General features: G+C 52.1%; 1 protein-coding gene across 2 annotated transcripts; it reads left to right on the forward strand.

The window, feature by feature from the left end:
• The first annotated feature begins 4,353 nt into the window (after window positions 1-4,353).
• NDRG1 (N-myc downstream regulated 1) lies at window positions 4,354-58,062 on the forward strand. 2 transcript variants are annotated; one of them, XM_047724436.1, is made up of 16 exons: window positions 4,354-4,573; window positions 16,417-16,493; window positions 19,057-19,092; window positions 29,879-29,984; window positions 31,979-32,099; window positions 35,873-35,935; window positions 36,664-36,724; window positions 37,748-37,834; window positions 40,252-40,308; window positions 42,957-43,060; window positions 44,459-44,515; window positions 45,316-45,367; window positions 46,456-46,503; window positions 48,767-48,802; window positions 52,791-52,842; window positions 56,158-58,062. In XM_047724436.1, exons 2-16 carry the CDS (start codon window positions 16,431-16,433, stop codon window positions 56,367-56,369), a joined length of 1,155 nt encoding a protein of 384 aa, XP_047580392.1. In that variant the 5' UTR covers window positions 4,354-4,573; window positions 16,417-16,430; the 3' UTR covers window positions 56,370-58,062. The 2 variants fall into 2 exon arrangements, with proteins under 2 accessions (XP_047580392.1, XP_047580391.1); XM_047724435.1 differs by having other exon boundaries at window positions 4,355-4,573; window positions 16,413-16,493.
• Window positions 58,063-65,997: the final 7,935 nt, after the last annotated feature.

The raw sequence follows: 65,997 nt of genomic DNA on the forward strand, positions 1-65,997 counted from the left end.
GGGAGTGACTAATCCTGGTGGTTTCCCCCAGTGAATGAAATCCCCACAGGGAGAGGAGGCGCAGGGGGCTTTCTGGAAGGAGAAACAGTGTGGGCAAAGGTTCAGAGGTGAGGATGTGAGGGGAGACACTGGGTAGGTCTTTCTGCAAATACTCTACAGATATTTGTAAAACACATAGTAGTCTAGTACTAGGGTGAATCCCGTCCCCAGGAAAATCATTTCCACTGGGAACCTCCGATTGAGACCTTATTCGGCAATGAGGTCTTTGCAGATGTAATTAGTTAGGGTTAGATGAGGTCTTGGTGGATCAGGGTTCAATCACACTGGTGCCCTCATTAGAAGAGAAGAGCCAGAGATGGAAACATCCAAGGAGAAGCCCGTGTCATGACAGAGGCAGGGATCAGAGGGATGCGTCCACAAACCAAGAAACATCAAGGACTGCCAGCACACCTCAGAGGCTGGGAATGCGGGGTACAAGGAAGGATTCTTCCCTAGAGCCTTCTGGGGGAGCAAGGCACTGAAACTGACCTTCTATGGGGCTAAAGTTGTACATCTCTTTGTCTATTCAAAGTAAAGGATCATTATGAGCTCTGAGCATAGGCTAATATCCAGCCTCCAGTGGAATTGTTCCTTTGCACCTTTTCCCATTGCTTGCAGCTGGATTTTATAGGGTAGGCTTGCTCTCAGAGCACTGGGAGAATTTACACAGGTCCGTGCATGGAGGTCCTCCCACGTGGACTCCCAAAGCAAGGCGAAAGCTCCCTTTCCCTCCCAACAAAGTCCAAGCAAGTCTGCACAAGGTAGGGAGAACTGGGAGAGAAGCACTTGGATCTGCTCACTAATCCAATGCTTACTGGATTTGGGTATGAACTGGACCATGCGAGATGCCAGGGAAGACGGGCTGTGATGACGAATGCGATAATGATGATGATGGCTGCTAATGTTTTATCAAGAACAAGAGTTCCTTATGTGCCACACGTTGTTCTAGGCACTTTACACGTGTTAGCTTGTATATTTCTCATAGTGACCCTGGGAGAGTTAACGCTATTACTATGTGTTTTTTGTTTCTGTTTGTTTGTTTGTTTTTGTTTTTTTTTTTGTTTGGTTTTTAAAGATTGATTTATTTGAGAGAGAGAATGAGAGAGAGAGAGCATGAGAAGGGGGAGGCTTAGAGGGAGAAGCAGATTCCCCGCTGAGCAGGGAGCCCTATGTGGGACTCCATCCTGGGACTCCAGGATCATGACCTGAGCCGAAGGCAGTTGCTTAACCAAACTGAGCCACCCAGGCACCCTTGTTTTTGTTTTTGATGATGAGGCTGAGACAGGAAATCCAAGCACTTGCCCTTGGGTGCAGAGCAAGTGAGATAGGGAGGGTCAGGAAGGCAATTGTTCTTCCTAACAAGGTTGGCAGAATGATTTGTCCAGGAACTTGATAAATTAAATACTTAAAAGTGAAAGGAAGGGGGCATAGAGCGTGGAGAGATGTGTAGAGACACCTAGTTAGCATAGTTTGATGGAGGAAAGGGGGGGAGAGGAATAGGGCTACCATCACCAGAGGGCATCTGGGATCATAGGATGGGTCATGAATTGCAGTGAATGTGTATTTATTGTTTAGAATGATCCAGAAAGGAGGTAGATGTCGATTCCAGAGGATGGCAGAGGGGGGCCTAGGATTGGAGCTGGGAGATGCTGGCTTTTCAGGGACATAGTCTCATCTCAACTGGAAGAAAATTTGGGACCGTAGCCTCGGGCTCCTGAGTTGTGGTGGGAAGGCCTAGTGGCCTCTCTCACCCATTTGCTCCAGGTGCATGTGGGGGGGACAGATGTGCAGAGAGATGGGATAACTGCTCCAGCTACCACCAGCTCCTCAGTGTTGGAATCAGGAGAAGAACTCCTGCTTTCTCTTGGGTCTGTCTCAACCTTGAGTACCCATGCATTCCAAGCCAGAAGGTTGGGACTGGATGAATCCTATGGTCTTTTTAGTCAAGATAGTCTATAATCAAATCTAAGGTATTGCTAGATAGAAACTTCCAGAGGCCATGAGTCCAGAAACTCCAATCTCATCCCGTGATGGATTTGCAGAGCACACTCATTTACTAAGCAAATCTAATTCTATTGCTGACCAGAGAGAAAAAGAAATAATTTCAACAGCTCAATTCAGTTGCACCCACATTTGGCTCTAGGCGCATTTGCTGCCTCAGCAGGTCTGGGCTGGGGGATGCGGAGGTGTTGTGGGCGGCTCTCAGCTCCCAGGGTCGCTCCGGAGGACGGGCATCTTTTACAGGTATGTGCATCCGGAGTTGTGCCAAAGTCAGTCTTTCCTCGATAGTGGCCACCTTGGGTACAAGAACGTGGTTTCATCCGGGGCTCAGTGGAAGAAACAACACAGTGCAGCGGGAGGAGAAATTGGCTGTTCTGGACCTGCGACAGAGGGGATGTGGGATCTAGTGGCACTTTCCCCAGAACATCTCCAAGTGGATTTGGACCCTGTACCCATCTCATCTCAACCTGGTTTTAGAACACTGCTGCTCTCTGAAATTCTACTCCTCTGTGGTTACAATTCTTTTTTTTTCTCCTCTCTATGCCTTGGGCACCTTGCCTCCCCTTGCTGGAATGTTTTCTGCTCACTGTCTTCTGGAAAGTTGGGGCTCCTATAGAGCGACTTTGAGGCCTCTGGCTGCAGGTCTGGGCTGCTCTGTGTGCTCTGCCCCAAAGACTTCCTCAAAGGAGGATCCTGAAATGGCCTCTCTTGGCAAAATGCCCATCTTTGGCCCACATACTAGCGTTTCAATTTGTTGTTGAAGGAGGAGGCAGCTTCCTCTGTAGTTTTGAACTTGACTCTGTGTCTTTGGCAGGTAATAAACCAGAGGTGCTCAAAAACAGAGGAGGTAAGGGAAAATGGATTTACGTGAGGGGGTAAATGACTGCCAGATTTGGGAGGGTCTTCAGATCGTATGCTGGCTCTGGAGGACGTGAACTTTCTGTTCATGACCGTGTCCTTAGTGTCTAGGATGGTTCCTGGACACCGTAGGCGCTTAATCCAGGTATGGAATGAATGAGTTCAGTGTAGCCTTCTTGTTGTGTGGATGGGAAAACAGAGACTCAGTCTTCTACTCTGTGCTCCTGAGGGGAAGGACTTTGCCTCTTCAGTCCTTATCCCAGTGGCTGACCACAGACCCGGGCTCATTGCAGAGGATCAATAAATATTTGTGGAATGACAGGAAAGGTAAATGTCAGGGCCTATGGAGGTAAATGGGCTGCACAGAGAGTCAGGTCCCTTGCCTTGAGCAAAGCATGGGCTGCTGGAGGGAACAGGTTTGTCACTAGCCAGAAGAGGGAGAGTGGGGGAAGGGCCCTTGAGCCTGCCAGTACAAGGCCTGCAGGGGCCTGAGGGACAGTGACAAGGTCTTCCTCAAGTGCAGTGGTTCTCAAACTGGCTGCACATTTGAGCCACGTAGAGAGCTTTTAAAACACCCCAATTCCTCCTCTGCAATCCCTGAGGTTCTGATACCATTGGCCTAGGGTCTATCCTAGGACCCCTGGTAGGTACCCTTTTAAAAAAAAATTCCTCTGGTAATTCTAATACGCAGTGTGGGTTGAGAACACGAGGTAATCTTTAAACAAAACGAGGCCGCAGAGAAGGGCAGCTAACAGGCAAAGGGTGCTCTGGACAAGGTCTGGGAAGCAGAAGACTCAGCTGGTGAGGATCCTCCCAGCCAGGACTCCTGGGGGAGGGCTGAAGGCCAAGGGAGGGAAAGGACTAGCTTGGGTGGGTTTAGAGCTGGGGAGGGGAGGAGCGAGCGGATGGGGTGAACAAAATGAAGGAGATTCAGTGCAAGCGAGGATTTCAGCGGAGAGATGATGCAACAAGACCGGGGCATGGAGTGAGAGTTGCTGGGAGCTGCTCGCTGGAATGTCAAGGACTTATCCCGGGAAGGCAGTTAAATTGGGTTGGGGAGCTAAGATCTTGGGACTTGGAGGAAGTAGGGAGTCGCCCACTAGGGATGTCAGGGTGTGGCGCGATGGGACTCAAGAAACTCTGAGACCGAGATGGGGCCCTTGGGTCACACAGAGACACACAGCACATGCTCACGCGCGAGCACACGGACTCATCCCCAGGGCACACGCCCCACTGCACACGCGGAGGCCTTGGCCTTCCGGGGGAGGAAGGCGACCGCGCAGCCGAACCGCAGCCAGAGCTCGGAAGCCCCTCCCCGCCGCGCCCCTACAAAGGCTTGCGCAACAGGCGGCGGCTCCGGCGGGCGCCGGTCGCGCTCTGCCTCGGTCCGGCCGGTCCCCGCGAGCTGGCGGGAGCGGGAAGAGCGCCGGGGAGGAGGGAGTGGCAAGGGGTGTGTCCCCGCGGTGTGCGGGTTCCGGAAGGCCGGGGCGGGGCGAGCGCGGGGCGGGGCCGCGGCGCCTATAAAGTCGCCCGCCGCCCAGGCAAAAACAAACCCCGTCGGGCTCCCAGCTTGGAGCAAGAGCGCACGCCCGTCCTCGCAGTTCTGCTCCGCGCTCGCTGGCCGCCGCGCCTCCAGCCCCCGCTCCGGCTCCTTTTGCCTTTCTCTCTATCTTAGGTAAGCCCGACACCCTCCTCGTGCCGGGCAGGGAGGGATCGATGCCCCGTGCCTGCAGCTGCGGCTTCTGGACCGCCCTTTGTGGCCCCCAGAGCTGCAAGTGCGTGGCGACCCTGCGGCGAGGGCGCGCGGAGGGGCTTTGGGGCGGGGCCGCCGCTGGAATGGGGGGTGGGTTTCGATGAGCGAAGAGGAAGAAAAAAAAAAAAAAAACAGGTCCCCGTTCACCTTCCCCCAGCTGGGAAAGTGGGATCTTGGGTTCCGGGGAGGGGTGGAGAGCCGGGCCTGGGCACACCTTCGTCGCGCTTCTCAGCGCCACCCGGAGTCACAGCTGGCGCCGCAGGCCTGAGAGCGCACTGGAAGTGGGAGCCGGAGGAGGGCCTGGGAGAGTGCGTGTGTGCGCGCGCGCGCGTGTTGGGGTCGGGTGTATTCCCGGAGTGGGGTGTCTGGGGAAGGAGGGTTTGAGCGCGCGTGTGTAGAAAGGAGGTGAGTATGGGAGAGCGGCGAGCTGAGGCTGGAGAAAGGGGCGTGGGTGTGTCCGGTTTCCCGACTGAGCTCTGAACCGATGTGCATCTGAGGGGCGGGGGCCGATTCAGCCTCGAAGCCAGGGTGGGGTGTGTGCGTGCGTGTGTGCTGGCGGGGGGGGGGGGGTTGGGAGGGAGGGTCTGAGTGTGTCACAGTGCGTGCCAGACGCGCCGGAGCGAATGTCAGCCAGTACCGCTGGGCAGGGTGCGTCCCCGGAGGTGGCCCGGGGTTGGCGCTGTGGCGGCACCGAAGAGGTCGCCTGGTCCAGAGGGGTCGTGTGGGCAAGGGACGGCCCAGCGCTGGCCAAGGCTGCGAGTGGCGTCATTTTCGCCTCCGCCCACCTCCCTGGCCCGGTCCCCCTGCCTTCGGGGACCGCCTCTCCTGCCCTCCTGAGGGAAGAACAGCTGGAATTACTCTGATGTTCCTGGGAGATCCGCGGCCTCTGATTCAGCCTGGGGCGGGGAGCGCAGGGCGTGTGGAGAGTGGTGGGCTGGGGGGAAAGGCGCTGTCACCACCTCTGTCACTTTAGTGGCTGAAGCTGGGATTTAGTGAGTCTTTCCCTTCACCGTCCCCCGACATCCCCCTCCCCTCCCCCCAGCCACTCTGTCGCCTGTGCTGTCAGAAGTCCCCTGTGGGTCTGGGGCAGCACCCATATGTGGCTGGAAAGGGGAGGTGCCTGGCAGCCAGTGGGGGAGGGAAATCTGGTTGGGGAAGGTTCAGGCTCAGATCTTCACGTGTTCCAAGCCCTTCAGTTCTTGTTTCTTTTAAGTTACTGGGAAAAGGTTGAAGATTCAAAGAGTTCAGCCCTTGGCCGCTCGGGAGAGCATTATTCTCTATGTGATGTCCATCGGCCATGCTTAATGTTCTCAGCCACCTCAGATGAGCCAAACATCGAAATACAAACTGCTCTTGCTATGAAAATGCAGTTCGAAGACAAGCCCACCAGCCCCTCCTCCTGTACCGAAAATGCTGGGTTTTTACTGACTTTCACAGATACGAATTGAAATAAGCAAAGTAGAGAGAGTGCAAGTTCCAGTCCCTGCCTTCAGGGGGCTCGCCCTTTCAGGGGGAGAAATGCAGGCAAAGAGGGTAAGTGCTGGTGTGGCCCGAGTGGGGGTCCAAGGTATGGGGAGGTAGAAGTGATCAGGAAGTGATGGGGAACTGTCAGAGGGACAGTGCCCTGGTGTAAGCAGTGAAATCTGGGGTGTCCCCTGACCTGTGACCTCTTCATTTTGTGGGGCCTCATCCTCCACAAGAGCGTGAGTTGGAAGGCTTCCCTAGCCCTGCCCCATAACCTGGTACCTGGCCCAGGAGTTCAGATACATGCTTTGAATGAATTGAATGGCTCCTTCCCTCTGCCCCATTCCCCTGTAATCTCTTGGGTAGAGTCCCAAGCAGGCAGTTGACTTTGGGGTGGTGGTGTTTGACTTGGCTTACCAGGAAGACCTTCCAGCACCTGTTGGGATCTTCCCTCTCCAGAGCAAGGGTCTTCCGGAGCAAGAAGCAAATCCAAGACTTCCAACAGTTGGTCTGATAATTTGGGATGGAATCAGGAACTCAAAACATGTTCCTGATCCTGCGTCTTCCCATTTTACAGAGGGAAACTGCGGCCCAGAGACAGGGTATGACTTGCCAAGGCTGAGCCAGAGCTGGAACTTGGCCCTCCAGACCGCTCTGGTTGCTATTGAAGGTGGTGAAAAGGGTTCTTGGTCTTGATCGTTGCCCCTCTCATAGCTGACATTGGGTCTTCATTGCATTTCTTGGTGAGGAAACTTTCCAGGTGGAATGTGGTGATTATTTGCTTATTTAGTGTCAATCACATGTTCTTGAGAACTTAGCAGAATCAGTCCAGTGAGCAGGAGGAGCTGTAGCCCTGCTGAGGGATGGTTGACTGGATTCTGGCTGCCCCCTCCAGGTTGGACTTAGATCTGAACAGAGCTGGGGGCTCCCTCCACCAGGCTCACAGAAAGCTCCTGGTCTGAGCTTGCCTTGGCATGGATGGGGAAGAAGGGTTGTGTTGTGTGTTTTTGGTGGCCCAAAGCTGCCGTTCTTCCTCGGGACCCAGCTCAAGAGAATCCCATCCAAGGCGTGACTCAAAGTCCCTGTGCCTCAGAAAGGAAGCCAGGATGATGAGTCAGCATCTAAGACTCTGGCTGGGAGAGGGCAGGGAGGGGCAGGACAGTCTTCCTAGTCAGCTGCTGCATCCCTCCTTCCCCTGTCATCCTGGCCAGAGAGCTGCCTGATCTGTATTGGCTCCATTGAGTAGATGGGAAAAATGAGGCTGAGAGAGTTTGAGAGGTTGGCCCGTGGCCACGTGGCTAAAGGTAGGAGAGCCAGGCTTTGAACCCAGAGAGGCAGACACCCAAGCCTTTGTTCCTTTTCATGACAGCATGTTGGGATGACTGGAAAAAACTGGAATGAAAGAAAAGTCCAGAGATGTGATGAGGAGTGCTGTGCCTCGGTTTCCTCTCCAGTAAAATGCGAATAACAGACACTGTCTCATGGGGACATATAAATGTTAATGAATTAATCCGTCGGAAGAGCGGAGAACAGTGCCTGGCACGTGGGAACACCATGTAGGTGTTTGCTGTCAATGATTCCCACAGATCACATTTCTCGAGGCATTTCCTTGGCTATCAGTTTCAGAGACTTTTGTGCTAAGCTTGCCCATGTGGTGAAAATGCCTGCAGGGTCTGAACTCATGTTTTGCTTCTTGAAGTTCTTCCAAAAGAACTAAGCTGATGCAGACAGCATAAGAATGTAATGCGAATATTGTCTGAAATGCAGATTTCCAGGCCCAGTAAGTCTGGGAGGCGCCGGGAATCGGCACCATTTCGAAGCCGCCTGGGCTGGATTAGGGGTGGGGTGTCCTGAAGGCTGGCGGAGTTGAGGCCATCTGCTACAGAATGACTGGGGAGAGGGAAAGGAAAGGAGAGGCCAGAGCAGCGCATACTTCTGTGCCTCCACACCCTGGTGCTCCGTAAACCCCTCTTACCTGGCCAAGGAGCCTTGTGGTTTCAGCTCATCACCTCATTCAGCTGAGATAGGTAACATTCTTCCATTTCTCAGGTCAGCAAACTGAGGCATGGGCAGATGACTTGCTTGTCTATATTCAAGTGAGTGGGGTCCTGTTCTAGGCGGACCACCCTGGACCTTCCCCTCCAGTGTCAAGGTCCTCCAGACCCTTCTGGACCTGTCTTTGAAGCATGAACTTGGTTTCCTGGATTCATTTCATGGTGCCCATTTCATGTGTGGTGGTTCCTGCCTGCCTGATTCCAGGCCTTGCCTTTCTACTTTTCTTTCTCCTCCCATTTGGAGACAAGAGACGGATGGAAGGTAGTGTGTGCTGCAGAGGTGGAGGTGAGTTTTCTGATGCCCTCTTGGCCTCCTGCCATGCCAGCCCAGGCTTGCTGGAGGTGGGTGTTCTAAGAGATGGGGTGTGCTCCCCTTGGGGAAGGTCTGTGCAAGCTCTGTGTCTGGGCTTTTCCAGTCCAGCTGAGGTGGTGGGAGATGAGGCTCGTTAGCGTCTGCGGGCCTTGAATGGCCTGTTCAGGAGTTCCATCTTTTACTTTATACTTTTTTTCTTGTAAATCTGTAGAAACCTCAATACATGTGTGAATCTTATACCCATGTGCAGCCTTCCTTGAAGGGGTAGATGGGGACCAGAGCTCTAGGCTGTTCCCATCTCAATCCCAGCTCCACTCTCTTTGAGAAGATTCTCTACAGCTCTTTGGGCACTGCCCAAAAGTCCACAGTTCCCCAGCTGGGAACCCTGGCCTCCTCCCCTCTGTCCTTTCCAAGCATTGAACTGGCCACCTTTCTCCAGGAAGCTCTCCCTGGCTTTCCCTTCCAGGCTGGCATGGTGGGTGTGTGTGCCCTCCTTGGATTATTCTGGACTGAGTCTCTGTTTACCCTGTTCCTGTAGACCCTGAGGGCCTGGCACTTAGTAGGCACTCAGTTAGTGTTGGTCCGAAGAAACCCTCTGTTTATGAAGCAAATAACTTGGGCCATCCTATGTAGGAAAGATCGGAAGACCATCCAGAGTGTGGAAACAGCGAGACCATTTTGAGCAAGGATCCTGTCAATGTGGCAACCATCCCATCTCTGGGACAAAGGGTTTTGTAGGAGGAATCTGTTTCCGTGTCCTGTGCCAACACTGGCTCTGTTTGTGGGCTTTTGATAGCTCACAGACCGGCTAGGGTAGCTCATGCTTGTCCCGCAGATTCGCAGACGAATCCTTGAATCCCACCAGTGTCCTCCTTCAGACTTCCCATTATTCTGCTTGTCCTCTCGGATGGTCTTCTCTCTGCCAAACAATGGATTGGGCTGCCGAGACTCCACTGAGAAGCTTCAGGAAGATCCCCGGATCATGTTACAGAGAGGAGGTGGATGGTGATGGATTGCCAACCCTTCCCTCTTCCTGCTCTGTGTCCCAGACCCCCTGGCTAGTTCTGTGCTCTGGTTGAACACAGGCCGTCCCATTTTAGCTCTGGCCCTATAAGCTGGAGTTAGCCTTCTTCTGGAAGATTCCTTTTTCTTTCTTTTGGCATCAAGCAGTTCCTTGAATGCCGCTGAGCAGGCCCCATGCAAAGCGGGAAGGGGACCCCCCAGGAATTTCTGGTCTGATGTCCCCTCTGCATGGCATTTGTACCAATTTATTGACTTTGAGAACCCTGTTCTCGACTTCCGTTCCCCTAAACTGGGGGACTTTCTTGAAAGTTCAGTTCTTCTAGTTTCTTCCATATTGTTTACTAGCTCAATTGCATAAGAAAAACATGGCCATTTAAGACCACCAACTTCTTCACTCTCCCCAGAGCCTTGAGTTTCCAAAGATCTAGAGAGAACCGTGAACTGCCTTACAGCTTGACATCACAGTCTCCTTGGCCAAAAAAGAAAACACAGCGTGTATCTACAGTAAGACAGGGGTAGCCAAGGCATACCTATGGCTGCTTTCCTTGAGATTCATACGGACGTGGGGTTGTTCTGGAACCTTCGGGGATTGCAGTATCTGGGGAAGTTGCTATGTCAAACAGCAACAGCACACATTGATTTCCACCCCACCCCCTGCTACCCCCTTTTCAATTCCGTTCCATAAAGAGCCCAGTGTGCTGGAAAGAACACCACTTTCATGTGGCTTTGAAACCGGGCGTGTTGTGGAGGGGACAAAATCTGGGCCAGTTGCTGACGATCACAATCGATGCAAGCTTGTCAGCAAAGCCTCCTGGCCTGCCTTTCCCTCTGCTCTGCTGGAGGTGACCAGGAGGATGCCGTCTGTCCGCCCCCGCTCTCCATGCCTGCACCCACGTTGAAGGAGTGGGTCTTGGCCTTTCAGAAGTCGCCTCGGGTTACCCATCTGGAAGCTGGGCTGATGATCCCCACCTTCTGCTGGGGACCTCCACGGGGCACAAATAGAACAAGGCGATGAACACTTTTTCCAAGTGTCAAAACTGCTGAAGGCATCTTGCCGGCGCCTGGGTGGCTCCGTTAAGTGTCTGACTCTTGACCTCGGCTCAGTCTTGATCTCATGGTGGTGAGGTCGAGGCCCACATTGAGTGCCATGTTCGGCATGGAGCCTACTCCAAAAAGAAAAAAAAAAAAAGGTGGAGAGGAGCTAAAAACAAAGCCTTTCTGGGCATTATGAGGGAGAATAGGAAAGTCTAGGATGGGGACTCTGTCCAGAGCCTGAGCCTATGCTGTTTGTCATGGCGTGTCCGTGGCCACTTGGGCCGGGCTGGGTGGATCCGGGCAGGACCCTTGTTGTCTTTGGGTAAAGCACGTTCTCATCTCAGCAGCCCTCATCCCCACATTTCTCATGGACCGTGTGATGTCCCTAGGGCACACACAGCCTGTTTCGCAGGTGGGGAAGCTGAGGCCCCCAGAGAGGGTCTGAATGACTTGGTCAAGGTCACATGGCAGCAGAGGGGCAGGCTTTCCGTGCCCTGCTGACTCCTTGGCCAGGGCTGCTGCTGCTGCATCAAGGCTTTTGAGAGTCACAGGCTCTGAATGTCCCTTCCCGGTCCCCGTGACTGGTTAACCATTTTCTGGGCCTCACATGACCCAGCATACCTCAGTCTCTTGCCCTCCCAGATCCCCAGGGTCATGGTCTTCCCTTCTCTGGGCAAATGCCAGTCTTGGCTTCCCTTGGAACCTAGGAGGTCCAGCTAATTGCTAACTGTCTCCTGAGTCTGCTGAACCAGAAAGGTGCTCGCCCAGCTGCCCTTGGACCCTCGTTACTCATTCATGGACATTGCTAATGGAAGGAAGACCCCCGTGGTGGTGCTCTGGGTCTGATCGCGGGAAACCCACATGGTTCTTGCTGAACTTCCGTGAGCTCCCCCCCCCCTTGCTGGGTTGATTCGGGGACTCATAGCGTATAAAACCAAGGGTATGTCCTCACAGATGTCCCTGGATCTCTGGGGCTACCAGGAAGGGGGAATGCACTGATTAGTCAAGCAGCCACCCCCTTATCCATGGTTTCGGCTCCCCGCGGTCAACCAAGGTCAGAAGCAAATGACCCTCCCTCTGACGTGTCCTCAGAAGGTTGACAGTAGCCTACCACCATGACACACGCTTGCATCGTTCCCCTCACTCCATCTGGTCCTGTGGGCACGTCGCCTCACAACCTTCCAGGAGGGATGAGCTCAGCACAGTAAGATCCTTCGAGAGACAGGGAGCCGGCAGTCACATAGCTTTTGTTACAGTATATTGTTAGAATCACTGTATTTTATTAGGAGGTATTGTTGTTCATACTGTGCCTTTGACACGGGTGTGTGTATACAGGAGAATGGTGTGTATAGTGTTCAGTGCGTCCCCTGGGGGTCTTGGGATGTATCCCCAGTGGCTAAGGCAGGGAGACTATCCTGTGTGCCAGATTGTGTTCTAGTCTGTAAAACATGCTGCTGTTTGCTGGGAGCAGGAGTTGTACCCATTTCACAGATGGGCAAACTAAGGCCATGAGGCTGGAGAACTTGGTAGGGATTACAGAGCTCATAAATGATGATGCTCAGGCTGACCCTCTAGTCTTCTTCCAGCTCCTGGTGACCGTCCCCTTGACCCCTTGTCCACCATGGGTTTCCCCTGAATTCCTTCTGGGGAGAGCATTTGGGAGAGGAGGACGTGGTGCTGTGAACTGGTCTGGCAGCTGGTGTGCTGCCCCAGAGCTGGTTTTTGGCCCTGATTTGGGGTCTTGGCCAGAGACCTGTCCTGATCTGATTCCGTGTCTGTGCTTCTTGGGGACACAGTGGGCAGACACTGCCCACCCATCGTCATGCTGGGTGGGGCCAGAGGGCTGGAGGTCGGACACCTGGGCTCCCACCTAGTGCCCTATATGTCCTTGCCCTGTCACCCTCTTCTTGAAAAGATCACCTTGGCCCTTTGGGACCTGATGTTCTGTGTTGGGACTTTCCAGGAGGTGGCAGAGGGGCAGGGACCGGCGTGCAGTACTGAGCCGTAAGCTTGGGGATAGAACCTGCTGAGCCAGGCGGGGCCTCGGATGGTCTGAGAGGAGTGACCCCCTGAGTATGGGCCCCACAAACCGAGTGGCGCCTGGCGGGGGTGGGGGCACCAGGCAGAGCACCCCAAGCCAGGTGACCCCACAGGCGTCCCTCCCTCCTGGTGAAGGAAATCAGAGTCGCCTACAAAGTGGCGTGAGCTACTGGACCTGCTTCCTTGAACGGGCCATAGGGTCTCGCTGCTGTGGGTTTGAAACCCGTAGAAAAAGTGTTTTAAGGGAAAGTGTGGTGAAGAAGTAACTGCGTGGCAGAGGCCTCTGCATCCCGGCCAGTCCATCTGCACCGGCCCTGTGCTGGTCCAGGCTGGTCCAGGCTGGTCCCTCCACCCCCGGGGCTGCAGGCGAAGTGATGGTGGTGGTGGCGGTGGTGGGGGGATGTGTGGGACTCTGTGAGTCTGGGAGAGTGTGGCCTTGGGGGGAGATGGGCAGCCATGACGGAGTCGGGGGGTGAGCCGGACTGCGAGCTCGGTGGGGCAGGGCTGGCTGTGCTCATGACATTGCCCCTGACCCATCACACAGTAAGGCCTTGTCAGCAAAACTTACGGGAACTGTCACACTTCGCTTGGTACTGGGCACAGGAGAAGCGAGTACAGAAAACAATTTCTGAACGAATCAGTGTTTCAAAGCCCACTCTCCTGGGACTCAGAGGGTGTTTGAGGGTGGGTGCGGAGGCATGGGGCAGTAGGGGCCCATTGTGGGAGGTGGGGTGGAGGGGGAGATTGGGGGGGCTGCCAGGGGGCGTTGGGTCCTTTCCTCAGTCAGTGTCACCCAATGCACGCCAGCTTTTTTTTTTTTTTTTTTGTCTTTTTGTAAATCTGTTTTTCTCTCTTGAGCTTCCTTATAAGATTTCTTTAGGCAAACAGGTTCTAAAATAAAGGTTTTCAAGGTATTCTGATTCAGGCTAAGGAAAACGGGGTGAGGGCTGGCCTTGGGCTGGCCCAAGTCATCAGAATTGGGTTGGAAGCAGTCACCTGTCTTCCTCCCGCTGGCAGACTGACCACCTGCGGTCAGGGGCAGTGGGGGGGGGGTGCCCCAGGGGCAGAGAGCACCTCAGCAGCCCGGGTTTGGGCAGCCGTGGTTGGTGCAGGGCAATGACCCACACGGAGGTCCTGGCGCAGCCCTGCCGGGAAGCTCGTGTTCATAAGTACAGGCGGCCGTGGACCCGAGGCACCCCCACCTTCCCCGGGGACACGTAGTACGGAAGCTTCCTCTGCTTTATCCTAATCTCCCCACAGACCTCAGAGTCCCCAGGGTGCTATGGATGTTTTCTCCGTCTAGACCTGTGTGTCTCAGCCTGGGTGCTGTTAACAGCAGAGGCCGGACAGTCATACTGCGGGGGCCATCCTGTGCAATATGGGGGTGCTGAGCAGCGTGTCTGACCCCCACCCACGAGATACCAGCAGCGTATCCCGGCCGTGACCGTCAAAAACATCTCCAGACATTGCTAATGTCCTCTGGGGGAACCGAATCACTTGTTTGTCTGGAGAATCACTTAGGGGAGCTCTCGGGGGTGTCACTGGAGCCTCTCCGGGGCCCCCAGGGGCTCCAGAGAATCAGTGATTCTTGAGTATTTGATCTTCAAGACAGACTGGCCAGTTCTTGGACCTGCTGCCTGGCGTGGGCTGGGAAGCTGAGTTGTGGGAAGGAAAAGAGAGAGTGGTGTAAGGAGGCTTCCCCGGGAGCACATTTAGGAACCCGGGAAGGCTGGGATGAAGCTCTTTCCTATTCTAAAGGAGAATGAGGGAGCCGGTCCAGTGGAGGCTGAGGTTCTGATGAGATCCCAGCATCAGAAAGCCACAAACCACGCTGGGCTGAACACTTTTGAGTCCCGGTGCATGGGGACTGTTTCAAGTCCTTTCGCTCCTGTGGTGTAGTGATGATTTAAGACTGAATTTAAACACAGACATGGCTGTTAAACTGCATCAGATCTGCTCATGTATTCAACAAGCGAGTTGTGGTCCGACTTTGGGGACAAGGTAGGTAGCTCCCAGTCCTAGGGAGCTCGCAGGTGGGGCTGCCCCACGTGTAGGAGCCTGTGGAATGGGAAGCCCTTACTCTGTGTGAAGGGTGGCAATTGCCAGAACCCTGGGCTTCTGGAAGGCTCCTTAGGCTGTGTAGGCGAAGGTGTCCCATGGGCCAGGGTCTCGGGACCACGAACACGCTGAGTTAGCAAGGCCGACAGACCTCTCCCTTTCATGCCTCCTGCCTCCGAACTGGCAGCTACCCAGGAATGCTCACAAACATAAAACCGACTTTGTTTTCAGAATGTTCTCGAGCATAGACTCCAAAGGCTGCATAAAGGCATTCTTGTGGGGCTGGTTATCTGCTGGGGAAAATCGTGCTGGGGCCCCAGACCAGAGCATCCCGGGGGATCTGCCCACAGAATGCCATGTGTTGGCACAGGGGGTGGGTGCAGGGTGACCTCTGAGAGGTGCTTCACGACAAGGATTCTCACGGGTTCTCAGAGTGGGTCTTCAGAGGAGCCCTCGTTATAATAGCTTTCGCTCTCTCGGCCCGCTTGTGTCTCTGGAGGGCTGGGCAATGCGTCACTGCCCAGAGCTTGCTCCAGGGACAACTGATGCGTCCAGAACTCTCCTGCTGAGCTCTGTAGGGGTCCCTTCCTGATCCTTCCTGATCCTGTGCCTCCCCGTGTTAGAGCCGAGCAGGGCCTTCTCTGGCCCACTCTGCTCCCTCAGCCCAGCTCCCATCCTGCTTCCCGATCACTGCTGTCACCCTCCATCCCCCTCACTGCTGCCCCCACCCCTGCTCCCCATCCTTGATCTCACCCTCCCCGTTCCCTGCCCCCTCACCCCACACCTGCTCTCCCACTCCTGCCCCCATCCTGCTTCCCAACCCCACTCTGACCTTCCATCGCCTCACCCTCTGCCTCTCCCACCTTACTCTCCCACACCCTCTTTCCTACTCCCTGCTGCCTTGAAAGCCTTTTCTCCTTCAAAATCCCTCTGAATGTCGAATCCTGTAGACCCGTGGAGATGGAGGTGTTCCTGGCCTGGCCCCGTCCTCACCAGCACGTAGCAGAGAGCCCTGCACGCCGGCAGGCATGGAGGTGTCCGGGCGGGCCCAGCCCACTATTAGGACTAGTTGGAGAATGAAAGAGGATGAAGCTCGTGCCCAGCCTTCATAGGGGGAACCTCCCCTGACTCTCCATCCCCTTTTGGTTGTCAGCCTGGGGCTGCCTGACTTCAGGATCAGTGATGTGGGTCCCCCCCAAATGCAGCAAGATATAGTCCGATTTTTGCTTTTGTTGCCCTTGCCTGAGGAGACACCCCAAAATAGTGCTTAGACCAGCATCTGAGAGCTCACTGCCTACACTTTCAGTAGCAACATAGGTCCTGTAGTCAACACCGTTGTCATCACTTTGAGACCTGCCATGGTGATCATTTCGTAATGGATAAAAATACCGGTCACCCTCCTGAAACAAATGTCTCCAGAAACGAATGTCATACCGCGTGCCAGCTATAATTTAATGAAAAGAACGCCAGGAGAAATGCTCTGGGTGAGGCAGTTGGGCCTGGGGGCTCTGTGCAAGGACCCGGCTTGGAGTGTCAGTCCATCCCGTTCACTAGAAAGGTGGTTGTGTCCTCGAGCCTTGGTTTCCCTGCCTGCCTCGGATGCAGGAGTGGTGGCACGGGGCGGGGGGTGGGGTTTGCTTGTGACTGTGATGTGCTGGGTGGGTGGTGCGAGCCACTGGGCAGAGGGGGCTTCATTCTGTGGCCTCTGATTTGCTTCCTTTGGGCAACGTCTGTGAGCAGGAAGGGCTGACCCATGGCCTTCGTTTCTTTGCAGGCAGGTGACAGCAGGGACATGTCTCGGGAGCTGCAGGACGTGGACCTCGCTGAGGTGAAGCCTTTGGTGGAGAAAGGGGAGGTGAGTGGAGACAATCCTGGCTACATCCGCTCCCATGCACACTCGTACGTGGACATTGGTGGGCATACAGTATAGACACGTGTGTTTGCCCACATGTGTATGCACTAGCATCTGTTCCCTTCTTCCTAGTATCCAAGACTGCAGAAAGACAAGAGATACCTTGATGTTTCACATCAAGGAGGCCTCCCTGTTGGAAACAGAAGCTCATGTCCTCCAGCTTGGGCTGTCACGGTCCATCCTGGGCCGGAAAAGCTTTTCCATTTGCACAGTCGACGCTGTGTTCTAATTTACATTCGCCTCCCTGTTCCTACCAAGCTCTGTAACTGCCTGTGATGATACATCTTTTTAAGGATATAAGGCTCAGTCTCAAAAGTGAAGTTATGCTAAGGCCAAGTAAAGGCTTTCAAAAATAATAATTAACACGCACCAGACATGTCTTGCATGCCAGTTCCTGGGCTGTATTTCATGGTTATCTTGGGCTGACCGACAGGATAGACTATGATTAGTTGATGCTAGGTTCTGTGATCCTTCCCATCTTACAGAAGGGAAAGGGGAGTCTCGGAAAATTCATTTGTCCTCCGTCACATAGTTACAGAGCGTGGGGCCTGGAGCCAAACCCAGGCCAATTGCTTTGGGTGAATGGCCTGTCCCTTTGGTATTTTCGTGACTTTGCATGTGGCTGCTGTGTCTTAGGTCCATTATTTCGTAGATTTTTTTGTAACGAATGTGTGAGGCCATCGCCTCTCTCCCCATTTTGCAGAGACAGACACTGGTCTGTATTGGGAAGGGAATCACCCAAGATCATCCAGAAGGAAGAGGAGAAGCCAGACCCAGGGAAAGCTGCAGACTCCTTGTTACCATTCTGCCCCAGGGGTCTGCAGATATTTTCTGTAAAGAGCCAAACAGCAAATACCTCAGGCTTTGCACACCGTTCAGTCTTTCATAACAGCTGAGCTCTACCGTTGCAGCATGAAATGAAAGCGGCCACAGACAGTATGTGAGCAAATGGACTTGTGTTCCAGTAAAACTTTATTTACAAAAATAGAGGACGACTGTCATTCGCTGATCCCTGCCGTTCCCTGCACATGCTCTAAATCCATTTCCTCTTCATCTGGGGTCTGTGACAGAGGCTTTAAAAGCAGGCAGATCAACCAACCAACCCTTGGTCATACAGAGACATAGCAACATGTTCTCATTTTTCCCTTTTAAAAAGCCATATGAAATAGTAGAGCACACCTTGCTTTACTCACGTAATGAACTCTCTTGGAGACCTTTCCAGAGAGGGTCCACAGGACACTTTTTCCTTCCAGTTTCCCAGCGTCCCCCAGAGTTGGTTGGACCAATGCCTTGTCTGTGGATATGTGGGTCTTCCCAACCTTTTGCCGTTCCCAGCAACGCTGCGGGGTACTTGCATCATTTGGACCTTGGACCTGCGTCATTCGTATACGTGCAGGTGCAACGCGAGGATAAATTCTCAGGGGTGGCATCTCTGGGTCCAAGGCTAACTGCATTTGTACACCCGGTCTTTATACTTTCCAGGCAGCCTACTGGTATCTTGGGAAAATTTTATTTTCGAAACCAACATCTAGGAGGTTATCACTTGCAGGTGGCATGTCTATCTCAAAGTGAATATTTGCCTTTTCTTCTGAGGTTTTGATGGAAGGAAACCTTCTATTTCCTTTGACTGACTCAGCAGAGTGTTTTTAATGAGACTTGCTTGGGGAAGCTCTTTCTGATACCTTTTCTCAATCTGGATGGCCATGGAACTCTCGATGATGCTTCGGGGAGTTGTACAGAATGGCTTTTCCAGCCTCCTCCCACCGACCTGCACATTCACAGAGTGGGCGTTGGCCACATCTGCTTCTACCTTAACCCCGCCCAGGGTGCAGTGAAGCCATTTTAATCTCCAGCAGCCGGGCACCTGTTACAATCGGGTCTTCCAGCTCTGGCTCTCCCAAGGGGTTTCCCTCTTTTCCTTCCCCTCATTTGCATTTTGCTCTTCTGAGCTGTCTTCCTCCCTGGTGTTTGGCGATAGGGTCTGGAAGGGGCTTCGTTTTCAGAGGGTTTTGGACTCCCATCTCTAGGCCAGAAAGAAAACATGCCAGCAACATCTCCTGGGAAAGTTGCAGTCCCTTCTCAGAGCCACGTTCTCCCTGCTGCCCAGGGGACTGGGACCCCCGATGATGGGGGTAACCATGGAAGATACTGAAGAACAGTGACATGGTCAGGTTTGAGTTTAAAAGTGTAACACTTGGGTAGAGGCAGGAAAATTACTTAATAGCCTGTTACATTCCTATATCTCTCAAGCTTGTGGCCAGCTTAGACCTTCAGATCTTTTTTGATCAAGTGTGTTGTCAAAAAGGATCTGGCTAATGTGTCTACTTTTTTGCTGGACTGCTCTTCTTTGAGATGGAAAGTCTCTCTTTGTAAGAAATTCGAGAGGTCCCACGGAGGAGGGACGGTCAGCATAGACTCAGGGCTTGGAGAGACCCGGGTATTCCAACATTATTTTTTTTCCCCAGGAAACTGACAGAACTGACTCATCTCATCTTTCTCTCCACAGACCATCACTGGCCTCCTGCAAGAGTTTGATGTTCAGGCAAGTGAGAGGGTGTGGCCGCCCTTCCCCCTCCCCTGTTCTGTTTTCTCTCTTTCCTCCTTCTTTCTGTTGGTTGAAGATCCGTTGTTCAGACACTAGGGGCAAGGGGAGGGAAGGAAGTTGTGTCACCGGGTTCTCCACACTCAGCTCCTTCTCCCCGGAAAGAAATTGGTTTGATCTCTGGCCGGGGAAGCAAGGAAGGGGATGTTGGGCTGTGGGGCATATGCGGGAGGGACATGGGGGAGAAGGTGGGTGGGCTTGGGACCCGGTGATGGGAGGAAGCTGAGCAAGGCTTGATGTTCTTGGCTCTGCTTGGGAAAGTGAGCCCTTCTCTGTGGTCTCCTGGCTCCATCCCTGCTCAGGGTAGGCGTGGGCGAGGGGGGTGTGTCTGGAGCTTTTTCCAAGAACAAGTTTTCAGGAGAGCAGGCTGGCTGGTCTTGGCAGAGGGAAGGGTCAGAACCTCAGGAACTGGAAGCCCTGGACTCAGTATCTCAAAGCTGGCATGGGCCTCACGCGGGGGCGGGGGGGATCCCTGATGGGAGGTGTCCTGGGCAGTGCTGGGTCAGTAGCACACCCTGTCTACTAACTCTTCTGTGAGTCGTCCTTGTGTCGTGCCCCCCCTCCCCATCCCTGTGGTGAAATACACATGGAATTTACTCCCCTAACCATTTTTAAGTGTAAGCTCCAGGGGCACTAACTACATTTCTGGTGTTGTGCAACCATCACAGCTGTCCAGCTCCAGAACTCTTCATCTTGCAAAACTGAAACTCTAACCCCAGTAGGCACAGATTCCCCACTGTCTCTTCCCCGCAGCCCCTGGTCACCGCCGTTCTGCTTCTGTCTCTGCATCTGGCTACTCTGTGTGGTTCATGTAAGGGGTATCCTGCTGCATTTTGTTGTCTTGTTACTAGCTTATTCTGCTTCATGCCATGTCCTCGGGGTTTGTCTGTGCTGTGGCAGGTGTCCGGATTCCCTTCTCTTCTGAGGCTGAATACTATACCGTTGTAGGTGTTATGGACCACATTTTGTTCATTCGTTCATCGGTCAGGGGCGACTTGGGATGCTTACATTTTGGCGATTGTGTGGGATGCTGTTGGGAGCATGGGCGTGCAAATGTCTGTTCGGGAGCCCTGCTTTCAGTTCTTTGGGGTGCACCCCCAGACAGAGAATGGCTGGATCATGTGATTATTGTAGATTTTTAAAAGCTCGGTTCTGGATTTGGAGAAACCTTGAAAGCATCGTTTATTTGTTTCCTGGGAAGATAATTCCTCGTGTTTGTGTCTCTCTTGGTAGTGTACAAACCACTGTTAGATGCTGTGATTTCCAGGCACTGGTAGCCAGTAGAACAGAGAACAGCACCTCCGGCCCCACCTGCCAGCCCAGGTTACTACCTGACTTTAAGGTCACCCAGGCTGGGGCGGGTGGGACGCTGTACCTTCAGGACATCAGCAAAGGGAAGCCCCGGCCGGGGCCGGGAGAGAGAGGGTGAGATCCCCCCCAACCCATCATGCACCAGGCTGGGTTGGGCCCTCGCAGTTAATCCTGGAGCTGTCCTGTGAGGTGGGAGCATTTTTCTGATTGTGCCTCCCTTTGTTCCTTTCACAAATGCCTGCTTTGTGCCTGGCATTGTCTTTGTGCCTGGCATAGGTGCTGGGGACACAGTGAGGAGTGTGACAGGCTGTGATCCTTGTTTTCAGGAACTTAAATTCCAAACTCATAGCTCACACTGCTGAGCTGTGAACACATGCCAGGCATGGCTCTGAGCGCGGAGGGGTGCACTCAAAACGGTGCCTCTCTCCGTGGTGCGGAAGGAGAGCCCAAAGCACAGAGAGGTTGAGTAGCTTGCCCGGAGCCTCAGGGGTGGAAAAGGGTCTGAACTCAGCTGGTGTGTTCCCGGAGCGCCTGTTGGAAACCAATTCTTCTGAGTTTGCTACGAGTCGGGGGAACCAGTCAAACACGCCGATGCCAGCTCCTGGAAGGGCTTTGAGGACAACAGCTCCCCGTCCCATGGTGGGGTGCTGTCCGGGAAGGCTGTTGGAGGCGGTGACATTGAGCTGAGATGGGCATGATAGATGGAGCCAGTCATGTGACCAGGAGAAGCTTAGGGACCCATCATCCCACACAGGGGCCCCTCTGGCTTGGGCCCCGAGCCTTCTGAGGGTCCCCTGACATCTTCTCTAAGCAAGTAGGTGCGATCCTTCCTGTGAATCGGTATCGGGGTATCTGGGTGCGGAGTAATACTCTGTCAAGGTTGTTTGCAAAAGTATCTCTTTGTATAAAACTATACTAATACGGATTTGGCTCTTAGACCTGGTTGACTCAAGGTGTTTATGAAAGTTTCTGTCAGATTTCCAGCAGTCTCCGAAATTGTGGGTGTGGGTTGCAGTAGGACGTTCCCTCCGAAGCTGCACAGCCCTGTGAGGCTCTCCGTATCCTAAAGAGTTACCGACCACAGGCCAGAGGTGGAGAAGGACAGAGCCGTGGTTCTGTGCCCCAGGCAGGGACTCGCCAGCCAACCCTGACCTCAGACTTCACACGGGGCTCTGGCAAAGGGTCTCCTGCCTGCTGTGGACTTCATCAGCCTCCGATGAGCTAAGCCAGCACCCAGGGCTTCCCAGGCGCTCTTGCTGACTCTTCTGGGACTTGTCCTATCATCCCTCCTTGGCAGATCGGGAAACTGAGGCTTTCCAGCAGGTGTGAAGGGGCCCCGCTGAACCTGGTCTGACCCTGACCCTTTCTCTCTGCCGTGATGCGTTACAGTGGTGAGGGGCCTGGGAGGGCCGGTGGGGGCTAGAAGCCAGCATATCTTGGCAGCTCCGGTTGTAAACCAACTGGGCTGGGCAAATACTCTGGACAGTACTTTGGGGGGCGAACGTTTAACCCCCGAGGGTGAGCCAATGCAGGACTCACAGCGGGTGTGCCCTCATGGCAAACTGCTTTCATCTGTTCATTTAGTTGGTTCCTTGCTGCTCATGAAAACAGGGGGGCCCCGGCTGGGCAGTTCCTTGGGGGCCAAGTTAAAGGAGCCCGAGCAGCCTCCCTGCATGGATCCCACAGCAGCCCGTGTTATTTTTTGGAAAATATTTGGTGCTTCAGCATTTTGACTAACTCAGGCAGACTCTTTGTTCTTTTCCCAGAGTAGTCAAGATTTTTTCCCTGCTGAATCAAAACACACCGTAGCCCAGAGCTCAGCAGTCAGAAGCTGCTGGAGGGTCTGCTGCGTGAGCCTCGGAGCTGCCTGTCTTAGGAGAGAGCTCCCCGCCAGGACACAGGCTTTGTGGCCTCGTCTCTTCCCGGCTGACATCATCTTAGGCTGGGCACTTAGTTTGGGGCCTGGCTGATGTTTTGGGGCAAATTGATTGGTTCCCAGCCTTGGAAGGTTGTGACATGCTCTTGGGACCTTTCTTTGCATGCCTTTCCTGGCGACCCTCTGGGATCCTCAGAGTACAGGGCTGGGTGGGCTACTGGGCTGAGGTGCTTTGGCTGTAGGATGGGTGCAGTTTGATATGATTTTGCAGAGAAGGTTTTGGCATCAGGAACTAGGCTGTTGTGTTTGCAAATTGGATGAGTAGGGTAGGTGGGGATATTTTGGGTTCCAGCTTACTTTCTTTAGCTAGACTCCTAGAATCCAAGAATATCAGACCTGGCAGATGCTTTATGAGCTAGCCCTTCCCTCTCTGCTCCAGGTGGGGAGGCTTCCTGGAAGGCCACTAATGGGAGGGGAGGGGAGGGGAGGGGAGGGGAGAAGGGAGCGAGAATGCATTATTTGCATGCCTGCTTACTGTCTGAGGCCTTCCGTGCTAGGTGGGAATGTTACCCTCTTTTGCAGATGAGAAATCAGTCTGGAGAGTAAAGAAATGCACCAAAGGGTGCTGTCAAGATAACCCTCAGTGACCCAGGTGACTCTGAGATAGGAGAGAATCACGGGAGTCCTGATAACTGATGTCCTGAGCACTAACCGTACCCCAGAAATTGTTCTGGCCTCTTCTGTGTGGTGTCCTTAACCCTCACACCAGGCCTTCAGGAGACGGCTTAGTGCACCCATGTTTTATAGTTGAGACAAGGCCCAGAGAAGATTGAAGGGATTTGCCCCGTGTTGCCCCGTGATGAGGTAGATGACCAAGCCTGACCCAGTGCCCATGTCTGGAGCCAAAGTCAAAGTCCCTATAACCAGTGGGTGGAGAGGGTGGCAGGGTGGTGACCACTGCCCCTCACTCTGACACTCCTGAGGCGGGACACTTGCTCTGGCCCCAAATGGCCTCTCCTGTTAGATTTGCTGTTTCTAATTCCTTCCACCTGGATCTTCAGTTATTCAGGTGGTTTGATCTGATTTGGTGTCCATGGGAATCTGCGTCTATGTGTTCATCAGGGCTCCCTGGGCATGGAGCTGATGTCACCCGCTGGGCCTCTGGGTGTGGAACAGCAGGGGCCATGGTACAGGAGGCAGTGAGCAGCGTCTCCTGGGGTCTGGCTCCCACTTCTCAGCTCGGTCTGAGTCTGGCAGAGGGTGAGGGTGTTGGGAGAGGTGATTTTTCCCCCATTTCTTGGAAGCAGATCAGCTTCTAGGGAAAATGGAAACAATGACCTTTTACTAATTTTCTTTCTTTGCACATAGTTGCTTCTTGTTTTCATGCTCCCTGATTGAAGGTGGGCAGAACTCAGAGGCTTGGAAATCCTCAACCCACCATTTCCCATCCCTGCCTTCCCCAGCCCCACCTCCCAGCCAGGCCACTGGGGCTTAGAGCCAAGCCCGAGTGACAGATGGCAGAAGTGCTCAACTGGGTCACTGAGATGGCTTGCTTCTTCTCTCCTCTGTGGGTTTCCTGGGAGTGCCCTTTGTGGGGAGGGGAGCGGTGGGCCAGGAGAGGGGTGCCTCACCCACCAAGCGCCCCCGTGGTGGGGCTCAGCTCTCCCTAGGTCTAGGCTCCGTATAGACATCCATGTCCTGGTGTCACAGGGCAGGTCCAGTGGACAGAAGCTGGTTGTCTTTGCCAGCTGTGTGCCCTTGGCCGGTGGCCTGACCTCCCAGGGGCTTAGTCTTCTGATCTGTAATCTGGGGGAGGATAACTACTCCCAGGGGTGTCGTGAACGTGATAAACACAGCATGGGATGCAGCACACAAGCCTCCCTCCTCTGCTCCATGGGTGGATGGATGGCCGGCGCTCCTCCTTCTCTTTTCTCTGATCCGACAAGATTTCCCTCCTAACTCTCTCTTCCCTGGACAATTGCAGTCTTTGGTGTGGGCTCCAGCTTCACTCTGTATTCCCTGGCTGACACCCGTCTGCCTGCAGCAGCTGGTTTCCTGACTCTGTAGCTTTTCTTTTCCCTGATGTGATGACAACATTCAGCTGGGCCTCCTTGAGGTTGTGTCTTCGAGGGGGCCCAGTGTGCCTCCTGCAACCTGGGACTTGGCTGGCAATCTGGACATGGGGGGCCCAGGGGCCCGTCCTGAACCTTGCCTCTGCTACCTGCAGGTGGGTGTGCTGAGGTGCACAGATGCTGGCTTTTTCCGTCTGTGAAATGGCTGTTACTGTGTTTGCTCAGTAAACAGATGACTGTCCTTACAGGCAGATCATCTATGTTTCTTGCACACACGCACATACCCCAGCATCTTTCACTCTTCACCTGCTTCTGACTTAATGGAAAGGAGGTCAGTGGCCTAGTCAGGGGTGCCCCTTCTGCACTGTGGGCACTGGAGATGAACCAGGAGGGTGGGGGGGAGGGCAGTCCCCTGCCATTTCCTCTTGAGTCTCTGTGGTCATGATTTACCTTTCTTGCCTCAACAAGGCTTGACTTCATGCTACGTCTGACTAGCCCAAATTCGGTTTTCTTTTTTTTTTTTTTTTTTTTTTAAGATTTTATTTATTTATTTGACAGAGAGAGAGAGGGAGAGAGAGCAAGCACAGGCAGACAGAATGGCAGGCAGAGGCAGAGGGAGAAGCAGGCTCCCTGACGAGCAAGGAGCCCGATGTGGGACTCGATCCCAGGACGCTGGGATCATGACCTGAGCCGAAGGCAGCTGCTTAACCAACTGAGCCACCCAGGCGTCCCCAAATTCGGTTTTCTTTGCCTGTTTGTTGTTCCAGAGAGTGTCCTCCACCCTTGGCTGTGCCTTGACCAAGGATTGCTAGACTTCGGGGAGGGGCAGCCCAGTGCACCAGCTGACTTAGCGTCTGGCTAAGTGTGTCATCCCTTAGAGTCCGGATGATTCTGTGTCTCCCCGGGGCCTGCTGGGAAGGAGGGGATTAGGGAGGGAGGTGGTGGCAGCTGGTCTCAGAGCTCCCCTGGATCACTCAACCAGTTGACTTAAGCCATTGGGACCTCCTTGTGGCTTCACACTGATTATCTCTGGGACAGGCATCTGTAACAGCCAGCATGGAGCCAAAGGCTGCCTTTTCTAGAACACTTCGCAGTGCACCCCACGGTTTTAATCTTGGGAGCAGCCCCAAGAATAGGTGGACTCCTTACTGCCCTCAGTTGACAGCTGAAGGAATTCCCACACCAGTCTGGTAACTTGCCCAAGGGCACATGGGGAATGTATCATTAAGATTAGTATTCCTCAACACACACGGCTCTCAACAAGGAAATGTTTGCTATTCTGCTGAGTCGGAAGACCTGTGAAGTAGCCCAGTCCCTGACTCCTTCCAGCTTCCTGCTCTGTCTTCTCTAGCATACAGTTCTGTCCTCATGCTCATAAGATGGCTGCCGAACCTCCAACCATCTCATTCATATTCCAGGAAGGAAGCAGGCAGAGGGGTGAAAGGAAAAAAAAAAAATCAGAAGGCCAAGTTTGACCCTTAAGAAAAAAATACTCTTCTCAAAACTCTGCTGACATCTCATGAGCCAGAAATGAGTCTCTGGACCACCCTCCCTGCCCAACCGGCTACAAGGCAGATGGGGGAAGGGAGAATTTTATCAGGCACATTGTTGGGAATTTTGTCCTAAAGGGAGAGTAACAGATGTGTGAGAGGCCAGCCCACATAGTCAGCCATAGTTTATAAAGCTCTGAAGCCAGGATTGGCAGCTGAAATGAAATCTTGAAGGAATACTTAGTGATAAGTGCTGTTTCCACCACCTGCCGTCTTGTAAGCCGTGTATACCGTAGGAATAGGATAAGTGCCGTTTTGCCACTTACTAGCTTACAGGTGGTATGGACTCTGTGAATCTTGGTGCCCTTTTGGGGCCAGACCTGGCCTGTGGCAGAGCTGGCCTCTCTCTCTGGGAGCTGGCTGTCGGGTGGGAGGTGGTGATCAAACAGATACTTGCCCCATAGTGGGCACTGCAGATAAAACAACCAGTACACAGTGAAGGGGCCAGCCCAGTGCAGTGATGTTTGTGCTGAGGCTCTTCCGAGTGGGACACCTGCCAGCCTACGGCAGTGTGGAGGCAGGTGCACGTCCTGGGAAGGATGGGCGGAGTCAGTGTCATGCTTCTGTTCCATGTGCCAGTGTACCCCCAGCACCTTGTCTGTGGATGGCACGTCCCTGGAGATGCTGGGGCCGTAGAAGGCCGTCCACAGTCACGTGGGAGGGGGCTGACTTCGAGTCACAGTGCCCCTTCTGTCTTAAAGGTTTCTTTTTCTTCGTGTACCGTCTGGCACCGAGAGTAAACAGGTGTCAGAGAGCACACAGAGTCTAGGGTTTTGGACTTGGAACAGCCTCAGATTCCGTTCCAGCTGTGTGACCTTGGGTAGATCACTTGCCCTCTCTTGGCCTGTCTCCTCTTCTGTAAAGAGGACAGCTGTTGCCTGGTGGGGCTGCATGCATTTGGGGAGAAGACTTGAGACGAATGCTCGGGGCAGGGCCAGAGTCGAGTAGGAGGCCTGATTTGGTGAGTATTTCCGCCATATTGCCACCTCCTCTGTACCTTGAGAGAGTGGCTTTCTAGGCTTTTCTAGAGGAGGTGAGAGAGGAAAACTGTACAGCTTGGGTTTTTCTCTGTTGCTTGCTTTTGGCTGGGTCAGACCCCTATGCAGAGGCATTTCGAAGATCTGGCTCTGAACCAGAGAAGGGCGGAGGTTGGAGATCTGGCTGGTGGAGGAATTCCAGCCAATGTCGTAGCCAGAGAGAGGACCCTTGGCAAGTCCCAGAACAGGGGACGTCCTCTCTCAGGCAAGGGGCCATGAAGTGCACGGGACACTACTTTTCTTGGTGCCCTCTCTGTGGAAGAATGTGGGGGTATGAGGTAGGTCCCTTCCTACAGGATACGGCATAGTGATTCATCCCCCTGGAGACAGAAGGACAGAATGTTCTTTGGGTCTAAAGAGGACAAAGCATGTGTTTGTGTTTTAATTCCTCCATCCATCTCAGGTGCAGTCTTGGTTTTGGCCAATGCAGAGAGAGCACCAGGGCTGGCTTAGGATCGTGTGCGTGCGTGCGCACATGTGTGTGTGTGTGCGCATGTGTGCTTCTCTGACTTAAGGAATGGGACTCGCACAAGAAAGATCACATCTGTCTTTTCTCCTCCTACTGCCTGAGTGCCTTTGCTGTATTGCTTCCACTTTCTGAGACTGGCTGCCTTATCCTTCCAGAAGAGGCGAGCCGTGGCGAATGCTTCTGGCTGCGCAGAGGTCCAGGCTAGTGGTGAGACAGCGCGGGCCATGGCCACCACCCTTGGGTGGTTCCTCTCGAGGATGAAACCTTCATGCTCCATGGGGCTCATGCAGTCCTGGGAGGTTCTGCACTTGTCCTGGGAGATGTCGTGCCAATCCTGGAGTTCGCAAGTGGGAGCAGGAGCTCTCCAAGAAGCTCAGAGCCAATTAAGGGACAGAGGGGAGCCTGAACCCAGAGTAGTTAGTGGAGTTTCTAGAGAAAGATCATTTATTCTCAGGTCTTAATGCAATAGTTCCTGACTGTCTGCTGGGGGCGTGGACTGTGTGCCAGGCCTGGGGACAGAACAGTAAGCCAGGCAGGGCTGCCCCTCGCTTTCTGGACACCTTTAGTTCTGGTTACAGGGAGGTATAATTTTAAGGCCTCCACAGAGATGAGTCAACATCAGCCACGCATCCCCACCCCAGGGGGCTGTCAGGGACATCCTTGGTGCCTGCCAGGGCTGGGCATCCTGTATCTGCCACTAAGTGGTACCCAGACACTGCATTAAACACCTCATTACCGTGTCCCAAGGACCCCCTTTCCTCCTGGCACTGTTTCATACCCCAAGGTGACCATCTCCCTTGAGGATCCCAGGGTGAGGTGGTTTGCTCCTGTCCTCCGGCTAGGGACCCAGTGCTCAGGAGCATCGGGGAAGGGTAGGACTCAGATTTGAACCCTGTTGACCTCAGGCTGGCAGGGATGCTGCTTGGCCTGGCCTATTTTTAGAGGGCGCCGTGTGGGTCAGCTGGGGAGACAATGGAGAATGTGACCCTCTCAATGAACCATTGTCCCCGATTGGCTTCAGGGCCAAGGACGGGCCCAGCAGATGACTGTGGCCCCCACTGGGGGCCAGGCTGTTGCTCCCTCGTCTGTGGATTTTTCCAGTGCTTGTAGAGGCAAGAGCGGAGTGCCGGGCACCGATGGGAAGAGAGACCGTGGACTCTGTGTTCGAGGGACTGACTGCCGTTGTTGGGGTGATGAGGGAGGTGGCTTAGGAGGACCCTTGTGATGGGGATGGACCTGGGACTGACAGGGAGCAGGCTTCCCCCTCCGTGCTGTGGTCTGTGTGGGCCCATCAGCGTCACCTGGTGAGCACTCATACTCGGTGAGGTTCCAGCTTTCTCCCTATGTCACAGGTGTGAGGGCAGCCTGGGAATGCCCCCTCCAGTACCCAGAATCCCCCAGCTTGCTTTAGGGGTCCTCGGAGCGAGGGCTGGAAGCACCTGCAATGCTTGCTTGGGATGGGCAGGGGAGCGGCTTCTTGCTACGTGCGTGGATAGCGCGCTGCCCCGTTCTGGCGGGAGAGCCTGAGCATTGGGCTAGCCAGTTTCTCACAGGTCTGGGATGGAGGGGCTGTAGGCACAGTCCCTCCTGCCGTGTCCTGTCCTGCGGGCCTCCTGGCATCCCCAGAGCTGCCAGGTCCTAGGTCTACTCGCAGGGTACAGCCTGGGGGAAGGGCAGCTTGCCCGGCTCCACGAGGCTCCTAACTGGGGCATCTGGCCTGTTTCTTCTTGTCCATGTGGGGTGGACCCTGACCACCTCTTGCCTGCCATTCATCAGCAGTCGAGATGGTTCACGTTTAGGTTGGTTTTGGGAGCAGGTTAGATGGCATCTGGAATGTTCTCTCCTTGGTGAATAAAGGTCAAGGGCTGACCTGAGGTGACCTTCTGAGGCATGAACGTGGTTTGACTCTTCAGGCTTCTCAGAGTGTGAGGGCGTAAGAAGCCTGTGGGGAATGTTGAGGGTGACCCTGTGGTGGGTCCTGAGTGTGATTCTGGGCAGCTGCCTTGGTTTCCCTGATCCAGAATGTCACCATCCCCCATGGGAGCAGATAGTCTAGGAAGCTCAGGCTTTGATGACCTCCGTTTTCCAGGTGGAGAAAACCAGGTCCTGTGCAGAGAGGGGCTGGGGCTGGTGCCTTTCCCACATTTTGGGCCGTTAACGTCACCGTCCGAACCAGGACTCTTTCCTCTGTCTCCCAGCTTAGTTCCCTTTCCCTCCCTGGCTCTTGGAGCGGTTTCTCTGGCCGGAGAGATCTGCTGCCCAAAGGCCAGAGCTCTGCTGACCAAATGAGAAACATACGTGGAGCTTCCTCAAAACACAGTTGGAAGCTGGACGCACGCAGTCAGTGGTCGCAGCCGCAGCAACTCTGAGAAGCCCACATCACAGACCTCTCTGTCTCTGTCTTTCCTCAGGAGCAGGACATAGAGACGGTGCATGGCTCCATTCACGTCACGCTGTGCGGGACCCCCAAGGGAAACCGGCCCGTCATCCTCACGTACCATGACATTGGCATGAACCGTAAGTTCCCGGGAGCCTCAGTTCCCGCTGGGGATGGGGAGGAGGACAGCTAGGAAGAGCTGGTGGTGGGAGGGCCAGCTGTTCTCTTTTGCTGACACTTCTGGAGCGGTTGTGAGAAGAGAACTTGCCACAGTCTTGAAGAACCTGGAATGCACGATGCAGGGCACAACAATGTCTTTGTGCCTGGGTGTGCTGGGAACTCGGGGCCCTCCACTGTCTGTGGGTGACAGTGACTTCTTTTGATCAGTGTGTACAGTTGCTTTTATGATTTTGACCGAGTTGTACAACCATCAGCACAGGCCATTTAAGAACATATTTTTACCACTCTGAAAACTTTGTTCCCACAATCTCCCGAACCCCCCCCCCCCAGCCCCCGGCCACCTCTGGTCTACTTTCTATCTCTAAGGGCGTGTGTATCCGGGACATTCGTTATAAACGGAATCCTGCCACACGGGGTCTTCTGTGGCTGGCTTCTTTCATAATGGTTTCCGTCCATCCACATGTCCACATGTCCCCTGTGTGACGTCCTTCCTTCCTTGTTCCTGAATTATACTCCATTGTGTGCATATACCACACTTCATATTTCCGTCCTTCCGTCGATGAACACTTGGATGGTTTTGCTTTTTGGCTATTCCAAATGAGGCTGCCGTGAATGTTTACGCTGTATTCTTGAGATTCCCAGGAAGTGTTACCATATGTGGGTTCCCCATTTTTCACAGACGGTAAAGGAGTAAGATCTGCTGAATGTTAAAATCGCGCGGGATAGAAGCGAATCTTTCCGTGGCGATTGAGAAGGCACTGACGGCCTGCACGTCCAGGCACCTCTGTAATCCTGAGTATCGCAAGCTGGGTGATTGTGTGATCGGTGATTGACAGCCTGCCTGGCTTGCATGTTTTTCCTTTAGCTTCTTAGTACCTTGAGGCAGTGATGTCAGTGACTGAAAACCATTTTCCTTCATCTTCCCTTCTCCTATATCCCTCTTCCTCTCTGTGCCCGCCCTCGGATCCATTAGCTACCAGCTCCCATGCTAGGTCCTTGGATTTCTGTTATCTGACTTTTCCAGGCTCTGGTAAGGGATGGAATTGCCTGTGGCTGTTACCCCTGTGGTGGAGGCTCACTGTTTTAGTAAGCCAACTGCAGAAACAGAAGCCCCCAAGATCTCTGTGGCTGTACACAATACACATTTGTCTCTCCCTCCTGTAATGCCTCTGGGCATTATGTGGGACACCTTTCGCTTGGTGATTCCAGAACGTAGGTTCCTGCCAGCTGTGGCTCCTCCATCCCCTGGGTCCTCAGAGCCTTCTGCATTTGGCAGATGGCAGCAGGGAGAGAAACCTAGAAGAATGGGTGGCAGGTGTTAACAAGAAACCGCGAGCTTCACGAGCTATTGGCTAGAACCCGGTCACATGGCTGCCTCTCATTGCAAAGGATTCTGGGAAATGTAGTCCCGCTGTGTGCCCAGGAAGAAAAGGGGGTGGATGGGTGAACAGCTGGCCCTCTTTGTCTCAAGCACTCAGCAGTTGGGAGACTCCCCCAAGGCCACATAAGAAGTGAGAGCGTCCATGCTTTACCTCCTGTGCCCTCCTTGGTTGAGAGTCCTTTGCCCTGGCCATTACTTCCAATGTGGGGGTTCCAGAAACCCAGACAGAAAGAGGGCATGAGTGCAGCAAGGTCCACCGCAGCCCAGCTGATGAGGGGGGATGCTGAGCCAGGACGGGAGTCTCCTCGCAGCACCAGCTCCTTCCATGTTTGGGCTCCAGCCGCTGGCGTATGCAGTGGAGCTTACCCACCCTTTGCACCACCAGGCCCGCTTGCCTGCCTTTTAGCACCAGAGGCAAGTGGGAGGGGACTAGAAGGTCTGCATTCCTTCTTCTGCGTTCATTGCTCCCCCGCATGGGAGTGAGAACAGCAAAGGGCCATTACATGCCACCAAGCGCCCAGATGTATTCTGTCCTTACTCCTTCCTCTTCTCTCGCCCCTGCCTGTTCTGCAGACAAAACCTGCTACAACCCCCTGTTCAACTCTGAGGACATGCAGGAGATCACGCAGCACTTTGCCGTCTGCCACGTGGACGCCCCTGGCCAGCAGGATGGCGCTGCCTCCTTCCCTGTGGGGTAAGACCTAGAACCCCGGGCCCCCAAAGGGGTACAGAAAAGCTGAGCAGGGAGCGGGGGAGGCCTCACACTGGGTCTCTGTTTTATGGTGGCAAGGTATATATAACCCAAGATTCACGCTTGGAACCATTCTCGAGCGTGGAGTTCAGTAGTGTCACGTGCATTCGCACTGTAGTGCAGCCGTCCCCACTGCCTGTCGCCAGGACTTCTTCAGCCTCCTAAACTGAAAGGCTGTCCCTGCTAAGCACTAACTCCTTGCCCCCCACCGCCCCGACCCCCACTCTCACCCACCCAGGGAGCTAGCTTTTCAATAGGTGCGCGTGACAGGCACAGGATCGAGCGGAGAAGACTTTCACAAGAAAAACAGTTTGGAGAGTTCTAGAAAGGTGGGAAGAAAAAGAGAGGGAACAATAGAAAATAATCTTGATGAAGTACTTCCTGTGGTCCAGGCTTAGGTTTTTTTTCTTTTTTCTTTTTCTTTTTTTTTTTTTTTTAGATTTTATTTATTTATTTGACAGAGAGAGATCACAAGTAGACAGAGAGGCAGGCAGAGAGAGAGAGAGAGAGGGAAGCAGTCTCCCTGCTGAGCAGAGAGCCCGATGCGGGACTCGATCCCAGGATCCTGAGATCATGACCTGAGGCGAAGGCAGCGGCTTAACCCACTGAGCCACCCAGGTGCCCTCTTTTTTCTTTTTTAAGATTTATTTGAGAGAGAGAGAGAGTGCCCAAGGGCAGGGGAAGGGGCAGAGGGAGAGGGAGAGACAATCCCAAGCAGACTCCCAGCCTAGCAGGGAGCCCAACACGAGCTCAGTCCCATGACCCTGAGATCATGAACTGAGCTGAGATCAAGTCAGATGCTTAAATTAACCTACTGAGCCACCCTGGTGCCCCCCACCCCCCAGGTTAGTTTTTATTCATACGGGTCACTTGCACTTAGTCCTGTGGCTAGGATATATGTGCCTGGTGTTATAGTTCCCTTTCCTGGGTGAAGAAACTGAGGAGTGAGAAGGCTAAGTACTTTGCTCAGAGTCCTACAGCTTGTTTAACTGGGGGAGTCGGAGACTCTGCTGACTTGAAGGATCATGTTCTCTTTAGAACATCAGGGTCTCTTGTCCCAGGGATTTAGCTGCCTGCTTCTCCCCAGTGTGCAGCCAATGTGGGCTTCTGGTTTCTGCTGCGAGACTGAGACAGGCTTCCTGAGTGCCCGGGACCATGAGTGTCCCCTGGAGGGAGGCAGACCTCTTGGAGGCTGTCATTAAACCAGGGTGTAGCAGGCTCAGGGGTTTCAAGTCTCCCAGAAGGGGCCTTCTTGACATTCACAGATAGCTTCCTCTCCTCTCCTCCCCTCTTCTCCCCTCTCCTCTCTTCTCTTTTCTAATTGGTGTTCAGAATTATCCTTAATAATTAACCTTTGTCAGAGACCGGGAAGGACACGAGCACATGGGGCCACGACCAAAAATGTAAAGCTTCCTAATACAGTGGGACCCTGTTATCTGTTCACTAGCAGATTAAGCCAAAGGTCTGTCAGCAAATCCATCCTTGTTGGGAGCGAGTGTTTGAAAGACTTGCGGTAATGCGGTGGCTCTTAGCTCCCCATAGGAGGATTTAAAAAAAAATGTCCTGAGCTTTGAGCCCCACCCTGTGGAGTTTTTATTAAGTTGACCTGGAGGCCAAGGTTCAGGGTGTTTGCCCCCCATCCCCAGGTCAGCAGGTGATTTTAGTGTGTGGCTGGTGGCAGCCACGGCCTGAACAGGCCCTGCCTTATTTCTGCCTCCTGTAGTTGGGGGTCTCCTGCACCCTCTGGGGTATGCTCCCTCTGTCCCGAGGCTGAGGCAGCAAAGCAGGGTTGGGGACCCCAGCTCTGGAGTCAGCTTCCAACATATGGGGGGCTTGTGTAGAATCCCTTTGCCTCCTGACTCTGTATCCAACCCCAGGAACAGCAAGGAAAGAAGCCGTTGGGAGTAAGTGGCTTCCCCAGAATCCCCTTTTGGGGGCTGCTGGCTGTAAACTGAACCATGGCCATTTCAGAAGGAAACTGGCCCCATTTATGTGTAGACAAACCAGCCAGGCTCTTTCTGGCTCTTCCCAGAGCTTTTACACCTGCTGGGTTCCCCTCCTGGAATATGTTTCCTATACTCTACACTCATCAAACCCAATGCCTCCTTCAGTGTCACTTCTTCCAAGAAGCCCTCCCTAACCACCTGATCCAACAGAACAGGGATCCCTGTCTCAGTTTCCCTTCTGAACACCCCCACCTCCCTCACTGTTAACCTCCTTTGTCATTACACTCCCTCGTTTCGCCTGGCCCCTGTGTGGGACCGGGGCTTTTGTGCTCATGTGGTCTCCCTGGGGAAGAGTGAGCACCCGTAACTCCTTTGTGAAGGGCCTCCTCCCAGAGTCCTCCTCCCGGAGACCAGCCTTGTGGGATGCCTCCTAGTCCAGGATGCTCCTGGGCCTCCCCGATACTGTGGCCTATCCGCTCGTCTTGGGTGGAGTTTTTCGGGCTCCCACAGGGACCCGTCCAGAGACTCAGGGATGTCCCGAGGAGCTGGTGCTGACGCAGCGAGCCATGTGCATCTTCTGATAAAAAGGGCCCGGCTCGCTCATGGCACCCAAGGCCTTGGGGAAAGGGATGATTCTTGGAGTTCTTCCAGGCAAGTCGGGAAAGAAAACGTGCAGGAATTCTGGCTAGGGTTGTTGGCTCCTGCAGGGGCAGAGCTCTCTGGCCTTTCTGGAGATCCCAGGCTGGTGAGCACACACAGTGTGAGAAGGCAGAGGGAACAGCCTATGCGAAGGCCAGGAAGAGAGCAGGCGTGGAAATGCTCGACGAGACACCGGGGGCAGCACTGGTTTTAGCTGAGAGGAAGGGACCAGCCTAGGAAGTGGCTCCTCACTGTGCAGGGGGTTGGCATGTGGTACGCCCATAGGAAAGGGGGGACACAGTGGGAACAAGAAACCCCGTGTGGGCCCAGCCTAAGGACTTGGTGACAGGCGATGGTTGTTCCCTGCACTCTGGGAAGGGGAAGCAGCCACCGTAATGCAGCCTGCAGACTCCACACTCAGGCAGGAACCGTGGTTCCAGAAAATGGGTGAATCGAGGCATCCCAGTGCTTTCAAATCCTGCTGGGTGTTCCGTCTCCCAAAGCCCACTGTGTCCAGCTCATCAGCGTGGCCTGCTTCTCTGTGCTCTCTCCAAGCACCAGAGCATCTCTCGGGGTCAAGGGGGAGATAAGGGAGGGACTTCCCGTGGCCAGGAATGTTCTATGGGAGAGCTGCTGGCAGGCCTCCTTTGGGAGGTGAGTGAGAAATCCCAGAGCCCACAGGAGATGCCATTCCAAGGCCTGGCCTGGCCATGAAGCCAAGTGGCTTATCCCAGCTTCACTGCTATTTATAATCTGTATACGGGGGGGGGGGGGGGGGGGGAGTCACGGGAACCTCACAGGGTTGCCGTAAGTATTAGATGAGCTGCTAAGCTTCCTCTGATGTGGGACCTGGAGCATAGGAAGCAAACTTTCAAGGGTCAGTTTACAAACGGGGAGGATTGGGGTGGGGCGCGGCCTCGAGCAGGGACTGAGGCTGGTGCGTGTGGCTCGATGCCGGGAAGGAGGGCCGCAGGGGGCTGGGCAGGGGGCTGAGCGGGGGCTGAGCGGGGGCTTGGGCACACGGGTAAGGTTGTGCATGAGTCCTGCCCTTCAGGCCTATTCCTGCTTGAATGATTCATTTCCACCGGGGTCCAGGCCCCCACTAATGGCCTCTGCATGGCTTCTCCCAAGGTACATGTACCCCTCCATGGACCAGCTGGCCGAAATGCTTCCTGGAGTGCTCCACCAGTTTGGGTAAGAGCGAGGGATCGATGGCCCCAGCAGCCTGCAGAGAAAGGTGGCTTCTAGCCTCTGCCTCTCCTTTGGCTTTGATCTGGCCTGGCCACTGAAATGTAGGGTGAATGGTCAGGAAAGAAATGAGCTGTCACACCGTCTCTACTCCATGGTCTGCCTCCCTTCAGCTGGGCTTTTTTCCATGAACAAATACATCACCTGAAGCCCGCCTCCCCCCAATCCTTTCCCTGCTTCCTCTTTTATTGCTCTTCCTTATTGATGGAATGTTCTGGAAGAGGGTGGCCTGCCCTCCATTTCTCCCTCCATGCCCTATTTCTTCAGTGCTCATTTGCCTTTTACTTGAGCCTTTGGTGTGAGGATCATACCTCAGAGTTCTTGGCCAATTTATTTTCCTTCCTAGTTTCAGAGTCTAAAATAAAGCTTAAGAGGGGAAGAAGTGGTACGGTAATGGGCCTTCCCATAAATGTCAGGCAGTCTCTCACAGCCTGCCTGAGAAAAGGGATGAGTCTCTCCAAGGTCACGGTGTTCTGTCAAGCTGTAAAGCATGATGCATGTCGGGTCCTTGAGGCAGCGTGTTCTGGCTTGCCAGCCACACTGCGCCATGAGCGGGACAGACGCTGGGGGCGGTGGCGTTCCTTAGGGACCAGGAGTGGGGGAGGTTTTAAGAGGGTCATTAGGGCTCCCATTGCTCATCCTTGTGTGACATGCCTTTTTATTTCTGCTTCCAGGCTGAAAAGCATTATTGGCATGGGAACGGGAGCAGGTGCTTACATCCTCACTCGCTTTGCTGTGAGTTCTTGGGCATTTTTTTAAAAAAATTATGTGTTAAATGCAACTGAGTCAGGATTAAGGAAAACAACTGGATAAGCATCAAAAATCCCAGAATGAAGAGAGAAATGACCCGTAATTTCTGAAGGAAGGACCGCAGTTCACGTGGTGTGTGATCCAGAGTCATGCGTGTGCATGAGCACGCGAGTGTACTCACATACGTGCTGACAGCCTTGCCTCTCCTACAGCAGACAGACTGACTCTTTGATCACTGATTTTGCTCACTTCTTGGTTGGTTGTGGGCAGGTCCTCATGTCACCATACCTTCTGCTTCTTCGTGAAAACCCCACAGCTTCCGGATTCTGACTCATTCTCCACTAGAATCAGGGACACGTAGGTTCATGTGACTGTGGGCCCAATCCAGGTGCTCCTGGAGCCCTTGCGTCCTTACTGAGCAGCTGTTCAAAGACGCAGCAGTGCTCGTTTGATGAATAGACTTGAAGGTATTCTGACTGCGTGTCACTTGCTGGACGTTGTCAGAACTCAGAAATGCTGGTATGAATTAAAAACAAAACAAAACAAAACAAAAAACCCTGACGGACTAGGCTCTGAGCTGATAAAGGAAGATCCATGTTCGATATGAGATGGACACAGATGTGTCTTCCAGAAGTGGTTGCTAAGGAGCCATGACATGCCCTGCCTGACCTTGAAACTGGTGCTCTGGTAGACCCATCTGACCCATCTGGGGGAGAGGAGGTGTAGGAAGGGGAAGTGACTTGCCCAAGGCAGGTGTGCCACGCGCACACACACACGTCTTCTCCTGCTTCCCTGCCCCACAGTCTCGGCGGCTCAGTCCTGCGTCTGTTGAATTGGAGCCTCTGTTTGTCATGGGAGGTGGGGCTAAAAGGTCTTGAGGGCAACAGACTGCTCTGGGGATACACATGGGCCCTTTTCTGGTACTTTTCTCCATTTTCTGCTTTACCTTTGAGGTGCATGGTATCTGAGATCATGGCGTTGTCACTCACCTTGTGTCTTGAATTGCAGCTGAACAACCCCGAGATGGTGGAGGGACTCGTCCTTATCAACGTGAACCCTTGTGCAGAAGGCTGGATGGATTGGGCTGCATCCAAGGTGAGGCTGGGGATCAGGGCCAAGACCAAGGTCAGTATCAGGGTCAGGGCTCCATTCAGGGCCAGGGTTAGGGCCAGGGCTATGGTCAGGGCCAGGGTTAGGTTCAGGGCTGGGCCAGGGCCAGGGTCAGGGCCAGAGTCAGGGTCTAGGCCAGGGTCAGGGCTAGGGGCAGGGCCAGGGTCAGGGCCAGGGTGAGGGTCTGGGGTAGTGTGAGGGTCTGGGGTAGGGTCAGGGTCTGGGATAGGGTCAAGGTAAGGTCTAGGGTCAGGGTCAAGCAGGTGGAATAGTTAGGCCCACCCAAACCCCTTATAGCCTCCTACTCCCCACCCCTTTACAGAAAACAGTTTGCTTTGCTTTGCTTGGGATAGTAAACATGACCTCAGCCATTTGCCATTTGGAAGATTTCAGTAGGACACTGTGATCTAAACTAGACATTCCATGGGGACATGAGTCCTCGAGCCAGCTTTGATAAGCATAGTTTGGGTTAAGAAGTGTTTGCTGAGGACCTAACATGTACTGCGCTTCGGTCAAGACACTGGAAATCAAAAGAGGAACAAGACAAAGGCCTCTGATGTCAGGAACCCACATATCATTGATGGAAAAGGAGGGTGTGTTTAGGACCAGCACTGCTACTCATTTGATGATGACAATAATTAGCTAGTGTGTCCTGAGTATTTCCCAGGTGCTGTTCGTACTGTCTGACCACATTGACTCTTCCCAGTGACTCCGGGGGGTTGGACTTGTTAAAACCAGGTTCTGGAGGAGGAAAGTGAGGCCCAGAAGTGAAGGAAGCTGTCCAAGATCCCACAAAGCTAGTCAGTGGGAGAACTAGGGCTGAATTCAGATCCCATGGACTCTGTAGTCCTTGGGCCTCACCTCCTGCCTCCATCCCCCGTCTCATCCAGCAGGTGTGGAATGGCCCCTTGACCCAGGCGCTGCAGGTCTGGGAATACAGAGGGGGCAGGACCCATGCTGTCTTGGGAGGCTCTGCTCTGGCTGGTGTCCTAGCGTTCCTTGTTTATCTTTTAAAAATGATTATTGTGTTTTTTCATAAAGGCGCCAGCATTTGCCAAGGGAAGAGGTTAGCCGTTCCAATTGAAACAGGACAGAACCTTTCAAGCTGGGGTGATCCTGGCCTTTCATTTTGAAAGTATGTTTTTGCCAAGTGTTGGATGGCTGTCGCAGACCGAGGTTTGAAGGGGTTGTGCCCCTCCCTGCTACCTCCCACCCGTCTTGGCCACTCTGATACTGCATTTCTTTCTGGAACCTTCTGCCAAAATGCAGGAGCCCATCCCTCTGATCCTGCGTGATATTCAGAAGCAGAGCACACTCCCTGTTTTTTTTTTTTTTATTTTATTTTCCAGGAAAGGAAGTGATATTACTGTCAGCCAGTTTGGCTCCTGGGTAACTGTTCTGAGCCAGACATGGAGGGCTGGGGACATTGACCATTGGCCAGAGTAGGGCCTGAGGAATGTCTGTGTGTGGCTTTAGTATCTGCACCATATCCTTCCTTTCCAACCCCAAGAGAAAAAAGCCCTATATTGGGAGTAGTCTATTATGTGTCAGGCACTGACGTCAGATCCTATGACACGTGTGGTCGCCTCATGTTATCCTCACCTTGACCTTGAGTCTTTGAAGATCCTGGCACGGCTGCTTATAGATGAGAGGCTTGAGCTTCAGAGGCTCTACAACCCACCCAGACCCACACAGCGAGCGTATGGCAGGAACCCCAATCTGGAGAGTCCCCTGGTCTGGAGCTTCTCTATCCTGCCCATCCTTGCCTGACACTGAAATTGGTCAGCACACATTTATGGAGCTCCTGCTGTATCCTAAGCACTTATGGAGCTCCTATTACGTACCTAGCACTTATGGGGCTCCTGCTGTATACCTAGAATTTATGGAGCTCCTGCCGTATACCTGGCATTGTGTTGAGGAGAGAGAGAGAGGAGAGAAAGTTGGCCGTGTCTTTAGTGACCTCCATATATTCCAAGAGAGGATACTGGCTCGAGGTGGGTAATCTAGAGGTTGATACAGGAAGGCTAGTTCAAGGTAAGCAGGTCCTGGGGTAGAGACTAGAAGAGCTTGGTGTGTGTATAGAAGAAAGGGAGGGGGCCCTCCTTGGGAGAACCCAGTGTGCTACAGCACAGGGAGAGCTAGGAGCTGGCTGGGTCTCTGTTCAGCTCCTGTTTTCTCTGCATCTTTGCACTGTGCGTGGGGCTCTGAGAACAAGTGATTGGTGGAGACTCAGGTGCTGCCTTCAGGGAGGGCCCAGGTCCTTTAGGCAACTGGAACAGGTAACCAAGTGCCCATGAGGGGGCTGACTTCAGACCTAAGTGTGGGGAGCCCAGCACTGAAGGCTTTGCTGACCCACCACCGCAAACACCTGTTCTCATCATACCTGTTCTTGCCCTGCCCAGATCTCTGGATGGACCCAAGCCCTTCCAGACATGGTGGTGTCCCACCTCTTCGGGAAGGTAAGTAGCGTGGCCTCACATCCTGTCGTTCATGCCGAGCGACCGCGTGCTGCTTGGGCCTTGGGCACAGAGACCAGCCAGACACAAACCGCTGAGGCCGCTGCTAACGTCCGCCTCGCCCACAGTGCCTGTGACTGCTTTCCAATCAGGTCCCGCTCACTCTCCTTCTAACATGAGGCTTTTTTTTTTTTTTTTTAATGAAAGTAACATACTATATAGATCCCTTCTAAGTAAATATAACAGATAGCCTTTTTTTAAAAAATTTTATTTATTTGACAGACAGATCACAAATAGGCAGAGAGGCAGGCAGAGAGAAAGGAAGGGAAGAGGCTCCCTGCTGAGCAGAGAGCCCGATGTGGGGCTTGATCCCAGGACCCTGAGATCATGACCTGAGCTGAAGGCAGCGGCTTTAACCCACTGAGCTACCCAGGCGCCCCTAACATGAGGCTTTTTTTAAAGGTGCTTTGGTATTAGAAGTACGAAATTTCACCAATGCTGACACACACACACATCCCCATAAAGCCGCACTGATTGAGATGATGACCATATCCCTCACCCCCGAAAGCTCCCCATGCCCCTTGCTAAGCCTTCCCTCCCTGCCCCTGGGACAGCCTCTGATCTCCTGACCCTCGCTGGAGATGAGGTCGTATTTCCTAGAGTTCTACATAAATGGCACCACACAGTACGTATCCTCGTGCGCTGGGCGCAGTTGCTTTGAGATCTGTCTCTGCCGCCGCTCCCTTGCTTTCCAGCTTCTGGTAGCTTCAGAATTCCCTGGCTTGTGGCTCAGCCCTCCAGGCTCTGTCTCTGTCTCTGGTGGCCTCTCCAAGTCTGTTTCAGATCTCCCACTGGGGGCGCCTCAGTTGAGCGCCAGACTCTCCATTTCAGCTCTGGGCATGATCTCGGGGTTGTGAGATCGAGCCCAGCATCAGGCTCCACGCTCAGCATGGAGTCTGCTCGTCCGGTGCCCTCTGCTCCTCCCACCGACTCACATGCTTTCACTCTGTCTCAAATAAATAAATAAAATCTTAAAAAAAAATACAACAAACGTCCCTCTGCCTTTCTCTCGGACACTTGCCATTAGATTTAGGACCTACTGGGATGATCTCAAATGATCTCATTTCAGGATCCTTCTCTTTTTTTTTTTTAAAGATTTTATTTATTTATTTGACAGACAGAGATCACAAGCAGGCAGAGAGGCAGGCAGAGACAGAGAGAGGGGGAAGCAGGCTCCCCGCTGAGCAGAGAGCCCGATGCGGAGCTCGATCCCAGGACCCCCGGGATCATGACCCGAGCCAAGGCAGAGGCTTTAACCCACTGAGCCACCCAGGAGCCCCCAGGATCCTTCTCTTAATGACGTCTACAAAGACTTCTCTTCCAAATAAGTTAGTGTTCATGATGCCCAGGGGTTTGACATGGACGTGGCCTCTGGGGCTAGCCTGCGGCCCACTGTAGCTGTCTTCTCCTTGTCTGTGCTCCATTCAGTTTGCGATACGTTTTCTCTACCCCTGAGTGTGTATCATCTGAGCCTGAGGGGACCATGGGAAAAATTAAAGTCAGTTTCTGTATTTCCTTGCAGGAGGGGGTGTCAAGTATAGGGTGAGAGTCTGACCTGCTTCTGCCCCACATTACTTGAGGAACCCCCAGGTTGCTATAGTTTGTTTGTTGTTTGTTGTTGTTGTTTTGTTTTTTGTTTTTTTTTACCTGAAACCGCAGCACAATTTACGATGGTTTCTTCCTGATTATGTTTCTAATGGCATGTTGGCCTCTTTGTTGCTTCACTGATCATGGACTACTTAGACAATAGCTCGGGCTGGACATGGGCCCCCCTTTGCTCCCTCCCTGTCCTGCTCTGGTGGCCACTGATCACATCAGACCATTTTGTGGAGCCGTCACATCCGCTCTTTTACAAATGAGAAACAGAGCAAGCTCGTAACTTGTTTGTCTGTCCCAAATCACATTCAGAAAGGAACCAGGGAGAGGTTCCTTTCTGAGGAAAGCTGAGGCTTCTGCAGGTCTCTGGCTCACCACCCCCCCCCCCCCGGAAGCTGAGAAGGCCCTTCTTTCCAGAAGGTTCACGGGAGTTGCATGCTTTGGTTTTGTGTTTCCAGCATGAAAAAATTCTCAACTCCCCCTTAAAAACATTAACTTCTAACAGTTGCATCAATTTTTACTCTTTACAAAGGGCTTTTGTGTGCACCACGTCTCTTAATCCCACATCCTGATGATACAGGGAATAGTCATCCCCCCTTTTATTTTTTAGGGGACTAAGGCTCCGAGAGATTAAGACACTTGCCCCCAAAAAAGGACAGTGCTGGAGCCAAGGTCCATGTTTGGGAGGACTGACCTCGAATAAAAAGTCCTGAAGAAGTAAGGAAGGGCGTTCTTTTCCCTTTGTGGATTTGGATTCCTTCCTGTTATCAGCTGATAGGCAAAATCAGACTGCATTTCTGGCGGTCTGCTCAGGCTTCCTGGGAGTCTGCTCAGGCTTCCTGGGAGTCTGCTCAGGCTTCCTGGGAGTCGAGTGCATTATGCCTTCTTATCTCTGTACCGCATAATCCGAAGAATGGAGGTACTCGGGAGTGAGGTACTCGGGAGTGGCCCAGGGCCCCGTCGCAGCAAAGACTGTCTTCCCTCTTTCGATGCAGGAGGAAATGCAGAACAATGTGGAGGTGGTCCACACCTACCGCCAGCACATTGTGAATGACCTGAACCCCGGCAATCTGCATCTGTTCATCAATGCCTACAACAGGTATTAGTACACGCTCGGCCACCAAGTGGCTGTCAGTCTAGTTCCTTTTGTTGGTCTGGAATGTGGCGTAAGGCAGAGGGGGCTTACGAAATCAGTAGAGGATCCAGTCCCTGAATTTGAACAAAGAGATGGCTGGGAGAGGGAGACAGGTGCTTCCTGGAGTTCTGCACTCCAGACTGGGGGGATGCCGGCATGAGGGAGACAGTCACACACCACCCCCCGGGGTTTGGAATAAGTGTCCATGCCCCGGCTGACCCTGCAGAGAGGCCAGGTGTGAGGAGGGTGAAGAGAGTGAGCGGTGGGAATGAGGGGGAGGGAGCAGTCAGTCCAGAGAAGCTGCTGGAAGGTGAGTCAAGCCAAGGACAAGGAGCACATCCCTCCAGCCTTTGGCAAGGTGTTAGTCCTCTTCATGATAATGAGGGGCTGGTCTGGACCTCAGCTAAGGGAGGGGACAGCTCAGGGACACTGGTGTCAGCCAGGTGTTCTGAAAACAGGGAACGCCATCTGCTGCGCTCCCATGAAGGGGACAGGAAGGAGCCTCGGGACTGTATCTCTCTGCGGTCAGTAGCTTACTTCATGAAAGGCGTTAGTGTCTGTAACAAAGTTCAGTGCCCATCTCCTCTTACCATCCTCCCAGCATCCCGCCTCTCAGTGCAGGAGGGAGAGGTCCTGCCCTAGTGGGCAACTGAAGATGTGGGACCCTGCAGAGCATTTCTTAAGCAAATACTTCCCGAGAACTGGAGCAATCAGGCTGTTGGCTAGGCAGCAGACCCGCAGAGACCAGAACAAACCCCCAAGCCCCACACACTGCTTTGCCCTCATGGTACCCATAGGAATCAAGTAAATCCTCTTAAAAATCCTGGGTCACTGTTACTATCATCATTTCCTGCCAAGGAAGCACATGCACAGAGAGGTTCAGCATTCTGCCCAAAGTCACACAGCGAGGAAGTGGAAGGGTGTGATTTGAATCCAGTCTCTCTGGCTCCAGGCCATGCTCTGGAAAAGGGTGTCTGCTGGTAGGAGCCCTCAGGAGGCGAGAGGCTGGATAGACATCTGCAGGGGTGAGCCATGGGGCTGGCCAGGCCCATGCTGGGCATGACGCGGCACAGTAGGAAACTGTGGGAGGCTTTGAAATGAGGGAGGGAAAGGGTCAGGTCTGCGATGTAAAAGAGATTGTGTAGAGGACTCGGGTTGGGGACAAGGAAGTGGGTGCCATGGGAAATGAGTGAGTCCTGCTGTCCCTAAAACCATTTACATGGGCCCTGAGAGGCTGTGCTGTCCCCGAGAGCCATGCGGGTTGGGACATGAGTGTTTTGCCAGGACAGCCAGTGGCAGGACATCCTGGGATTAGGAAGATGGGACCAGGTAACAATGTAACCATGCGTTTGTTGTCTGCAGCCGGCGGGACCTGGAGATTGAGCGGCCGATGCCCGGAACCCACACAGTCACCCTGCAGTGAGTGGCCTTTGTCCCCCTCGCCATCTTGTCGCCTTGCTCAGCCCCTGGCAGGGCCCTCTTTCTGTGTTTGGCAGGATTGACGCTCTGTGCCAGGACATCCATCATTGGCTCTCCCTGGTGTGTGCTTCCCAGGAGGCAGGCATGGCCCAGTCCCTCTCACCTACTTGATGTGCAGGGGTTCAGTTCCTGGGGGTGTCCCTGAGACATGGGTGGGAGCCTAGGGTCTCAGAGAAGGAGCGCTCAGTGTACTTTGGATAAAACTTATTAAGTCCCTGCTCTATGTTGAATATTGCATTAGGCTTTGCTTTCACAGAACCTGGAGATGACTAAGACATGAGTCCACCCTAAAGTATCCTATAAGTTAGTCATGGGTACAGCTGACTGCATTCTGCCAGTATCATCTGTCTTTTGTAGTTCTGTAAGTGAGCCATATTATTTGACACCTGAACTTAGCACATGCCATTCCCTTTGTCAGGCATGTCCTCGTGGTCTCTGGTCTTGATTGTTGGCAGAGCCCTACTCACCCTTCCTTGAGGAGAGGATGCTTGAAACTAAAACATCAGGGCCCAGAAATTCTCTGGCTGAAATTCATACTAAGGTGTAAATGACTATCATCTCAGTTTATCTTAAGAACAAAACAGAGGATGGAAGGAGAAGAAAGTTCAAAGAGCAAAGGGTACTGGGGAGACCAAAACAAATATTTTTAGAACTCTGGTCTCAGCCTGGGAGGCCTGGGAGCATATGAATCTTTAATAAGTAAACTTTGTGTTAACTCGCTCTTCTCTCCCTGCCCCCAGGTGTCCTGCTTTGTTGGTGGTTGGGGACAGCTCTCCCGCTGTGGATGCTGTGGTATGTAGGAATCATCCACTTGTTTCTGTGCTTAATTCAACAGTCTGAATCTGGTTGGCCTTTGGGCAGAGGGCCCCAACATCAGCCTCTATCCCTGGTGACTGCCAGCCCTGTTTGCTTGGCACCGGGTCCTCTGTCTTTTATTTCCAGGCCCAATACCTGCCGTTCCACCTCCCATTGGTTTGTTTAGATGGGCATGTTTGCCGCTTAGCTTCCCGGCCAACAGACTCTCCTCTCGTTCGGGAATCTGGTAGAGTTTTCAGACCTGCTTGGTGCCTGATTGTCTGGAAGGGCAGAGAGGGCCCTGGGCAGTGGGGTTTAGACAAGGCTTTCTGAGTCATTTCATCCCTTAATTCCCACCTGGGATGTTGGGGAGGCAAAGCACAGACTTGACCCTCTGACAGCCCTACAGCTGAAGACCGGGAACCTTAAGGGTTACTGAGCAGAGTGCTAGCATGGTGACACATCTTGTGGCTACAGAGTGGGACTTGCAAAGGGCCATGAGTTTCCTGTGATCTGACCCACCAGGCATAATCATAGGATATATCAGTACAGAGATATTGTTCATAGGAAGGGAAGTGATAATCTTAACTGTAGGCACTTGGGACATCATGGGTTACATGGGGGTATTTTGTCCAGTTTGGATGTGCTTCTGAGATGTTCACTGATAAATGAAAGCTAGTGGATGTTAATCTCTTATGAAGACTGGTTGTCAGGACTACAGATGTTGATCTGCTTGTAGAATCTCTGGGAGCACTAGGTTAAGTAAGTCCATTCGTGTAGCAGCTCTTTCTGGAGTGTCTGCTGGATTTCAGCGCATCGTTGTAACAATCCTTTGAAAAAAGACATTACTCCCTTTTTATGGATAAAGAAACAGAGGCTTAAAGAAATTAAGTAACTTGTCGAAGGTCGCTAGTAATGACGGGGCTGGAACTTATGGTTACGACGCTTCATCTCGAAGCCCACATTCTTTCCTCCATGCTAGTCGGAAGACGAGTTGCTGCTGATGGGGGCAGCAAAGGGGGAAGGCTGATGACCTTGATTCTGGATGGAAAATTAACAGCTTTCTTCTCCCTTTCCTGGTCCAGGTGGAGTGCAACTCGAAATTGGATCCAACAAAGACTACTCTCCTCAAGGTACAGGCAGAATGATGCGAGTTCGCCTTTGTTTTTTCTCAGAAACCCCTAGCTCGCTACAGAATGGGGTAGTGCCTAATTGAGGCACAGCTGGGGGGTCAGAAACCATAGAAATAATTATTTAATCTGTGCGTTCGTGAACATCTATCTGTTGTGCCCCCAGCTGGACACCCTAGGCTGCAGAGATAGGGAACTGTCTAGAACCCTGGAGGGAGCCCTAGAGTCTGTGGGCTACTGGCCTTGGTGCTCTGATGAGGGATGGACTAGGATTTGTGCAAGCAGGGGCTCTCCTAAGGGTTGGGCTGGATGTTCCTCCAGGAGGGGCTCTGCCATGGGAGAGCAGGACTCTGGCAGCCTCTCTGGGTACTTGAGGTGCTTGCTGTCCCCGAGGCCAGATTGAGGGTCTGTGCCCTCCCTTACCTCCCAGTCCAGCCGCCATATTGTTTGTGACTTGCCTAAAGGCACCACACAAGACGAGGACCCTTTCTGGTTGTACCCCCAGGAGGGCAGGGGACCCAGGTAAGGCCTGTGTGAAATGAGCTGAGGGTCTGTGGAGCGCTGTGCCCTCAGTGGCCTTGTGAAAGGCACTGGGAGGCATCTGATACTGAGGAGGGGACCTGGTCCCTGGAGCCAGCTCTTCACATACATTTTCTTTCTTTCTTTTTTTTTAAAGATTTTATTTATTTATTTGACAGAGAGAGTGAGATCACAAGTAGGCAGAGAGGCAGGCAGAGAGTTGGGGGGAAGTAGGCTTCTTGCTGAGCAGAGAGCCTGATGTGGGGCTCGATCCCATGACCCTGAGATAATGACCTGAGCCGAAGGCAGAGGCTTAACCCACTGAGCCACCCAGGTGCCCCGACTTCCCATACCTTTTCTATCAAGATTCCCTCACGGGAAATTGCAGGTGAAGATGCTGGGCTTTGGGCCCCGGGGGGCTGCTGATCAGCTGACCCAGGAGGCCCGTTGTCTGTCTTAACTGTCCCGGCAAACCGTGTCTGGATTCCAGCAGCACTGGGGCTGCTTTCCCAGGAGAAAGACGGAGAGGTCACAGCTACTGCTGATAGGGAGAGGAGGATGGAGCATTCGAGAAGGGGGCGTTAGTCTCCTTGTCTCCATTATAAGCACCCAGATCAGGGATGGGGGGTGCCATGCTGAAAGGCGCAGGAGTCTGTTCTCTTGCTGCCTTGCGGTCAGGAAGCTGCAAGTCCTAAGTCCCGGTGTGGGCAGGGCCACGCCCCCTTCGAGGGCTCTAGGGAGGCCCCTTTCATGTTCTTCCCTTTTGTGGCCATTGCCGACAGGCCTCAGTTTCCCGGCTGGCATCCGCATTCCTCCTGTCTCTGCCTCCATGCCGCCCAACCTTCTCTCTGGGCAGCCCTGTGTCCAGATTCCCCTCTGGTTTTAAGGACACCCCCAGTCATTGGATTTCGGGTCCACCTTCTTCCAGTACGACCTCATCTTAGCTCAGCACATCTGTGGAGGGAAGGTGACGACCTACGATCAGTGGCCAGTTTGGCGGTGATGGGGATCTGAGTCCAGACAGCCTGGCCCCTGGGGTCAGTTCTGGTGTCCTGTCGCTGCATGGGCGGCCCCAGGTGCCCCAGTTAGTCTGACCCTGAGGCGAGACGCTGGGCCTTGGCCTGGCCCAGTGCCAGCTGCTGTCACTCACCAGGCCTGCCAGTCCCATGTCTCTCCTAGCTGTCCTCACACCCACTGCTGCCCCAGTCTCCCGAGCCCTGGGTCGGGGTCATGGTCCCACGTGCCTGGTGGTTTGATGATTCCATAGGCACTTTGGAAACTGTGGTGTTTGTGCCGGTGTAGCCAGTGGGGAGACTCTGAGGCCGGCCATCTCAGATGGAGCAGTTTCTGTCTAAGGGAACGTTTCATGAGAATGTGTGTGTGCGGGGCCTCCCGCACTGAGGCTTTCTGGTCAGATGGACCCTGGCCTCAGGCCTGCTGGTTCCTCGAGCTCTCTCAGGCCCAGCACGTGCCTCTGCTGTGGGCTGTTCGCACCTTCCGGTTCTCAGGGAACTGAGGGAGATTTTCGGGGCCCAGCAGGGCATCTGGCATCTCAGTCAAGAAGATCCGTGCTGAGATGGACAGAAACGAGCAGCCCTGGTGGGTGGGGGTGGGTGTCTCTCCACCCGTCAGGTGCCCAGTGTCTGCCGAATGGGGCCAGACGGGGCCGGGCAGTGGCAGGCGGGTCCCATGGGGAGGGACGCCTCTGCCGTGGTGTTTGGCACTGACCAGCTTCCCTCTCTCCTAGATGGCAGATTGCGGTGGCCTCCCACAGATCTCCCAGGTGAGTCCCACCTGTCCCCGCCCCCCAGCTAGAAGGTGGGTGCCTCTCTGTCCTGTTAGCACCCATTCCCCCACTGTCTGCTTGTCCTCCAGCTCACTGTGACATCCGATGACACCACAGACACGTCACTGTATACAGAAATTGTTGGCGCATCCTAGGAACCCCAGGGGGTAGATGACGCTGGGGTTCATGGGGGGGGGTTTGATGCATGGACATGGCTTGACACCTGCGGACCCAAGTCTAACTGTGTCTGGTGTTCGCCCTCAGAGACCACAGGGTTCTGCCGGCGCTCAAGGCCGAGCAGAGCGGGGCAGTGGGGAGATGAAGCCAAAGTGTGTGTGTGTGTGTGTGTGTGTGTGTGAACACATGTATGACTGTGCATGTGAACACACACATGTATCTGAGCACGTGTATGACTGTGCATGTGAATACATGTGTTTGAGCATGTGTGTGAGTGTGCATGTGAACACATACATGTGTGCACGTGTGTGTGCGTACAGATGTCAGTGCAGTGTTTGCTGCACAACCACTCGCCCCTCCCATCCCCCACCCGTAAATAACCCCACTGACCTAACAAGGGAAGGAACTTTGGAATCTCTATCCTTAAGTTTTCATCATCATAGTTTTCTTCTCTATCCTAACATGGAACATGATGTGAATCGTTGGTTGCCTTTGCCACCAAACTGTGGGAAGGATGGAATGATGCCTTTTCTTTCTTCTGTTCCCTGCCCTCCTGAAAGGGACTTCATGGCTTCTGCAATCCAGCACTTTCTTGATGGACAACAATAGAATCTGGATCTTTTTCTACATACACGTATCCTCCTTTCCCCTGTGCCCCCACCGTGGGAGCCTCCTGCAGCAGTGAGCCTACACTCAGGGTCTGTCTCACCTGCCAGGGTGTAGGGAGAGACAGGGATGAGGGCACCGAGCACCAGAGGGTTAAGACCACATCCCCCTAGGTCTTCCCACTGACTCTCCCTGGCAGGTGCACCCATGCCCTGGACTCACACGTGCCCTGAGGGCCGCCTTATCCATGAGCCCGTCATCCAGGCAATGACGTCAGGCTGGGGAGATCAGACAAACAAAACTTAGATTTTCAGAGGAGAGAAGGGCTATGTGCCCTCCTCAGTAATGAACCAGGACCTAAAATGTGTATTTTATGAGTTTGAGGTTTGTTTGTTTTTTTTTAATCAATGCTATTTAGAACTTCTAATTTTCTAGTTACAAAGTAATACATTTTCATCAATGAAAAATTAAAGATACAGGTGAGTAAAAGAATAGTAAAAAAAACACATCCGTAGTTCCCCAACTTCAGGTTACCGTTGTTACAAACTTTAAAGTTACTTACTTCTAGTCTCCTTCTCTATATACTTGTGTACATTTTAATTTTTGTTACTCTAAGCAAGATTAGGATCATATTGCATATCTATTTTTTACTAGTCCACATAACTTGACATCTCCAAGCTCTCTCTTCCTTTGGTTAAAAATGCTCTGTACCTTGTTTTTAATGGCAGGACAAAATGCCATCACAAAGATAACCCGTAATTGGTTTTCTTGACGCACTACTGCTGGACACTTAACAGGTAGTTTCCAGTTTCTCACTGTTCATTGTGGGGCTCTGGAGAGCCTCTCAGTGTGGGAAGGATCAGCTCTTGGTTAATTTCACGCGGCCCTGCCAGTTTCAAGGACTGTGTGATGGAAAAGGGAGAGTCTTGGCTCTGAGTCCCCAGGGAGCAGGCAACGGCTGACAGGTCCATCTGGGGGCAGAACAATCTTCGTACTAGCCGGAGCTGTCCCAACAGAGAACGGTCTTCTGTCTGGGGTCATGGAGTATTTCACTGGGGGCTCTAAAGAGGAGACCCCCGAGAAGCAGATTTCTGCAACAGGTGCATCCTGGGCTTGACTCGTTTCTCTGCATTGTCTCTCACTGCAACCACTCCCTCTAGAACTCTGCACAGAAGTGTAGGCACAAGTGGCTTTTGGTAGCTCGACTAGCCTCTTGGCAGTGGCTCCCTCCGCTCCCACTAGAAAAGGACAAAATCCTTGCAGTGTTTTATCTACTGTTGTGTTACGCCTCATTACAGCTGGGAGAAACCAGAGAAGGGTGGGCTGTCCCCACCTCCAGAGGGAACAGATGGGCTCCCCGCCATACAGCCTGCTTAGACAGAAGCGGGGGTTAATACCTGCATGCCAGTGGTGCATCCTTCAGCATCCAGCTCGCTGCTGGACTTCTAGTGGAACAGTATTTCTCCAGGGCCCGCGGTCCTCAGGCTGGCTCGGGGAGAGGGGCCCCAGGGTTCCTTCGATCTGCCCTCCCTTCCTCCCTCCCCCTGCCCCTCCCCCTTTCCCTTCCTTTTCTGTATTGGAAATGAGAACAGCTCCAATCCTGACCATAATAGAAACACGTTGTAAAAGCCTGGCAGGGGCTGAACCAGCCCAGGCTTCCGGGAGACCAGTCCAGGGAGACCCCGTTTTACTGTCATTCCTCTTCCTCCTGCCCTTACGAGAATTGGATGTCTGTTTATAGAGGGCATCCCCATCCCTCATTCCATTTGCAAGGCCTACAGTCCTTAGAGGTGAGAAGAACAGGTGTTTGTTGCAGTGTCACAGAAGGGGAAGGGAGGCTGAAGGATTGTTTTGTGCTGGGCACTGATGCCCGTGGCTCTCTGCAGTCCCAATGGCAACTCTTGTCCCTTGCTGTTGTCTCACAAATCCCAGAGGGCAGCTTGAACACAGCCTCTCCCTTATTTATTGATTATGTTTTTAAAAGGTTTTATTTATTTGAGAGAGCGAAAGCGAGAGAGATTGCAGAGGGAGAAGCTGACTCACTGCTGAGCAGAGAGCCTGATGCGGAATTCGATGCCAGGACCCTGAGATCATGACCCAAGCTCAAGGCAGATTCTCAACCGACTGAGCCACCCAGCCACCCTACAGCCTCTCCTTTAAATGTCATGTGGCTGTTTGTAGAATAGTGGCAGGCGTTGGTGGGGGTGGGCAGGAACACTGCGACTGCCGATGACTTCTCACTGGGGCGGAAAGATGCTGAGGAGCGCAGACCCAGGACATTGCTTGGGAGAGTTGGCGGTTTATGGGACTGTGGGTATGGCCTTGAGAACATTTCACTTCCCAGTTCAGATGAATTTAAACTTGGAGAGATTAATTGATGGAACTGGGTAGGTTCTCAGCATTCCCAACTCATTTCACTTAAAGTAGCCCATAGATTTGGTTAGTTGGTTTACCCAGCTGTCCATCATCCATCCATCCATCCATTCATCCATCAATCCCTCTTCTGTTTTTTAATTTCTTTCCATCCATCCTTTTCATCCATCTGTCCATCATCCTTACTTCTATCCATCCGTCTTATTTTTATCTACCTGTCCACCATCCTTCCATCCATCCATCCAGCCAGCCAGCCTTCTCTTGAAGCTGAGAGTGAATTACCTTGAAAGCATGGAGTTTGGAAAGCCCGAGATGAATCTGTAGGACCACGCATGAATTGACTGTAAGACCGTGGATGGATTATTTACCTTTCCATGACTGTTCGGCAATGAAACATACATGGAAATGGCACCAACTTCAGAAGGTTATTGTCAAAAGAAGATGGAATGCTGCAGGCTGTTGGTGCTGTTACATTCTAGATGCTGAGTTGGACACATCACTATCAGTGTAATCTTCTTCATGGAAACCCTTAGCAGTTAGTGTGGCCATCTCTCCGTGTTTCACAGGAGACGTCAAATAACATGACCAGACACCGCCCCCCAGCTATTAAGTGAATTTACAATTTTTTCTCCCTAGCCAAAGTGAATTCTGCTCCCCATGACTAACCCATAGTCTTTCCTTTTCTTTTGTTCCCTGTCCAATCAGCACGGGGTGGCCTTCCCTCTCGGGCCCAGCTCTTTAATAAAGGTGACTGTGGGCACAGCTCCATGTAGCCCTTCAGGATGGGGACCTCCGACGACTGACCATACTGTCCCTTTTCCTCTTGCAGCCAGCCAAGCTTGCCGAGGCCTTCAAGTACTTCGTGCAGGGCATGGGATACAGTAAGTGTGGCCTTTCTGGGCGGGTGGTGGGGTGAGGGGCAGGCATGGGAATTGAAAACGCAATGGCCTGGACCGGGCTTGTAACTAACTACGCTCAGTACTCTTGGCCAGCCTCAGCTTTTTGCAAACTAGGAAGGTCAGGGGAGGAAACGTTTAGATGTGTGGTGGATGGGCGGTAGTGCGGAGGTTCTAGTATCTTCTTTATATCACGGTGGCTTCATCTCCCTCCACGAATTACTAGGTATGGTTTCAAACGGAGTTTTCTTTAGATTTAGGTGAGGACCCACCCTCTGAGCACCAAAAAGAGCACAGTGGAACCCTGAAAATCTTCCACATTTTGGTTACATGCTTGCTTGCTTTTTTTTTAAATTTAATTTCAATTTAATTGACATAGAGTGCATTACTAGTTTCAGAGGTAAAACTTAGTGATTCGTTAAGTTATGTGTATATGATTATGTGCTTGCTTAAGAGACTTAGAGTTGTGATGGTGGTGGTGATGATGGCGGTGATGATGGTCATGATGAAAGATTATTAGTAAATCCTTCGATTTTTTTCCTCATTTAACCATCACAGTAAGCCTATGTGCTACTTTTTTTTTTCTCCCCTTTTTTTTGAGAGAGAGGGAGAGAATGTGTGTGCATACAAATGGGGTTAGGAACAGCGGGAGGGGGAGACAATCTTGGGCTCCACACTCTGCACAGAGCCCAGTGAAAGGCTCAGTTTTGCAACCTTGAGATCATGAGCTGAGCCAAAATCAAAAGTTGGATGCTTACATGACTGAGCCCCTCCTAGGCTCCCCAGGCGCCCCATCCTATGAAGACTTTTACCCTCATCTTACAAATAATGGAAATGTTTGGAGAGATTAAGCAAGGAGCAGAGTGGGTATCTCTGAAAGTTCTTTGAAAACCATAAAGCTCTGTACGTGGGTGATAAAGTCACCTGTATTCAAGACCGTGCCTCTTTGCCAAGTCCTTGGATTGGGGAATTGAAGGAGAAATAGAAGCATACTTCAGGAACGTGCTGTTTCTTACGTGATGGTTATAGTTTAGTTGTTAGACACATCCAGCCTTCTTCAGCAGTGCAGTCCCATGACCAGGACAGACCATTGCCAAGTGTAAGCACTCTGGTGGGTTGCAGCCACAGATGGTACCAGTTGAGGTGTGAGCCGTGACGTGGTTCTTTTGGCTCTTTCTGCCGACAGCTTTGAATTATAATTTATGTGCCCATCTTAACGAGGATGTCTGAATGTCTAATCTATTCATTTTTTTTCCCCTCGGAGCCTGAAACTTTTTGTTCATTTAAAATAGTAATGGTATCTTTGGTAAGCCGACCACACTCTTAAGATTGGCCACAGCCGCCTTTAGTTTCTAGAGAGGCCAAGAGCCAGTGAGTCTCATTTACATGCTGCAGGCAGGGCCTGTGTCCCTAGGTGCCCTGTTCTAACAGAAAACATTTGTCTCTGGGTCTGCTGCCTTCTCAGCTACCTGCCAATGGGAAAGCGAGCAGGCAGAGGCAGCGCCCGGAGACCGCCGCGGGGCGGACTTGGTTTACCTGGCAGGGCGTACATCATGACTCGTTTGCTTTGGACCTGCCCTGGCTTTGGATTTCTGCCCCGGCTTTGGATTTCTGCCCCGAAAGTGTATTCTGAGGAGAAAGGAAGTGAAAGGCAGGCCTTGTTCCCTCCAACACACACATATAAACCCACACCCCCCCACACACACACAACACCAGCTTCTGTTTCCAGGAAGCTGAAGCATCCGGCAGGTTACAGGGGAAGAAACCAGGAAGAGCTCTCCTCCCAGAGGCATGAACCACAGAGAAAGCAAGTAGTCATCTGCTGAGCATCTGCTCAAGCTGGGCCAGGCAGGACTCTCTCTTTGCATCCGTGACACCATTTGCTGGTCAGCCTTGAGCCCTGTGACATCAGAAGAACTCTCAGATTGGGGGATTGAGAAATAGGGGTTCAGAAAAAAGAGTGAGCGACAGATGTGGGAGCGATCCCGATTCTCCCTGGATCTAAACACTCGCTCTTGGGAAGTGAGTGTTCTTCCCACTGAGAAGGGAATTCAGTGAGGCAAGGATTCGTTGGTTTGTGGGCACGTGTCCCAGCAGGCCAGCCCTTGCGTCCTCGGAGTGACCGGCGTAGTCACCGCCAGGCTTGTGTATGTATCCAGTTCCTTGGCTTGTGACCGATTGCTCAGTGTGGCCTTCGCAGTGATGCTTTGTTTGGGGGGTGTACTAGCTTCCTATAGCTGCTGTAACAGATCTCCACAAACCGGATGGCTTAAAAACACCGAGAAACTTGCTTTCACGCTACTACAGCTCTAGAAGCCAGAAGTCCAAAGTCAAGATGTATGCAAGGTCATGCCCCCCCTTGGAGATTCTAGAAAGATCTTTCCTTGCCTCATCTCAGCTCCTGGAGGGAGCTGGCAGCCCTTGCTTTTCTTTGGCCTGTAGCCACATGACTCCCACCTCTGCCCTGGGTTCACATGGCTGTGTGTGTGTGTGTGTGTGTGTGTGTGTGTGTGTGTGTGCACTTGTAGGGATGTTCTGTCTCATGAACAACCAGCCTAATCTAGTATGACCTCATCTTAACAAAAAGTATTGGCAAGGACCATATTTCTGTTCTTCAGTTCTGCTGCCTATGAATTTGGGGCTGGTGCTTATGAGTTTGGGGGGAGTAGAGGGCAGGGTTCAGCCCAGTGCAGGTGGGGGGGTCACTTTGTCTTCATTTCACTTTCTCAGCCATCTGCTCTGTGCAAGGCTCTTACAAGTGCTAAAGGATGGGCATCGCCATTGATAGTTCCTGGGAGCTCACGAGCTCTCTGGAAGAGATGACAAGTCACAGCTGGGCTGCAGATTTGCCGGGCGGGGGTGGGCTCGGTTTCCCCACCTGTGGCATGTGGGGATTAGCCCAGCTGGTGTCCTCCGGGGATGTCTTGACAGTGGAGGGTTGTGGTACGTGGGCACACACGGGGGTGCTGATGCTGGGGGATCGGTGTTTCCATTTTACTGATGGGCTTGGAGGGCTCGGAGAGGGACATTCCCAGAGTCACAGAGCTGTTAAGCAAGCGGCAGACTTGGATTCAGACCCACCTCTAGGTTCAAGCCACCATGTGATCGCAAGTTCTTAGCTTCATGGGGACTTGCTCTCCACCACTGCGAGCAGATACAGAGAGGACGGGGAGCCCAGTGGCTGGATGGACACCGGGATGGACAGGTCAGGCAGGAGGAGGCACCGTTGCTGGCGTGCAGGGGCCCGTCGTGTTCTCTAACTGGGTCCCAAGCGGGTGCATCTTCTTTCTCTCTCCCCAGTGCCCTCGGCCAGCATGACCCGTCTGATGCGTTCCCGCACGGCCTCTGGCTCCAGCGTCACGTCCCTGGAGGGCACCCGCAGCCGCTCCCACACCAGCGAGGGCACCCGCAGCCGCTCCCACACCAGCGAGGGTGCTCGCCTGGACATCACCCCCAACTCCGGGGCCACTGGCAACAGCACCGGGCCCAAGTCCATGGAGGTGTCCTGCTAGGCGGCCTGTACCACAGCTGCCCCTGGACTCTGGGCTTGCGCAGCTGCCCTTTCTCTGGCCCTTCCCGCCCCCGCCTGCCACACCACACGTAACTCGTATTAACCCAAAGCTTATGGTGTAAGAGAGCTCTGGGGGAGCACACAGTTAGACTGGGTTTGTCAAGGGCGCCTTTCCCAGCAGGGGCAGGGGGGGCGGACCAAAGGAAAAGAAGGATCTCAGTGTCTGTGCTCATGGCCAGGCTGGCCTGATGGCCATCCCCCACCCTCTCTCAGAGACGCCCAACTGCCAAAAACAAGACACGCCGCCCTAAACACTTCCTAAATCCAGGCCTAGGCCGACCAGAGCATCCTGGTTCTAAAGGGCACTTTGTCGGAAGCCAGCCCCCTCTCCTTCCTGTTTCTTCTCCAACTAAAGACAAACTGACCCAGTTTTGGGAAACAGAGCCCTGTTCTGATTTGGGGAGGGGGAGAGCAGCCGATTGTAGGTAGCTCTTTTTGAACTCCAACAACAGGAAGCGGGAGAGAGGTGGAATTTACGTGGAGGCTAGAATATTTGGAAAAACAAATCTATGCAGTTGACGTGAAGACGTAGATTTTCAAATTTAGCGTACATATCCACTTTTTCATGCCGAAACATACAAGCCTGTTCTTCTGGCATCCTTTCAATGGACAGTGAAAGTGGGCAGCAAAATCTCTGGGCTTTCCAAAGAAATGGCCTTGGCAAACATTGGTGTCATTGGATCGGAGCCCTTGGCTCTGCTGTCTGCCTCCTCCTCCGCAGCCCCGACTTCCCGCCCCGAATACGTGAGTGATGATTTCGTTCATGGGGAAGATGACTAGGTTTGTACTTACTTTCTTTGACATGGAGGGAAGCATTCCAAACAGCCCTACGTGGCTGTGATGAGTCCCCACGCTGTGGGGCGGGAGGTGGGGGTGGGCAGGGGGTTGGGGTGCAGGTGGTATTTGGTTTATTAGATCTAAGGGATTTCTGTGGTTGTGATGGGATCCAGGGCAGTCGCGATTTCAGTCGATCCCACCCCGGTTCCCAGGAATCTTGGGTGATTGAGTTAACTCCAGCTCCCAATCTCTGACTAGTGGGGTTGAACCTGAGTGTGGCAGCCGAATGTCTCTGACTTGGTAGCATCACTGGGTCTTCGGAGAGAAGTTTGCCCCTGCAGGGGGTGGGGATTCACACGGGGAGTGTTGGCTGAGAAGATGAAAGGATTCTGGAATATTCCATGGGATTGCCTTCCCCTCTTCCTTGCCCCTCTAACCTTTTGCTGAATGCAGTGGCACCACTGACAGTTCTGGGCAACGTCAGCGTCGCTGTCAAGTTTCTGTACTACTGGCTTTTGATTTTCATTTTGGCTAACCATGGATGATCTTAGAGTAGGTTCGATCCGGGTGGGATGAATCTGTGCGAATCAGCCACTGGGGCCTGGTGCTTTCCGGGACCTTATGATTGGCTAGAAGGAAGTAATCAAGACTTCTAGGTAGCTGGAGGGGCAGTGACTCAGTTTCTTGCCTCTACCAACCAGAGGCTTCCCCGCCCCCCGACTTGTGCAGAAAGGTCAGGGGTCAGGGCAGGAGTGGCTGAATCCAGATGCAAAACTGTTCTGTGCACGTCTTTCCAAAGGAGTTTCTTAATGAGATATTTGTATTTATTTCCAGACCAATAAATTTGTAACTTTGCAGTGGCTTGTGTCTTCTTCCTCTGAGAGAGTGTGTGTGTAGCCCCACAGTGGCGGGAGGGGTCCTTCCTTACCTGGGGCCTCCCAACGCCTGCCTTAGGACATCACTGTCCCCTAAGACTATAATGCGAGCCACCGATGTAAGTTTACCTTCTTTAATAGCCGTATTTTAAAAGGTAGAAACAAGTGAATTTTAATATGTTTCCTTTAACCCAGCATATCCAGAATATCAACCATTTCAACATAGAATCAGTATGACAATGATTAAGATAATTGACCTTTATGCTAAGAAAATCAGTAATTCACACCACAGCACCTCTCAATTCAGACCAGCCCTATTTTGGGGGCTCCATAGCTCAGACGGCACAGCAACAAATGGTTAAAGGTTTTCAACCCGTATTTATAAGGAAACATCTCTTATGTTTTATTTTTATTACAACAAAGCATGTGTTAAAACCACTCCCTTTCTCACACCCAATGACAACCATTATAATGCTTATTTCTGCTATACTAAAAAAAATTTAAACACAGCAGGTTTTAATATGACCTGTTACTTAGGCGGCTTGGGATTAGTTTAAAATTTGTAGAACAATTGGAAAGATGGTACAGAGTTCCCATATACCCCACACGGAGTTTCCTCTGTTAGTAAGACCTCACTTTGCTATGGTGCACTGGTCACAACTAAGAAATCAGCATTGGTAATTATTATTAACTAAGCTCCATGCTTCATTGGAATGTCACTACCTTGTCGCTGTTCTTTTTCTGTCCCCGGATTCCATTCAGGATGCCACACTGTATGTGTCCTTATGTCTCCCTAACTTCTCTTGGTCTGTAAAGGTGTCTCCCTCTTTCCCTGCTTTAGATGACCTTGATAGCTTTGAGAAGCTCTTGTCACGCATTTTGTAGACTGTCCCTCAGTGAAAGTTTCTATGATACTATTCTCATGGCTCCACTGGGGCGATGGGTTTTTTGGAAGGAAGATCGCAGAGACAGAGTGCCATGCCAACAGTGTGATGAGTCATCGGGAGTCCCCACTCACTCAATTGACCCTGATCACCTGGCTGAGGCAGGGTTGGCCAGGGTCCTCCACTGCCCTGTTAACTTTTCTGCTTTCCCACACTTGTTCTTTGGAAGGAGGTCACTAAATTGCTGAAGACAGACCCCACTTAAGCCTGCCTTCCCTTTCAAATAGCTATCCTGCTGTTATTTATGCGGGATTTTCTTCACTTACGTGGGAGAGTTTCTTCAAGTGTAATTCACTATAAATTCCCTATAAAACTTGATATCTGCATTATGGTACAGGGAGGGGATATGCTGTAATTTCAGAAATGAATTTGGGCTGACAAAGCGTTGTTACTGCAGCACAGAAGGGTTAGAAGGCTTTCCTAGCCACGGGGACTGTGTGGACCCTGGTGCGGAGGAAGGAAGATGTGGACCTCTATGAGGAGCCTGTAGTGTAGATGGGTACAGGTGACCAGGCAGATATCTGCCATGGTGTGATTTCAGTTGGTGATATTGGGGTGTGTTGCCTATGCTTAAAGGGGGGGGTACGCTAAACCGCAATCAGATTAGTCAACACAAAGATGCATTTTATCCTCATCCCAGTACACGGCCCCTGGATTCTAAACACAGACCACGGGTCGGAGCACCCCACGTTAGGGAAGCCTACTTTACACACAGGAGAAGGAGCTTTTCCCACACTCTCTAGAAAGCCCCTTTTCTGCATCAGGTCCTGCGTGGGAGTCAGAACAGAGAGAGCGGGTAGTGGAAGAGCCGGCAAGCAAGCGGTGGGTGCCTAGATTGGCTTTGGGAGTGGGGGCGTGGCGCAGCCACTGCTGGACCCACCAGGCTCACAGCTCGGGGCTCGGGCTTCCCCCGGGGGAAAAGCTGTTGCAGGTGCTTGCCTGCACCAGATGGCTACTGAGAGACACTACACTCAGAGGATTTCTGCCCGCTGGGAGACCTATTTCTGTTCTCCTAGCTGCCTGTTTTGGTTTCTATCCCCTAACCTTTGGGTTTCAGTAGTAGCCAGCAGAGCAAGTGTGCATGGAGATGAACCATGTGCAGAATCTGTAGGGACATTGGGGACTTGACCTGCCACCTTCTTCATTGTCCCTTCTCAGACACAGCCTCACTGTTGGTCATTGGATTGGTCCCTTGATGTAACCCCGATCCTTCTGATTACATACTTGTCTTGGGCTAGCTGGGCTGCGTGGAAACCCTTTAGGTGTGTCCCACGTGGAATCCAGGGGCAAAGGGTAAAACTTGGCCTTATGAGGTTGGAGACCAGATGAGGGAGGGGTCCTGGGGAGCCCATCAGCCTCGTTCTTTGTGCTTCCCAAAATCAGATTTCTCTGTATCTCCTAAACCTAAAATGGTAGTCCTAACCCAAGGGCTCTGACCTTCAGGTTCTTGGACATGGAACCAGTCAGGTCTTTGTGTCTCCTAAGCGAAAGAAAACCACTGATTCAGCTTGACTTAGGTGTGCACTTGCTGTCCAATCAACTATGACTGGGTTCACCCTCCTCCCACCCCCCTCCCCCCACATAAGTGCATCAGGGGTTCTAAGCAGTAGGTGTAGTTGTAACAGGTGAACTGCTGTGCACTCTTCATGGTTAAATTCATTGATAGCCAAACTCACTGTTGCAAGACAGAGCCTTCCTCACCCCTGCTCTGAGAATTATTTTCCTAATTACCCGCCCTCCGCAGGAAGCACCCACCAGGTGACAAGGGTGCCCTGCAGAGCCCGACCCAGTAGAACGTGCAGTATTTCAACTGTGGGTTACTTTGGGTGTCCTTTTCTCCGGCAATGGCATTTCTTCTGTGTCCCTAGGACCAGCACAAAATGTCCAGCGCGTTTCAGCAGGTTTTTGTTAAATGGAGAAGCACTTCCTCTAATAAGTGTAATATTTAGCAAGTATTATTTTTCTTTCCCCTTTTTATTCTTTATCTCTCAGGGTGAGTGATCCTTGTTTCACAGATAAGACAGCCAGGTTCAGAGAGATTAGATGACTTGTCCAGGCATTTCTAAAATGGACCACGTCCCTCGCTGCCTTTAAAAACAGTTCACTGAGCACATGACGAATATAACCAACGATTGATGTGTCGGGATTGCAGAACATCGGCTGAGTTCCCCGGGCTGAACCTACAGATGCCCTTAAGGCGTGGGTTGCTTGTGGAGATGTTTGTCCCTCTGTTAAATAGTCCCACCCAGGCTCTGGTGACCTGTGTTTTACCGTATCTTCTGTCTCCTCTGTTGGCGGGCTGACATTTTCTCGCGGCTATCAATAAGCCTCCTTTTAGTAGCTGCCTCTGCCTCTGGATGTGATGGACTAAGAAATCCACTTTGTTCCTATTGTGTGAAAAACGAGAGCAATCCGGTTTAGCACGGAAATCTGGAAACATTCTTTATAGAATATATTATATGAAAACATACAGGGGCATGGTGCCAGCTTTGTCATCTCCTTAGAAGACATTTTCGCTCAGTTCTACACTGGGAAAGAACCCAGATTCAGCTGGAACCCAGACTTCTCAATATGTAGGATGATTTGGCATTTTCCTTTCATTGGGGAGGGGATCGAGAACACTGACTTCTCTGCCATGTGCTTTTTTACCTTCGCGATAAAATGCTCTGGCCATTTCCTCCAAATGCCGTGTTCCCCAAACTTCACCCACCTGATAAGCCATCCTAAATTTCTCCCCAAATCTGTACATTTATCTTAATCTGGGGCATCCATAGGACTCCATGATCTAACTTCTGGTTTTGAGAAAGTTATGCTTCAGGATAGAAATGTTCTTGGAAAGAATTCATGAGGCAATTATTCTTTTCTTGGAATTGACTCTCCTCTGACTTTATTATAGTAGCAGAACGTGTTTTGGAGGTAGTGGAGGAGGGGGATTTGGCCAGAAGGCATCACACGTCTTTCACCCCGTGTACTCAGCCGTATGCACATCTGTTCACACAGCAGGGCGCGTGCTATGTGCTGCACTGGGCTTGGGGGACAGACAAGAATGGCACCTTTCCTGCCTTAAAGAACCAGTGTTTAATCAAATTATAACATCTAATGAAAACATCAAATAGAAAAGGTGAGGGAGCAAGCAGCATATGATTAAAGTAGAAAAACACTCAACTGAACATTGCTGATCCTTTCTCTTTATATTTGCTGCCGTGAAACAATGATCTAAAAAAGCAAAATACATAGACACATACACTGACTCGAATTTTTACTATACGTTTGCTGACTATCCCCCATTCACAAGGACACGGACATGGACAAGGACACAAGACACGGAAACATCAGCCAATAATAACTGGTTTTGTTAAGCGCTTATGGTCTGCCAAGCTCTGTTCCAAAACTTTGCATGTCATTTGCATTTTATTCATCATGGCATCATCCCCACGAGGCGAGTGCAGTCATTTCCTATTTTTCACAGCTGGGGAAACTGAGGCTCAGGTGGGTGCAGGGAGGAATTCCAGGAAGGAATAAGGTACGAAAAGATCCACTTGACTCCCAAGGTCAGAGCCATTTCCATTTCATCCCGCAACCTTCCTTATCTACTCCCACCAGTTCCTAAGGTAGCTGGCAATAGATACCCACCCTCTCCATCTCTCCATGGGTCCAACCCCTGCTTACCCAGCCCCTGACACATGCCACACACTGTGCGAGGCCAAGAGGATGCAGTCATAGTCCTTGATCTCAAGGCACCCACAGTCTAGTTGGAGATGTAAAAAGGCACTGAATAAATGAGTCAGTGAATGAACGAATAAACACAAGAATGTTAAAGTTTCCTTTTTGTATTTATGGGAGGTGTCTTCCAGCCCAGACCCATTTGTAATACCAACCTTTTGTGAATTCCAGAATCCATCCTTCTGAGCCCATCTCCAAATGTCTAGCTATTTTTATTACCGTATGTAAACTATCTGGGACCTAACTTTCCACCATCTGCACATTTATCAGATGTATTCAATGCTCCATCTTTGCGCATCATAACTGAATGTACAAGAAAATCCACCAAATCCAGGAGGTGATTTTGCTGATGATTTATTGCTTTAAGGAGAAAAACATAAACGGGGAATTTGAGCAATGAAAATCCTTCACATTGAACAAACACATTCTGTGCTACACAGATCATGAGAAAATGAGGAATGTTGTAAAACATGACAGATTGCCCAAGTGCTGTTTTTTCCTCTATTGGGAAATTCTGAGATATTCCTTCTTTTGTACTTTATAGTCCCTTGCAAAAATGGCAGTAGGAATACTTAAATACGAAGTCACAGTCTGAATATGATATATTCATGATATATTCACACACGTGTGTATGTGTCGAGATACACAGGTGACCATTCTGACCGTTCACGAGTCCCAGCTGTGCAGACTTACTGCAATTACTTTGGATCAAGATAAGTCCTTAAAAAGGCAGCGATCTAATTCAATAGACTAGTTGGGGGCTACATTGCTTCCCCATTATCTCTAACACAGTACAATGTTAATGAAATTATATCAGTCGGATCATATCATTCGACTCTACTTTCTTTACTCACTCCCTGAATCACTTTGAAATTAACATTGTAATTATTGCCTTGTTGTCGGTAAAGCGTCTCTAGTATCTTTTAATTGGGGGGCATGCTAACTGGGCTTAGTGACAGGAAAGATGGCTCAGGTGTCCGACTGACCCAGGTTTGCAATCCTGGTCCACAGTTCACTAGCTGGTAAGACACTGAGCAAATAACCCCTGTGAGTCCCAGTGTCCTACCTCTAAAATGGGGAAATGATTATAATGCTACACCTCGTAGGTTTGCTATGAGGATTAAATAAGTTATTGCAGTGAAGCACCTAGCCCAGGCCTGGCCCTCAGGGGTGCTCCCCAAATGCTGAGGATGAAGGTTTAGCAAGAAGCAGTGGTTTGGTGAAGGCAGGTTTCCTCTCTCCGCCCGCTTGAGCATGCATGCCCAAGGAATTCACTCTGAGCACAAATGCGAATTTCTTCAACAAAGGTTAACAAATCCTTTCTTTGCCTCATCCCGGAACATGGGACTGGAGTTACGAAGGACTAGAGAGCTCATTTATCTCACCCACTGGATGCCCCAGCCAATGAACACTCGGTTGGGGGTCATTCGCGCTCCGCCTGGAGGCCTCCCGGAGAGCAATGCCCAGTGGAATAAGCTGGAATTTGGGCTCCAACGTGTTTTGGCTGAATTCTCAGCCTTGTTGAGTCTCAAACTTTTCGTGGATAAGATGGGGACAAGAGGCTTACTTACAATTGTTATGATCATGAGTAAGATAATTAAAAAGCTAGCAAAGTGGGTGGCACCACGTAAGCTTTCAATAAAGGGTCATTTTTCCATTGGGACTATTATTCCTAACTTTGACTGAAGTAGGTTGCCCCAGGGCAGAGTGACTGTGGCCACTAGAGAGATCTTCCTTACTTACATTTGCCCCGAACCTCCTTCCCCGTGACTTTGGAACATGGGGCTGAGGCGGTCCCTGCGCTGAACCGGTCTGTTTCTCAAAACACGCTGGCCCACTCAGTCCCAGGATAATCCCAGATTTCTCCAGCCCGGCTTCCCAGGATCTTGGAAGCTATGCTCATTTTCCCAAATTGGGATGCAAACTCATTAAGAACCTAGCTCTTGGGTTTCTGCTGAATTTCAAATGCGGTTAGCTGTCACCCAGTCTTTGTCATTTACAGATCTCAGTCTGAGAAAATCTGACACACACGCGCTCATAAGAGAATCTATTCATGGGGTGAAAGCTCTTCACAGAAGAATTCTTTTTTTTTTTTTCAATAAAAATATACCTTTCTTTAAGTATTAAATGCCTCTTTCCCTATGGCGCTTAAAATAAAATTTGGCTGATGAAAATTAGGTTGGCATGTACCTTTGGAAGAAGAAAGCCTCTGAGTAAAAGTAGGAAAATATACAAGGTTTGTTTTAATTCATCAAATATGTGTTGAGCACCTCTCTATGCCTTGTACTGGACCAGGCATGTGGGAGGTACAGTCAGGCGGGCCCATTCCCACCTTTGGTCCTCCTCCAGAATCCCTCCGCACCCACACAGAATTCCCTGAGGAACAGCTTACACATCCCTCATCAGCAGCACTGGGTAGACAAAATCATCTTTTAAATGCACGATGAGCGCTGGTTCTGATTTGGGGGGAGGGGTGGAATCGGCAGGGAATTCATGGGGTTTTGTCTAACCCATATATTTTTGGATGCTCAAGCACCTAAAATATCAGAAAGTCAGATACTCTTCTCTTGGGAAAGGAGCCAGAGAGACAGTAAAAAGAGTAAAAAAGGAGAACGTGAAGTCGGTGATGCCGACATAGTTTCCCACTCGACACGTCTGGAAGCTGTAAGCGCAGGGGCAGCGACGTGGCTTAGAAAGTCAGCTCGACTTGGATTAGAATCCCCGATCCCTCTCTCACCAGCCGGGCGACTTTGGTCAAGGCTCCATACCTCTCTGGGCTTCCATTTCACATTTGTGAGAATAGAGATAATACTGGGCACTTTTCAGCATGATTGCAAAGCTTCTCCATGAGCTAATGCACAGAGAGCACTGAAAACTAGGTCTGGGACCCAAAAGGTACTAAATAAAAGAATGAGAACAGTAAATATTTATATTTTACTAATAACATAAATAATAACCTCGTTTCGACTCCTAACAACTTTCTGTTCTGTTTTAGCTCCAGTCCCTTTTTGGCTTTTGATTCCTGTTAAATATATTTCTGTTTCTAAACAACTGGTATACCTCTGTCTTCACACCAGAACTGGGTTGTTTGGGTCCACAGACCCGAAGTCTGTGGAAGGGGTCCCTGTGGCAGAAAGAGAGGTGTCCTGCGCCAAGCGGGTGACCCGACTCTGCCAACCCAGACTCATGCTGAGTGGCTCCAATTCTTGGTTTGACCCACATCCAGCCTGTAATTGTGTCGGTTATTTCA

The sequence above is a fragment of the Lutra lutra genome, chromosome 4 (genome assembly GCF_902655055.1).
Source record: "Lutra lutra chromosome 4, mLutLut1.2, whole genome shotgun sequence".
Lineage (NCBI taxonomy): Eukaryota > Metazoa > Chordata > Mammalia > Carnivora > Mustelidae > Lutra > Lutra lutra.

Excerpts from the sequence above, each read along its gene's own strand:
- NDRG1 (XM_047724436.1), top strand. The coding sequence starts at position 16,431 with ATGTCTCGGGAGCTGCAGGACGTGGACCTCGCTGAGGTGAAGCCTTTG. Across the intron at positions 29,985-31,978 it reads CCATGACATTGGCATGAACC|ACAAAACCTGCTACAACCCC; the intron begins GTAAGTTCCCGG and ends CCTGTTCTGCAG. Across the intron at positions 37,835-40,251 it reads TGGATTGGGCTGCATCCAAG|ATCTCTGGATGGACCCAAGC; the intron begins GTGAGGCTGGGG and ends TGCCCTGCCCAG.